This window comes from Pipistrellus hanaki, assembly GCF_964339955.1.
Source record: "Pipistrellus hanaki genome assembly, chromosome: 5".
NCBI classification, from domain to species: domain Eukaryota; kingdom Metazoa; phylum Chordata; class Mammalia; order Chiroptera; family Vespertilionidae; genus Pipistrellus; species Pipistrellus hanaki.
In genome coordinates this window covers 36283248-36355336 of record NC_140507.1, presented here as the reverse complement: position 1 = coordinate 36355336, position 72089 = coordinate 36283248, and the positions used below count along the sequence as shown (strand labels likewise).

The 72089-nt window shown below is 37.7% G+C and overlaps 1 long non-coding RNA gene across 2 annotated transcripts; it reads right to left on the bottom strand.

Annotated features, from left to right (window-relative positions):
* Positions 1 to 31560: 31560 nt before the first annotated feature.
* On the bottom strand, positions 31561 to 60192 carry LOC311623411. 2 transcript variants are annotated; one of them, XR_014795143.1, is made up of 5 exons: positions 60061 to 60192; positions 48491 to 48707; positions 37112 to 37206; positions 35645 to 35693; positions 31561 to 31589 (listed from the first exon to the last, which is right to left on the bottom strand). It is a non-coding gene; the product is annotated as an uncharacterized lncRNA (long non-coding RNA). The 2 variants fall into 2 exon arrangements; XR_014795144.1 differs by lacking the exons at positions 31561 to 31589; positions 35645 to 35693 and having other exon boundaries at positions 36892 to 37206.
* Positions 60193 to 72089: the final 11897 nt, after the last annotated feature.

The window sequence follows — 72089 nt, the reverse complement described above, 5'->3', positions numbered from 1 at the left end:
TACCACAGAGTCTGAATTCAATATGCAAGCTCTAACAGCTGGAAGTGGTTCTAATTTATTTGCCTGGCTGTTTTTGATAAAAGTGATCTGCACTTAAAAAAAAATGAAGATGTCAAAAATTCCTTGGAATAGCATGAGGAAAAAATCTAAACACTTAGAAAATTCTACCCATGCTAGTGTATTTATCAAAGATAATTCCCCCACCAAATTCCCAACCTTTTACTTCAAGAAGGTGCTGAAATCTGTCCTCAAGACATTGAGAAATAGGTTTTTGAGAGTCATACTGTTATTTTATTATTTTTAACACAAATCTGAATAGAATTACAATTGCCTGAAGAATGTCCTTGGTCCCAAAACTATATTCAGTTTATACCAGAAGCTACACATAACTATCATATGGCAGGATTTGTCCCAGTTTACCATCTATGTGAAAAATAAATAAATGTGAGAGATTAACTCTGTGGCTTTAAGGATCGGTAGTGTTTCTCCTAATAACATTTTATGTAGCTTAATGCTTTCACTATAAAATGAAAATTTCATTTACTTTTACTTTTCAGAATGTTATAAATTGAAGGATTCCCACTGCAATGAGCATGCCTATTTTTCCAAGACCTTAGAAGGAATGTAATAGCTAACTAAATGACTGGCTTCAATTCTAGAAAACAATGTGTTTCACAGGGCAAACATTTAAACACTAAAGTAAATTTTAAATGAACGTGTCAGAGCAGCAAGAGAGTCAAGTAAAAAAAAAAATCTCTTTTGTGATGGACGCTTCTCAGATCTGTCTTGAACCCTCTAAGACTTCTCCCTTTGCTCCGGTTACTTGGAGTTCACCTCTGGAACGCCCAGGTCACACATCAGCACTCCAGACCTCTCCATCCCAAGGCTGCGGCCAGACTCTCATGCCACCTGTGAGCCACCTGCATCTCCTTTAAAGTTCTTGCCATAATTCTGAATTATGGGCACATCAGCCTGCCACCGCTGCATTTCCCCCTTGACTGATAAGAGATTTCCACTTAATATGTCCTCTTCACCCTTCCCCTGTCTATTCGGAATTATCTTTTCCAAAAGCAGTTCCCATCCTCACGTGCTGGCTAGTGTGACCTTGCAATTAGTACTTGCACCTGGCAGCTGGACAGTGAAATTAATTCACCCTTCACGGGTCTTCCAGGATATTCCACAACGGGCTGCCTCTCTTGCTGATAGAGAAGATGTGCCTCACGGAGTAGGCCCCTGGCAAACCGGTCCTGAGCCCAAAGCCAGGGAGCCCCTAGGCTAGAGGGTGCTGAGGGTCCCCGTCTTAGGCAGAGGCCAAGGGCGCAACTTCCATCTCTGAGAAGCGGGGCTGGGGGCTGGAACGGTGGGAACCCCCCTCAAGGACACCCTGAAACCCCCACCCACACCAGGCAGGCCTCTGGGCCTGAGGCCAGAGGACTCACCTCCAAGCCAGCCGGTGGCCGTGCTCCAAGCGATGGCTCTCCTGGGGTGCAGGTCCTGGGGTGCAGGTCCTGGGGTGCAGGTCCCAGCGGGACCACGGGATGGCGGAGTGGGGCGCCTGGCCTTTTGCGTCTCCTCCTGCTCCAGGCCTTGCCCTCCGCTGCCTCCTCTTTAGGGGCCTCCTCCTCTCCCAACGCGGCCAGAGCAGCAGACCCACCTACCCACCGTGGGTGCTTCCCGCTGGCCCAGGGCGGTGAATGGAGCCGTGAGGCCTCCCAGAGGGAAGGGTCGCCCTGGGGAGGAGTCCTGACACCTCCACGCAGGGCTCTGCCCAGGCCAGGGAGCTGTGTGGAGCCCGCCGGCCTGGAGTGTGCAAGGGTGGGGCGGCGGGAGGGGAGGAACGCAGGTGCGCCCATGCAGCGGGACGTGCAGGCGAGCCGCCCTCCTCCCCGGCCTCAGGCCTGGCGGCCACCAAGCCCTGGACGCCGCCCTGGAAGCCGCACAGACAACCTGCTGCTGGAGGGCAGGTGCGCTGTGCTCCCGGGAGGATGCTGGAGAGCAACGTGCAGGCGGAGATCCCGAAGGTTCTGAAAGCAAAGGGCCAGCTTACTGCAGACCTGAATCCCATGCGGACACCTTGCTGGGAGCTGCGGAAGGGGCGTGAGAAACCGGAGCAGGTGGTGGGTCGAGGCTGCCGCCCAAGGAAGGCTCAGAGGAAGCGACGTGCGGACTGGGCCAGGCCGGGGCAGGGAGGCCCCTGCGGAGCCCGCGGAGCAGCCAAACCCCAAGGCGACCCCCAAGCCAGGCCCCAGGGACACAGGAGCAGATGCCACTGCACTGGCTGGAGAAGACCATGGAGCAAACAACTGAAGAAACCAATTGGGACCTCATTTCCCAGGTGGAGAAGAGTTGGCACGTAAGCCCCTGACCAGTCAGTGCCCAGCCTCTCCTCTGTCTGTCTGTCGTCTGTCTGTCTGTGCCTGTCTATCTCACTCTTAGGCACCGTGTTCTTTGTTCTCACTTAACCTCAACAAATTTTTAAACTAGATTGCCTTAAAAGGAAAACTAAATAGTTTCCCTTAAGTTAGTAAAAATGTGCCTGATGTTTCTGACACTACTGAGTTTCTGACTGCTTCTGGCCTGTTCTTTCTTGCCTCTACCCAGAACAGTGTTTCCTGGAGTTGAGTCTACTAGGCTGCTTTGAGTCGCTCCCACTTCATGGCTCTGATTTCTTTCCTCATATGCATAGTGTGCACTGAAGCCTCTAATAAGCCCACCAAATGCAATCATTCCTTTTTTTCCTGTGTGTGCACACTGTCTTTCACACGAGAGTATCACTTTCCTAGAAGAGTCCTAGTAATTCTCTTAATACTCTCAAGATGTTTGAAATATAGGAATCAAACTATAGTATGTGCAACCCTAAAAATCATTAATTTTAGTATTTAAGGTAAGGCCCATGGATTCCAGAGAGTGAATGGATGGGCTCCAGAAAAGTTATGATCTCCCCCTTCAGTATTATAAAACAACAACAAAAAATGTTAAGAATCATTGATCTAATACCAGCTTTACAGATGTAGAAACTCAAATCCAAGGTCAGAAAACTAACTTACCTGAAGGGAATATACTTTTTGAATCCTTATTCACTTCAACTCCTGAACTCAATTACATATACTCTTGGGGGCATACAATTCCATGAAAGGTCTTCAAAATCCATTACCCTGCCTGCAGGCAGAATTTGTCATTAAGATCCCAGCAGTTGCACCCGTGATACTATTAAATATCCCCTGGGAAAGGAATTTCATAATTTCCTTCAGTTTACTTTCACACAAACATAAAACCAGTCTCTTAGAACAACCACTACATTACATGACTTCTCTTTCTTATATCCTGAAAACAGACACACACACACACACACACACACACACACACACACACACCCTAGGGCCTTCCATTTAGTGGGGAATTAAGTAAAAGTGTAATTTACCTTACTTAGTATCTCTAAACAAATATTATTTCAACTTGAGTTTTAATTGAATATGAAAATTAAACAAAAACAATATCAAATTAGTTTTTATGTTTTTGTTACATAAAAACTCAGATTGATAAACTCAGCAATCCACAGACCCTTCAGCCAACGAAACAACTATTTGTGCTGTTAACACAACATGTTTATTCTGTTTTTGTGAAGTTGAAATTGAAAATTGAAATTCCTGCGTTGGTCTGTGCTCATGGAGTAATATCAACACTAGGAAAATCTGGGGGCCAACTACACTATCCTTAAACCATCTCGGGGTTCCAGAGGGCCTCTCATGGAGTGGGTGGGAATAGAACAGGATTTTTTTCCTTCTTACATCCAGGAATCCCTACCCTGCTTTCACATCCTTCAGGCAATTTGCTCTTACTCCATCAAAGAATAGGATTTTGAGTGATTGGCGCCTAAGTTCAAGTGAAGCTATTTCTAATCATTATTGTTTCCATCTCCAAATGTATGTCTATGGCACAGAGAAACAATAGAAAAGATTGAACATGATTGAAGAGGAGTCAAACTAAATATCCTGATGACATGATTCCTCAAAATAATGCTTTAGGTCAATTAATATATAGACTCTAAAAGTAAAAAAAAAAAAAAAAAAAAAAAAAGCCCCCCTCCCCCCGCCATAAATTATTATTTGGGGGAATGAGTGAATGAGTTTATCAAAACAAGTATGATCCTCAACCCACAGGACCATAATGAAATAATAGATAATCTAGCAATTGGAAAAATAAGAGCTGAGGGGGATGGATCAATCAAACCCTAGCTACTGCTGAGGAAGCATCCAGATGACTGTTTGAGAATGACAAAGTTCAAAAGGGGAATTCAAGCTTGACCTGATGTAGAAAAGATGTAGAGGAGGCTAACAGAAGCTTTGTCAGAGAGGGTTGCAACATTATGGATATGAGACCAAGAAGTCGAATAAGAGAGTTGGCATGGATAGGTGGCTGGAAATAAGATCATGTTCCCCTTTAGTAGGTTTCTCACGGGGGAGGGTGGAGGTGTGAGGGGAAAAATAAAGCATGTTGTTTCTTTCCCCAGAGAGACTTCTTTGAGAGTTCTGCTTCTCTGCCTTCCTGAGGTCCTGACTTCCTGAAGAGATTGTTCAAGATTCTCATTGTTGCATTTTGGAAGATGGTAAATACTCTGAAAACACCATGATTGACTGCTGTCCAGGCACTGAAGAGTGAGTAGTCAAGATGTTGCTGCTGTTTTCCCAGGACTCTTTTTCTGTAGAGGGAGCACACATAGCCTTTTTCCTCTTTTCAGTGACACTGTGGTAGAGGGAAGTGTTTGACTGGGCTTTCACGACATAAGAACTATACTTCTTGGCCAGTGCTATTCTCGTTATTTCAATATGTCTTTTGAATAGAGCCTGGTCTCAAAAGGGAAAGGGAGAAGTGACATATGAAGAGGGAGTCTCTGTTCAGATTACACTTCTACAATAGTTCTTGTTTTGCATGGAGTGAGAAGGGTCTTCCTAAAAGAAAGTCAAAAGGCATTATTGTTTCTTCCTAAACATCAATCTCTTTCTAATGCATAGAAAATTGGTAGCGCCGAAACCAGTTTGGCTCAGTGGATAGGGTGTTGGCCTGCGGACTGGAAGGTCCCTGGTTTGATTCCAGTCAAGGGCATGTACATTGGTTGTGGGCACATCCCCGGTGGGGGGCGTGCAGGAGGCAGCTGGTTGATGTTTCTCTCTCATCAATGTTTCTAGCTCATCCCTTCCTCTCTGGAAAAAAAGATCAATAAAATACATTATATTTTTTAAAAAATTGGTAGCAAAAGGGGGAGTGTTTCAGGCAGGGGGAAGAAGGAGGGAACATTTTCTGTATATTGTCACAGACATGTATGCACCCAAACAGGAGAGCAGTGTTTCCTTTTCAGCTTGAAAGACAAAGTTTGCTTTTTAGCATTAAAACATGACTTGTTCTTGACATTTCTCGGGAGAACTTTTGTAATCTCTTTTTTTTTTTTTTCTATTGAGATATCATTGACATACAACATTATATTAGTTTCAGGTGTACAACATGATGATTCAATATTTGTATACATTACAAAATGATTTCCACGATAAGTCTGATTAACATCTATCATCGTACATAATTACAGATTTTTTTTCTTGTGATGAAAACTTTTAAGATTTACTCTCTTAGCAACTTTCAAATATGCAATACTGTTTTACAAGAGGCCCAGTGCATGAAGTCATGCACTTGGCGAGGGGTGCTTCAGTCCGGCCTGCCCCCTCTCACAGTCCATAAGCCCTCAGGGGAGGAGGTGACCTGGCAATTAGTGGAAGACGACACCCCCATCATACCTCCGCTGCTGCCACTACTGGTAGTGCAATCCTCCGCCGGCCCTAGTTACCTGTGCCTTGGGCCAGCCCTGGGTGGATGGGCAGCTGCCTGCCATCTGAGGCTTACCTGCACCTCAGGCCTGCCCTGGGCAGCTAGGGGGCTGAGAGGACGGGGGATTCACTTGTGGGTGGGCCCAGCCATGCCACACGCCTACTGCCCTGGCAGGGCTGAGGGAACTGGGCACCACCATCTTATGGCTGTGGGCACTGCTCTCTTTGAAGGCATGACAGTCAATTAGCATATTCCCTCCTTATTGGCTGTGGATATCATCATCTTTTGTGAGGATGTGAGGGTCAATTAGCATATTCTCTATTAGGTAGGATAGTTACCATGCTGTCCATTATATCCCCATGATTTAAATGGACATGGATTAGTAGCCTTTTCAACATGATCTTCAATGGAGCCAATTAAACAAGAAACAATGACTTAACCATCTTCAACACTTTTTAAAGTAATCTTTAAATTTAAACAAAAAAAAATGACAATATTCCTTTTATGAGTAACTAAAGGTTAAAGTTATGGTTATACTTTTTTTCTCTAAATATGTACTTTTCTTTCCTTCTAACCCATAAAATGTGAGATTCTCTGTTCTAGAGAAAAATAAATAGTCATTTATTTTTGTCAAAATCACCAATTTTAATGAATATCTTTTGAGTGATAACCATGTGCTCAGAACAGAATAGTGCTCAGTGAAGTGAGAGGCAGCCCACCATACGGTCCCAACTCAAGGATCTTAAATTTTATTTGAGTCTATTAGCCTACTTATATATGAAAATGTTTTATGGTAAAAAGTAAAAATTCCATAAATGTTTGTAAAAATATTTTTTGAAATGTAAAACAATACAAAAGACAAAAGGAGGAGTTCACTTCATGACACTGGATAAAAAGTTTCTCAGGAAAGCTGGCAAGAAATGAAATTGCATCTAAAAACACAGATATGAGAGTGTTGTGATATCATTTCAGGATTAGAGGGAATTATAAAAGTGATCTAATTGAACCACCCACTCACTATCATCCTTGAAAGCTAAAGGACAAACACTGTGTATGGTGGTGGTGGAGGGGTGGGGATGGTGGTAAATGAGTAGGGGATGGGGAAGAGAGATAGCTAATGCTCAATGAATGCTAATTTAATGTCAAGGACTCTTCTAAACAGTGTCTAACTCACTAGCAGATGAGTGGATATAAAAGCTGTGGCACGTCTACACAATGGAATACTATGTGGCTGTAAAAAAAAAAAAGGAGGAACTGTTACCATTGGCCTGGAGAGTACTATGCTAAGAGAAATAAGCCAGTCAGAAAAGGCAAGTATCACATGATCTCACTCATTTGTGGAATCCAATAAACAAAATAAACTGATGAACAAAATAGATTCAGAGACATAGAAGCATGGAACAGATGGATGAATTTCAGAGGGAAGGTAGGGTAGATGGGTGGATGGAGAGTGCGTAACTGGGGAACTTACATGGATATTACTCATTGCCCATGGACACAGACTATTGTGTGGTGAAGGCCTGAGAGGGTGGGTACAGGGTGGAAGGGTCAATGGGGAAAAAAACAGGAATATCTGTAATACTTTCAACAATAAACATATTTTTTCATTTAAAAATAAAAGACTGATAAATAATAATGCATTTTATGCTTATAGTGAAAATTGAAATTTTAAGGCATATATTTCTTCTTTAATGATTGCTACAGTTGGCTGAATTTCTCTATGAATCATCTATGGAACCTAATTCCATCAGATAAAGAAGTTTCTAGGATTTATTACAGCTAATATTAAAAATAATGTGCAAGAATACATTGCTAGCATGTTATTTTATTGAGCAAATATTATGTGACTTCAAAATGCACTTTTTAAATCACACTAATGCTTTTTTTGCTTATTTTCTGTGTGTTATAATCTAAAGTCAGTTTCCGACAAACTGCATTCTGTCCCTTCTGCTGCTGCTGCTGGCTAGTTCTTTTTACCACCTTTTCCTCTTCCCTTCGCATATGAAAAAGCATCATCAAATAAACACCCTTCGCCCTCTGTCTCTTCATACTGGCTCCGTAAGCTCTTGTTGAAAAGTTACAAGTTCCTTGTTATCATCACTCCTCAACCCCTTTTATTACCCTGCTGACACTCCAAACTACATACAATCAATGCAGATATATGCTGCAAAATTGCATTTTTATAACAGCATAAACTGAATTCCACCCAGGCTTTAAAAAGTATCACTGTGTTTAGGGCCTTCTGTCTTCTGTGTGCAAAAAGTTGTTTATGCCTCACAAACACTGAGGAGTTTGCACAGTGGAGAGAAAGATGAGGAATTAGGTGACATCTGGGCAACTATTTGGACGGGGAGTAGAAAAGGCAGTTGGCTTCAAGACCTATCAATGGTTTCAGTAGTTCTTGAAGCCTCTGAGCACTCCCGACAGGACACGAGGGCACAGCAGCATGGCTGCGATAGTCATTATTATAGTCAAGCTTTAGATTTTAGGCTAAAACTTGTATTCCTTAATGATAGAAGCTTCTTCAAGGATAGAAACCACTCGAAGAAAAGAGCAAGAAATGAGAATGACCTCCTGGGAGATAATGGTACGTAACATTAGCCTTCCCAACTTCTCTTACAGCATTATTTATTGTCGAGTAAGTTTCAGATATGCACTTACATTAGACCCAAATCTGAAGGAAATACAATTTCTGTCGTCACTGTGTTATTTATGTCCATGTGGATGGATGATGGCTGAAACATCGGCCTTTAGGATAAACTTGACTCAACCGCGGGGAGCAATATTGAAACTGATCCACTGAGAAACATATTCCTATATAAATTGTTTTTGTTGCATTCATTTCCACGCTAACTGTCACGCCTTAATAGCTTTAACAGACTCAGGATATCATATTGTTTCCAAGGATTGCTTCACTTGAGGAACTATAGCACACAACTAAAATATTAACTGTGTGAGAGTTCTGCATGAGCTATAAAAAGCAGAGGGGAATTAGCATCCACACAAATATCTTGGCTGAGTGTCTGAATGTTATCCTTTGACAGTGGCAGGCTATTAAACAATTTCTAAATAAGACATTTTCCCACCACAAGGAAAACATTCATTTAGAGGGACTTTACAACCCAGGATTTAAGGCTTTCAAAGAAAATATGCTGTCTGTACCAAGGATTATCTAAAGGCATTGGAAAGACCTGCAAATACAATTGGCTTAAAGTGGGAAGGGTTGAAACTGCTTTAAGATAAAAAATGATGTCTAAGAACAAATGAGTCACAGGCAAAAGGCCAAACCATCTCATTCTAAAGAAGTAGAAAATGTCAAAGAGCAAAGATTACCTAGGAAAATATGAATAAAAAGTAGAAAAAGATGACTTCATTTCCATTAACCTTTGCTATTATAGAGTAAAATCTTAGACACTTGAGATAAGCTTTAATTGATAGTAAGGTTCAAGTCTTTTGCAAGCCATGCTAGTTTTCTATGACTTCCCATTCATCTGTTGAGTATATTTTACAAAAGTAATATGTTAACAAATGTCCCACTGTATCTAGGTAACTCACAAGGTGCTTTCATTGCCTAAATCACAACTACTCAACAGAAGCACTGTTGACCTTTTGGATAGATAATTTTTGTAGTAGGGCACTGTTCCTGTTCACTGTAGGATATTTAGCAGCACCCCTGGCCTCTCTATACTAAATGCCAATAGCATCTCTCAGTCAGATAACCCAAAATATTTCTAGAAATATCGTGTTGGGCTATGTTCACACCCAGTTAGGAATCAATGACATATATCAAGAAATTACATTATAGTCCTAACCGGTTTGGTTCAGTAGATAGAACATCAGTCTTCGGACTCAAGGACCCCAGGTTCGATTCTGGTCAAAGGGCATATACCCTGGTTGCAGGCACATACCCAGTAGGGAGTACTCAGGAGGCAGCTGATCAATGTTTCTCTCTCATCTATGTTTCTAACTCTCTATCCCTCTCCCTTCCTCTCTGTAAAAAAAAAAAAAAATCAATAAAATATGTATTAAAAAAAGAAATTACATTATAAAATTTCTGCCATGTATTTCTATATAATGTATATACTTGTCCAATTTACCTCTTATACAGTTTTTATAAAACTTAATAGCTTAACAAAGTTAATTTATATTACACTAAGAACAATTTAGTATCACAAGCAAAATGTTGTATGTGAATCATGCACTTAAAAAAAAAAAAAAAGAGAGCTTATCTGCTCAGAAAGAACAGAACTATACAAGCAGACTCAGATCATGTGGAAAAACAATCTCCAAATGGTTGTCACGTCTAGTGGCCAGGGAAAGGAGTTCTAGGAAGGCAGGTCTAAGGTCTTAAGATAATTAAAAAAGAGGAAGTGAAAACAGCAATTACAAATAAAACAAAATGTTATGCCTAAAACTAGTATTATATTGAATGTCAACTGTAATTGAAAAAAAATTTAAAAACTGAGTAAGAAAAGAATGATAGTACTGTTAGAATCAACAGAGTTAGCCCTGGCCAAGTGGCTTAGTTGGTTCGAACATTGTCCTAGAACATTGTCCTGATATGCCAAGGTTGTGGGTTTGATCCCCAATACCACCACCCCGCCCCCCAGTTAGGATACATACAAGAATCAACCAATAACTGCATAAATAAGTGGAACAACAAATGTCAACAAATAATTTTTAAAGAAAAGCAAATATTAAAAAAAACAAACAAACAGATTTGTCCGTAATCAGAGGGCAATGATGGAAGCCTATTCTTGAATATAAAACTTAATATCAAATGTAATACCACTTTGAAATGTTGTCCAAGTCACTGATACAGATTGTCCGTTTCTCAAGATATTGTGATGAACAAAATAATTGAAAGAGTTCCTGCAAAAGAATATGATACTTACACACATGCATTGCCTTAAGACACAAACTTCCAGGAAGTCTTTGCAGTTAAAGGATCTTTGATCTTTCTAGAGAACTCTCCATAGTAGAAGAATCATGGTATCATTTCAGTATCAGGATAATGTGGATAATATTTTGAGAAAGTTAGATAGAGGACAAATAAATTGCATGTAAGATTTGTTTCCCAGTATATCTGTTAGTCTTACTCCCTCAAAATCCAGGATGTGAGAAACACACCCACATAAAGGGAGACAGCACCAGTAAGAAGTTATCTCAAAGTCAGAAGCAAACTGGGTGTTGAACTCCACGAGTGATAGGGAACTGTGGTACGTTGTTTGTGATAGACCCCGCTAATTCAGACCAAATACTTCCTTTAAGCAGTACTGGTGGAGATCTAATTATTAGATATGCTCTACCCCACCTCCCAACCCAAACCATTAATCTATGCTTTAGCTAAACGAAACCAAATGACATTCAAAAGGGATTCAATTTCTTAGATGCATAGGAGGCTTTTACAAATTAATTTTGTGGCCGGGTGCCAGATGGGTGAATTTAGGAATAAATAAAAGGCTTCTGTCTACAGAGGAGATAGCATGTATATTAAGTTTAGAAGTAAAACAACAGGCAAAAAACATTGAAATGTGATTTTCTAACCACTGTGAAAAGATAAGGAAAAATCAGGGACATGAGAATTGGTGGTTTACTCTAAAAAGACATTGCCTAAATCGGCCCACCTACTCAAATCGGAGCTGCCGGTTATGTTTCTGTAGGACAGTGGGAGGTTTACTTCGATGTGATGCGGGAAGGGGAAGCTTAAGGGGAAATTTCATGCAGGTTCAAATTAGGACTCCAGTTGCTTTCAGGGTCATCTTGCTGGACCTCAGTTTCCTCACCTGAAAAAATGAGGATGGCAGACTTAGGTAATTATTTCCCAAAGTATGTTCCATGGAATACTTGCAGGAGAATCACTGTGAAAAAAGTATTCTTGGGCAAATAGATACACGATGTATTTTCTATACTATGGATATATAATGCAGATAATATTGTGTACCCAATATTGCAAGTTTTCTCACCTATCCAATGTAGTAGTATCAGTATGCTAATGCACAGGGGGGAAAATGTGATCACATCGCCCTCTGTGTGAGTGAGGAGAGAGCCCAGCACACTTCCATTCTTGCAGATTTAGAAGGCATAAAGAATTGTGTTTAATTTATATAAACCAATATTTTCAAAATTATTTGACCACAGACCCATTTTTTTCTTATAACATATATTTAGGTTCTGCAGGGTGCTCTGAAAAACATAGGTGGTCTCTGTTATGTCTAATGTCCTTTCAAAGGTCTATCATATAATAAATAAAAGATTAAAAAGTAGTTTATCAAGAGGCATGCTTATATACTTTGTTCAGAGACAGTAAGTATTCCTTCCATTCTGGCCATGAGATTGTGGTTCTTCAATCTTGAAACTAGATACTGGGAGTGAAATGAGCAAACTTCCTGTCCAGTAGAATAACAGTGAGTAGGGATCAGTGAACTAGTAATGCAGCTTGTGCCCAAGGAAACCCACACAAAAGACTGTGCCTGCAGATGCCAGTAATTATGTGGCCAGAAGGAAACCCCGATTCTGTGGTCTGCAGCTCTTGCACCTCTCTGCTTACTGTCCTGAGGTGGCCAGGCTTTCTTTCCAACTGCATGACTGGAAGCACAGAAGTTTTACAGAAAACTAAACAAATGTTGCTTTTGCTAGCCCTCCTTACAGTTGTTACTTAGCTTAAAAAGTATATTAGTATATGGAGGCTTGCAATACGCATAATGTATGTATAAGACTTAGAACTACATCAATGATATTGTGCAGATAAAGTACTTCAAGTAATGTTGATTAAAAAGCTAATAATGTGTAATAGTGCGACAGCATTGTGCACCAGCATTACAAGTTTGTTATCCCCCCCAATGTAGTAATACTTTTACGCTCATTAGCATGTAGTAACTTGACCAGGGTGACCCTGTTGTGAGTGATAAGGGAGCTGAGTGCTGTCCAAACACAAGTTTCTTATTCTGAACCACTGCCTCCTGCAGAAAGCCTGCCTGATCCAATCTCACTCCCAGCTCAGAGGCTAGTGGCTGCTCCTCACGTTTATAGTCAGATGGTGTGAGGGTCAACAAGGGAGTCAGCTCCTCTCCTATTCAGGGTCTACATGATTGGTCATCATTGTCCCTGTCTCCAGTTCCTCTACAAGGAAAAAAACAAGACTGGAGTTGGGTATTTTTTTTATTAAAGCTTCCGAAGTTATCTCCTCTGAAGAGTCAATTTTATGCACAGATGAGTTTTAAAATAAGTAGGGCAGAAAAAACCCCACCTCACCACCAATACTATTTCATATTTCTGAGCATTTTGTATCTTATAAAACAGTTATATGTCCATTCTGTCTTTTTTATTCTAGAAATAATGCCATATAGATAAGAATTCATCATTCTAAATATAGAAATCAAAACTTTAGAGATAGACTTCTAATAGTATGCAAATTACATTTAAGAAGCAAGGATATAAATCCAGAGTATTATGTGTCATAAAAATCAGAGTAGATCTTTGTCAATCTTCCATACAAATAAGCTTACATTTAGAGCTCCTAATTGAGAAAAATTACTTTGAGGGACCACTCTCCAGCTTTCTTTCCCATTGTTTAAAAAACTAGATTTCCAAGGAAATCCCAAGGCAGTTGGTCAGAACTGTCTTTCAGGTCAGCCATTTCCACAATAGTTGCTTTCTAGGTGATGAATCTTTTGTTCTAGTGATTTGGTTTTTGGTCCCTGAAATTATTTTCCTTAATTTTACAAGAAAGCCCTTCTGGGTAGATTTGGAGGACCTAAATTTATATTTTGATCTATAAACTAATATTAACAAAGCCATTTTTACACATCTAATTCTTTCTCCCCAGTCTTTCTCCTGGCACTTGATGCTGAAGAGTATATCCTATTTCTTAGAATTATAGAGTCTGTCAATTTACCACTCTAATGTCAAGGAAAGAAAGACAATAAATAAATAAATAACCTCTTACAAAGAAAATGGTCTTTAATCTCTTAGCTTTCTGTAACTAAAATTCCATTCCAATATGGTGGCCCTTTTTTCTCTTGATCTGCAACATAATAGCTCTAAGACTGTACATGGAACAGATAACTTCCCACTCTTCCACACTAATTCTAATTGTATCCAAAATAAAAGATAACCCTAAAGATAATGAGGTTTTTTGGGGGGTATTACACTCTAGGAGATTAACTAGCACTGTATTTAACCTTGTAATCTTATTCAAACTGTGCTGTATTAAGTTGTTTTAGATAATCAACTTTACAAAAGCATTTTGAATTAGTCTTATCATCAGACAGGCACCCTTGTTCATTAATAAGTTGAATATAATTATTGGCAAGTGTTTACTTTATACTTGTATGAGATTCATGTTTTGAAATTTGTGAAATGTACTTTATCATCTTGTAAAAAATGGTGCTGTTACAAAGATGGAGTACTTCATAGAGTAAGATTTCTTCACTAAATATTTTGCCTTTGAGATGGTAGAAATATCTTTCTTGGAACCAAAAGTTTTTATCATGACAATTCCCTTTTGTTGAAATCATGCATAACTATAAAACAATGAACTTTAAATTTTTAGTTAAATCTATTAGGGAAATCTAACAATTTATAGAGAGAATTGCAATGGTGTATTTTGCGACTCTGACTCTCCCATATCTTCCACATACCTTGAAGCGTGTAAATCTATACCAGTCCAGAAACTTCAATACTCAATGAAGCAAAGCCTCACAGACCATGAGGTAAAGATTTCTAGGATTTGCCTGCTATCTAAATAATGTATTACAAAGCTCATTACCCTCTCAACTTCTCATGATAGGGGCTGATTGGAAACAAAATATGTTCCTCATCTTCCCACACTGGGATGAATAAGAATATAAAAGTAATAATGACCAGAAGTCACCTTAGTGTTTTTCTGCAAATTAATTTTAGTGACAGATGCCAGCCCAGGGATTTGATTTTGATTTTTAAGTATCGGGGGGGCGGGAGGGGGGTGTATCTTGAGCAGGCAAAAAAAAAAAAAAAAAAAAAAAAAGATGGTTTTCTGAAAGCAAGTTGTTTTAAGAATTTGTTGGCTTAATAAATGAAACAACCTAAGGCTGAACAGATGCCATAGTGATTACATTTTGCTGAAGAAGTCGGAGCCTCTGGCTTTTTTGATTTAGAGCCACTTTCTGGGCTGTAGTTGCAGCTCTGAGCCATTCCTCCTACTGAAGATAAGAAAATAACAGGCATATAAAAATAACTAACTGAAACAACATGAAACTGACCCCCTCAAGTAATAGAAACAGGCTATGATTGACAAAACACTATGTTTTATAATCCAGTGAAGATTGGTAAATAGTTTCTTATGCCTAAAGCTGTTTAATTTAATAAAGCTAGCCATAATAATTTGGCAATGGTCCTTGGCTGGATTGAGACTCAGTTATGAAAGTGGCTATGGATCTCTTCCAGCTGCCCTTGGTAATGGTGGTGATATTGTCCTCAAAGGCTATGTACACACACACACACACACACACACACACACACACACACACAAACACACACACACACTAAACTGATGAAATTTTTAGATATTAATATATCAATACAAAAATTAAGAGATAAGCAGAGCATATGCTCTTTGATTCTGTTTCCTTTAGTTAAAAGTCTTAAGCATAAACCAAAAGTAGGGATCAAATCAATATTCTGATTCTACTCTAAAACACTAAGAACAAAGCTAAGCAGTGGCATTCAGGTCTAGTTTACAAATCATTTGATTTCAATGATCAAGGGTGACAAAGTCCTATTTTATAAGTAAGGCACTTGAATATATTATTTTAACTGGTACTTCTAGAAACTAGTAAATTAAATATACACCTTAGACTATGATAAAAATTATTATTAACATTTTAATGCTTATAATGTATGTAACTTGATTAAATACTTCATAATGTTATTTGATCTTCACACTGTATAGTAGATACTGTTATTTTATTCTGGTTTATAAATAAAGATATTGAAGCTTATAGAGATTAAATTATTGGCCTAAAATGACCATCTACTAAAGTAAAATCTGGATAGGAACTCAGGAAATCAGACTTCAAAAGTAGGTCTCTAAATACTAGGCTACATGGCCTCTTTTAGTATCATTTGGCATCTGTAAATTAATGTTGGTTGAGAAATGCAATTAACAGTTGTATTATTCCTATATTATCTCTCTCTCACTGCAAAGCTGGTGATGATTATAATTAACCAAGATGCTATTCAAGCCATCAGAAAATTACAATAAGAGAGAAATGTAAACGTTACCATAATTAGTTAATTTACAACTAGTCTTTCCTTATGGGCATGCTTTTAAATTCAGTTTTACAAGTAAATAATGTGAAGAAACTTACAATGCATTATTTTATCCACACCCTACTCATAACCCCATCCTCACAGGAAATCAGTGATTTTTTTTAATCGAAACTAGTGTGCTTTAAATACCAAGAATTCTGCTGTTTCCAATCCTGTTGTATTTTCATTCACCCAGTACTCCTCTGTACTACTTTTTAATGGTAGGTCATTAAATTCCGAAGTTCCCTTTACTATGTTGTTCTCTTAAAAATACAGCTCTTCCTTTAGATATCCGGAAAGTATATGAAAGGTGATTAACTTGTGGTTACATTTCTACCTCAAGTGGCACAGAAACTCCCTCTGATCTGAGCCGTCTCGAAGCCTTTGTCGTAGTTTCTTTTTGAAGTTTTAAAAAAATTATGACTTCCTACACTACGGTGCATTGGCGTAATACCCCCTGCCTGCGGGTCCCCGTTCCATTGTGACCACTGGGCTTGGATGGGCCCCACACTTGCATCTCTCCAAGGATCGGTGACTGAGTTGAATGAAACCTTTGCTACTTGGCAGGAGTGGTAAGAACACATAAAACCTACCAGCTGTCAAGGATATAAAGGCTGATTTTGTTACACTTTTTAATAAATTAAAGCAAGATTGAAATCTATCCAAAGACAGCATGTTTGGTCTTTTAAAGGAAGAAAAATGAAAGAGGGATGTTTTTATCTCCAAGCAATGGTGTGCAGCAAGGTATTGACAATTAGTATGGGTAGCCAATACTCTAGGAAAGCTATCTAAAGGCTGTTTTTTTTTGTTTTGGATTTCTTTGCCCTCTAATCAAATGCACTCAATTAGCCTGAAGCAAACAGATCAGCATCATTCTTAAAAAAAAAAAAAAAAAAAAAAGTTTACACTTCTGACCTTTCAAAGGCAAAAGCTAGATTTCCCTTAAATGTTACCATCTCTCAAATCATTCAGCAGGGTTGGGTGAGGGGGAGAATGTCCTAAAAACAACACATTTTTAATCTAGGGGGCTTTCTTTCTCTAAACCCAGTAATTAGTGAAATTTATTTACGCAACTTTGACTCAGTGAATTACAGCAAGTGCTTATAGTAACTGACAGAACATAATTCCACAACTTTCAAGTGCACTCTGAATTACATTATTTTGTAATCGGTAAATAGTTTCTTATGCCTAAAGCTGGTATTTTGTGCACAACCATTTAAGTTTTACCCAATCAGGTATTCACCTATAAAAGAAAATGTACAGATTTGCTCTTATAGCTTGTGCCAAAAGAGCAGGATCTTTAACTCTCTATACTTTAGCTTTTCTTTTTTAATGTGAAAACAATCTGGTGGCAACTTGGAAACCGGTGATTTCCTTGTCATCCAATCTTCATTTGCCTGTTGTTCTTAAGGTTGTAATGATATGGGCTTGGCATACTCTCATCTCTTTCCTCCAACTAGCATAACTGCTTTTAAGATCTATAGGGCTTGCTTTCCCTGGTTCTCCCTGGAATTAACAACTCTCACTATATTGAAGATGATGATGTCTTTGTCTCTACATTTATGATTTACCTTGTAAATGGCTAAAGTCAACCCAACTCTTGCCACCAGTAGGTCATCATCCGTGGTCCAGAATCAGCATCTTATGCTTTATTTGACAGAAAATGAATAAAACAGAATCAGAAGGAGAGGTGGGGGGTTGCTCTCATTGATAAATAATGTTTCCACTGAGCCTTGAGCATATGTAGCTTTTTGACATTAACCTGGAGGGTGTAGAGCTCAAGTTACGGGGATTTCTATGAAGGAAACAGAGCTCCTGCTTCCTGGAAAACTGATCAGAATCAACAAAAACACATCTGATGGCTAAACTGAGACTGTAGTCTCTCAGGGCAACAATCGAGTCAAGGCTCAGCAATGCACCAAACCAAGCTCCCTTGTAACCAACCACTTTCTGAACCAAAGCCAGGACTTGCCGAAAGGGTCCATCACCTTTGCTTGAAAACTTGGCAGCTTTTTCCTATTGAGCCTTACTATTGCCTTTCATTAGAGAGACAGTCTTTACAAGGCCTGCTCTCTCAGATGTACCTTGTAGGAGTAACTCCTCATGCTTAACATTGATCATCTCTGAGTTATTCATCACAGCTTAAAACTCTCTATTTTCCTTTCCTTATTATATACTAGAGGCCTGGTGCATGAAAATAATGCATGGCAGGGGGAGGGTCCCCTCAGCCTTGCCTGCACCCTCTCCAATCTGGGACGCCTTGGAGGGTGTCCAACCACCGGGGATGGGGCCTAAACCAGCAGTCGAACATCCCTCTCACAATCTGGGACCACTGGCTTCTAACCACTCACCTGCCTGCCTGCCTGATCGTCCCTAACTGCCCCCCCCATCAGCTTGATTGCCCCTAATTGCCCCCCCCAATTGCCCTCCTGCCTCTGCCTGATGGCTTGGTTGCCCCTTACTAGCCCCCTGCTGGCCTGGCCGACCCTAACTGCCCCCTGCTGCCAGCCTGGTCCCCCTTTACTGCTCACGCTGCTGGCCTGGGCACTCTCAACTGCCCCCTCTCCAGCCTGGTCACCCCTAACTGCCCCCCCCCCCACCGGCCTGGTCACCGTTCACTGCCCCCCACCAGCCTGGTTGTCCCACACAGTCTGCTGTTCAGTCATTTGTTCATCCTTCACTAACCCCCCTGCCGACCTGCTTGCCCCACACAGCCTTTTTGGTCATTCATCTGGTTATTTCAGTTGTGAGGGCCCCTGGCTTTTTATATATATGGAATACATACCGGACACTGAGCTAGACATTGCTTATATTATTTTCAAATTAAAAGACAATCTCCCCTCCAACTTTATGGTTGATGATTTTCTAGGACTTCTGAAAGACTTATATTCTCAAAGTCAAGCAGCACATGACTCCAAACATAATAAATAGAGTGCACCCAAACATAACAGAATCAAATGTCAGAAGAAACACAGAGTAGAGCTAAAGGCAGCTGGGGCGGAACGGGAAGCTCTGCTGCTGAGGTCCATGCGTTAGACTCCCGGCTGACTCCTGAGCAAACAACAGTGAACCCCCGCGCCCCATGGGACCTTGGAAACGTACAAGATAGAATAACTGAAGCTGGAATTATGCTTATCATGGAACTATTTGCTATGGTGAAAGAAATATAAAGACATACTCAAAGAAATAAAAACTGCGCACATTTATTACCACAGCCCTTTTCCAAAGGAAGTTCTAGACTCTAGCAGGCAGTTAATGTACTTGAGGAAGCAGGAGAACAATGCTAGAAGCAACAATGAGAAGATGAAATATTCAGTATGTGGGTAAATCTAAACAAATATTGATAATTTAAAATATTATTTCTCTTTTGAGGATCAAAAGAGATTAACTAAAGGAAAAGTCCAAAGTGGCATATAAATTATTCTAAGGTTCTTGTATTGTTTGGGAGAATGGCACATATGTTGATCAGCTTTAGATTTTGTTAAGAATATTTGTTGAATTTTATAAACTGGGTTAGTCACTTTACACTAAAATACACAGCAGCAACCAATGAGGACAGCAGAGAATTAGTTCTCCCTCGTTTATCTCTGAGTATAGCTTTGTTCCACATCTTCCTCCCAAACCAAGCTGAAGGAGCAACTCCTCACTATAGGCCACAAGGAAAACAGATTTGTCAAATACACTCCTTGGCTATTAAAGTTGCTATTTAGCAAGTCATGTATCGAAGACTGGTGTCCATAGAGGGAATATATAACCCAAAAGCAGGCATTCTGCAAGAATTGGTAAAAAGGGGTGACAAGAATAATTTGAAAATAATACAATCTGCCACAAAGGACAGTAACTAAAAAGAAAGTGAATAACTTGTAAACATATGAGGAAGTAGAATTAAAATAAGAAAAACTAAATACATTAATCTACTCAAGAGGCTGCAAGGGGCAGAAAGCAGTCATGGACATGGTGAGACACATGGAAACTATAGAATGGGATAATACATTCAGCTATGTAAATAATTAGGGTAAATGGAAACAAACTAAGCTTTTCAGTTAAAAGACAAAAATGTCTTTCAGAATAACCCCTTTTAAAAAAAATTTAGCTATATATCCTTATCAATGCAATTTAGAGAAGTTTGAAAGATTTAAAGTATATGTACCTAAAACGTGAAAAGTAAAAGAAGGAAAAAACATAATCATATGTTAATATCAATAAGGAGTCTATGTAGCTATTTTAATGAAATAAAATTTAAGACAAAAACTTTAAGGGAAAAATAATATTATGACCAGCAGTAAAGTTCATTACATTAAAAAGGGTTCAATTCATTGGGAAGCTAAACTAAATTTTATTCCCTCAATCAAGTAGCTTCAAGATGTGTATAAATTTATATATATTCTCTACATAAACATATTGTATATATAAGTATACAACATATTTATAAATCTTTAAGGCAGACCTTTAAGAAGAAATTAACTGATCTCCTACCTTACTGAGAGGTTTTTAACACAACTCTGTCATTATTTACAAACAGCTCCCCTCCACTAGGGAAAATAAAACTTTTTTTAAAAAAATGAAGCTAATGCTTCAATTAGGAAAGTAATTCGGCCTGAGTAAAAGTGATCCCTAATACACATGCTTAAACAAGTGATTCCAAAAATTAATTCTTGCCTATCTTTTAAAAATGTTTACCTCTCAATTTAAAGATGACTGAAATAGTATACATAGCATACAGTTTGCTTCGCAAATGAAGAAGGTAGTCTCTCAAGCACGCAAACAGCATTTGTAAAAATTAACCCTGACTAGCCTATAAAGCAAATTTCAATTAGTTTGTTGTTGTTGTTTATTTTTATTGGTTTCAGAAAGGAAGAAAGTGGGAGAGAGAGATTGTAGCATCAATATGAGAGAGAATCATTGGTTGGCTGCCTCCTGCATGCCCCACACTGGGGATCAAGCCCAAAGCCCACACATGTGCCCTGACTGGGAATCGAACCATGGCCTCCTGGTTCATAGGTTGACCCTCAACCACTGAGCCACACCAGCTGGGCTCAACTGTCTTTGCTTCTACTGGGCAACCTTTCCCTACAGCTTCAGTTCTTGGGGCTTGTAGTAACCACTCCCTTCCCTGACCCTCCAGGTGTGAAGACAGTAATGGCTTTCTGCCGGTGCCAACCTGGGCTTTTCACTCCCTCGCAGGTTTCCCACCCACAAGTTCCTTCACTAAATTCTCTTCGGCAATCCTGCTGAATGTGCCACCTTCTTCCTTCCAGGTCTCTAAGGTGAATATGTATTATTTTACAAGCCCTATTTTTTAAAAAAATACTTTTATTGATTTCAGAGAGAAAGGGAGAGAGAGAGAGGTAGAAACATCAATGATGAGAGAGAATCATTGATTGCAAGCCCTATTTTTTTAAAGGAAGTGATGCTCACAAAGGGCGGTCACTTTTCTAAGCCTTCACAGCGGGCAAAGTGGTGAAGGTCCAGATTTAAACCCATGTTTTCAAATGCCAATATTCATAGATCTCACCATGTGGTGTGCTAACGACTGACCTATAGATTCTAGTTGGCCTAGTAAAAAGTTGTAACAAAATATATTTTTGCAATATTTTAGAACAAGCAGTGACTGTTCAGAAAGTGTCAGGTCATTATTAACTAGGGTTCTTGGCTGTCTGGCAACAGCAGTCTTTTTCTGAGAGCAAGTCATATCACAGGATCTGGGCCATTGCAAGGGTGAGATTTAGCACAAGAGGCAGATATCAGGAAGAGCATATTTCACAATGCGAACTTCCCTGGGAATGAATGTCCATACAGAAAGCCCAAGGGTTTACTGCCTATTAGCCTTCTTTCCAGTCCCCATAAATCCATGGCCCAAATCTCAATGTCACAACAGATGCAAAGGGAAACATTGCTGGTAGAAGGGGAGAAGATGGGTATTCTCCCACTCTGTACTTGGCTAGTTTTCTGGAAACTAAAAATAAATTTGCCAAACTTCATCTGAGCTTGCTTGGCTCTGCTGAGCCTTTCATCCATAATGAATGTGATGCTTTCACCATCACTGTATGGCCCACGTGTATTAATCCCGCTTTTTTTGTGGTTTGATGATAAAAACCACAGACCTTCACAAGTGCATATAAAATTCAATAAAGCCTTTAAAAGTCTCTGGTTTTGTTTGGCACGTAGATTTTGCAGTTGGGGCAACACTGGAATTTCAAAGGAAGCTTAATACGTTAAATCTACAAGAACCCCTGAACACTGAATCAATTCAACCAAGTTCACCTAACTGGAAACTACCAAACATGTGACCCTGATTGTGATCCTACCCTTTTCCCGTACTGATATTTCAGATCATCTTTTTTTCACAGCTTTATTGAGATATAACTAATATGTAACATTGGTAAGTTTAAGGTGTACAACATGATCGTGATTTGATACACATATATATTATAAAATGATTACCATTATAAGGTTAGTTAATGCATCTATTACCTCACACCTTTTGTGTTCTTGTTGTGACATTTAAAATGTACTCTCTTAGCAACTTTCACATATGCATTATAGTATTAAGTTTAGTCGTTAAGCCCATTTCTCCCAACCCCTGGAAACCACCATTCTACTCTCTGTTTCTATGAATTTAGCTTTTTTAGATTCAACATATAAGTGAAATCGTAATGATATTTGTCTTTGTCTGTCTTATTTTACTTAGGATAATGCCCTCAAAGTTCATCCAAGTTGTCATGAATGACAGGATTTCCTTATTTTTCATGCCTGAATAATATTTCCATGGTGTGTGTGTGTGTGTGTGTGTGTGTGTGTGTGTGTGTGTGTGTAAGCCATATTTTCTTTATCTGACAGACACTTTGATAGTTTCTATGTCTTAGCTATTATATATACTGTTGCAATGAACATGTGGGTATAGCTATCTCTTCAAAATAGTGATTTCATTCCCTTTGGATATACCAGAATACCCAGAAGTGGGATTGCTAGGTTGTATGATAGTTCAATTTATAATTTTTTGAGGGACCTCCATACTTTTTTACATATTGGCTGTATCAATTTACAATTCCATCTATATTACACAAGGGTTATTTTTAAACATAAGCCTTAACATATAAATGACTGATATTTCCTCATAAACAAGCACATTTTTACTTTGGGTATAGTTTATTAACCTTTTCTTACCAAAAAGTATGGAAAGAAAATATGTCTTCTTTCTACCCTCTTCCCTAGCCATAAGCTCTTCTCATTCGAAGACAGCCCTGGTTACCTGTACAGTCAAGAAATATGCATTTATGAATGTGGTTCTGAAGTACATACATATATTTTTGTATTATTTTCACTTTATACAAATGAGAGCATGCTCCATATGCTTTACGCTTTGCTTTTTATCCCCCTTAAAACATATCTTGGACATCACTTCATAGCATTTATTATGGATAAAGAGAATTCAGTTGCATGTATATAACCCAATTATACTACTAGATAATATATTTAAAACATTTAGTTTAATTCTGCCACTGTTCTAATGCTTTCACCAATTAATTTTTTAATGGTACTATTATTCTAAGTATGAGGACACGAAAGGGCTGGGAGGTTTGTTCGCTTACACAGATCGCAGAGATGAAAGGTAGCAGAGGTAGCAGAGGTGTGATCGTTTAGTTCTGAAGCCTGAGTTTATTGGTTCTCGTGGAACCAGTTCTTTGTGGTTCTATGTGTTGCTGCACATCTTGTGAACAGAGACTCTGGCTGCTTTTGTTCCCACTATATTTTCAAGAATATTTGCATAGTAAACAGCTTTGGAAATAGAGAGTGTAAATCTCTTCCAGGTGGATAGAAGCTTTCTTTACTGCCCAGGAAAAATAAAAATAGCATCTTTCTTCATCAAAAAGGACATTGTGTGTGTGTGTGTGTGTGTGTGTGTGTGTGTGTGTGTATTTTTGTAGCCAATTAGAAAAGATTTGAGTTCTCTAAGCTTGAGGTTCATAGCTGTGATCAGATCCACTGTGTGGTCAGCACCCATACCAACCCCTCCGCATTGCTTCCCTTCCACTAGGTACACATGTTGTTCACTTTTCTCAAAATACCTAGGGGCTTTCCATTGTACTGCAAATAGAAGAGTTATGTTGCTGGCATGTATGGCCGGGCCCTATTTGACCTTTCACTTGGTCTATTCCTCCCCGCTTCTGTTCTTCACCTCCCCCTTTTCTCCACAGCACCAGCCACACCACACCTTGTTTCTCAAATGTGATATCTTGTCCCCAAGTTAGTGCTTTTGCAGTCTTCTGTCCTGTACTTAATTACTCTTCCATTAAATATTCCAATGATTTTTCCTTTCTCCATGTGCATCTCCTGAAATATTCCTTCCTTAGAGAGGCCTTGCCTGACCTTCCCATCTAAAATATCCTCATCCAGCATCACTCTCTATTTCTCAGCCCCTTTTACTATTCTTTTTTAAAATTAAATTTATTGGGGTGACATTGGTTAATAAAATTTTATAGGTTTCAAGTATACAACTCTATGATACATCATCTGTATATTGTATTGTGTGTTTGCCACCCAGAGTCAAATCTTCTTTCATCACCATATATTTGACCCCCTTTCTTAATAGTATTGATCATTACATAATATTTTAAGTTCATGTTTGCTTATAAACTGACTCTTCGACTAGTATATACACTCTAGAATGATCAATTCCTCTTTTACTCCACAGTCTAAACCATTAGTTAAAGCATAGTAGGTGTCCAAATAACATTTGTTGAAGAAATGAATGAATAAGAGACTGAAATAAACTTATCAAATAAGACCATTTCTCCCAATCCAATTTGGTTGACCCTCATTTATATATAAATAAGAAATTCATTTTATTTGTATATTTGTAACTCTTCACTTTTCCAAAATACATGCCTAAAATATAAAAAGAAATCAAGTTTGCCTATTCTGAATTTTTCCTCTCTCAAAGTGGACACTATATTTCATATTCCCATTGCATTTGGATCTCTCTTTTTTATGATTCAATGTGTTGATTAGGATGAAACCTTCTGAAGCAGGGCAGAAAAGAATCATCAGATGATAAGAATGCAAATTATAAATATAATCTCTTCCATTAGCAAGTCAATGAAGAAGAGAAAATATTGGTATGGATTATTTGGAGAATGCAAATTGTTACACAGAATGTAAGTCAAAGTAGATCATTTTAGGACTCTGTGTTTTGAGTATATCCAAGTGGATTTGATAAACATAAGAGCAGAACTGTATTGAAAAGTGCCTTTCCCTCCTTGAAAGTCCTGGTTACTTCTGGCATAAAGGATCTAGCTATGACTTTGCTTGAAATTTGTAAATCTTTGTATCTCTTCTTCTGTCCTTACACCCACGTCCAATTTGTCTATATCGTCAGTAAATTAAAAACATTTTATCAACCGAACCAAAGGTGTTCTATCTCCAGTCCTGACAAACTTTTAACCTTCATAAATCTATTCTGAATACTCACATCCCATACCACTCTCACATGACTCTCACATTCATTCTTCCTTCCTGTACTCTTGTAATAGTCTAAATTAGGGGTGTCGAACTCAATCAGAGAAGGGGCCAAAATCTAAAATCCAGCCTAAATTGTGGGCCGAATGGTTTACTGAACAGTCATAAACTGACAATGTCATAAACTGACAGCGGAGTGCAGTGATGACAGCGCTGTGCAGGCCACATTGCAAGGCCTGGCGGGCTGGATTTGGCCCTCGGGCCTTGTGTTTGACACATGTGGTCTAAGTCATAAAAAAAAGAGAGATGCAAATACAATGGGATATATGCCATATACTTCAATTCTATTTGGCATCTGCCAACTTTTTTTTTTACGAAGTATAGTTCAAAAGTAGAACTCTGAAAAGTAGCAGTGTATACATTTAGTGTGTGTGTGTGTGTGTGTGTGGTGTTGCCTTCAAGTGATCTCATGGGTAATAATGGTGATACACTCCTCTGTCTTATGTCTTTAAAGCTTGGCTGAAATCAAGTTTTTATGAAAATAAAATTTCACTCTTTTTACCATCACATTTTAAATCTTTAGTGTTCCTTTCCTTTTTATTAAAGATGAATCCTAAAGATAGAAAAAAAAATTATACCTTCATGTTTAGATAAATTTAAGTTTTTTCATTAAAAAAGAGTGGAAGTTTACAAATGTAAAGTAAAGGTTACTATATCTGTGTGAATGTATATATTATCGAGTATTTTTGTCAAAGATAGCCCAGGAAGAAAAGACAAAGAGGCATTGTTTTGTTGAACCACACAACAATACTTTGAAGTGGCCTCTTTGAACCATTTTCCAAATATTGTGAGTGATTGTTAAGAGCTAGAAGAGCGTGGGAAGACAAATGAAGCAATAAAGCAATATTAAGGTAGTTGTGGTTCGTGTGCGCAAGTATATATTTTTAAATCATTTTAAAAGAAAAGAATGATCTGGCAGTAACACAGAATAGGAGTCAGAGCCCTCAGGCTAGATTCCCATCTGACTTGCCAATGAACTTGGAAGAAGAATGTAGCAAGTTTTGCCTCTTCCACTCTAGTATTGTAGTATTGATAGAACCCATAGGACTAAGTCAGGAAAAAACAAAACAAAAAAAACATCTTACAACTGTAACAGAAACAATCAAAAAGGTATTTGCTAAAGAGAATAAGAAAATATCCCATTAAGTTACCAGTAATAAAAAGCGCATACTATATTTCATATTCCCATTGCATTTGCATCTCTCTCTTTTTTTATGATTTAATGTGTTGATTGGGCTGAAGCCTTCTAAGGCAGAAAAGAATCATCAAATGATAAGAATGAGAAGTTTTTAATAAGACATGAAAAATTCATATTTTCATGTCTTATTAAAAATATTTTAAAGAGAAAACTTCAATATTTGAACCTTGAGTTGATTAAATGTCTTATAAAATGCAGTCTCTTATATTATTGTTCTCACTTTTTGTGTTATTTTCATTTCATCACAATGTTCTTTTGTCATTGGCAGACTCTGAACTCTATATATCTCCTATAATCTCAAAGAGCTATGTCTTTAGAATTTGCCAAGTTTGTATATTTTCTAAGACTTTGACTTAGAATATTTAAGACTGTGGCTTAGACTTTGGGATGCCTTTTAAAAAAATAATAAAGTACATATTTTATGAAAATACTGAATATAAATAAATATTTTAACAGCTACAAGTCAGCTCAGGGGCCATCAGAACATCCACCATGCTTAGTCATTTAAGAGGCATTTCTATAAAGCCTGAGTGGATCCTTTGTAGAAGTTCATGTCCCATGCTCTGAAATGTCCATCAGAGGATCTCAGTAGAAATAAACTTGTGTGACTGTCATCTTCCAGATTAACTGTCTCTGGAGGAGGATCAAAATGAGGGTCTATTTCGCAGCTATTTTTGACTTTGAGGGGCATCTTCTGAACGAGCTGAGAAGACACATTCTTGCATTCTGATTCCTAGCACTAAAGTGACAGTAGCTACTCCTGTGGAGCATTGACTGTCTCTGAAACAGGATCCATATTTACCTTGGTCATCTAGTCCCCAGACCAGGTAAAGATTCATGAAAACAAAAATATTAATTTAGCCCTAGCCAGTTTGGCTCAGTGGATAGAGTGATGGCCTGCAGACTGAAGGGTCCCAGGTTCAATTCTGATCAAGGGCACATGCTGGGTTGTGGGCTCAATCCCCAGTGGGGGGCGTGCAAGAGGAAGCCGATCAATGATTATCTCTCATCACTGATGTTTCTATCTCTCCCTCTCCAAAATCAATAAAAATATATTTTAAAACATAAACAAAAATATATATTAACTTAAATTAATCACTGCAACAACAAAAAGGTATTGACCATGTCTCAGGCACCTTGCTAGATCATTTATTTGCAGTAAATAAAATTTTAGTTATTAAAACATTTGTTCAAAAAACAAAAAATACTTATTAAGGATCTTCTCTGATCTATCAAAACTTAATGGGACAGTTAATATTATTATTTCATTTTATAGATGAAGAATATAAGTTTTAAAGAGTGTATTTGCACAAGGCCACACGCTAAATACATGAGCTTGGATTTGACCTCAGGTGTCCCTGATGCCTAAGACCAAAGGTAAAACTTGTCACTGCCTCCCTGATGCCATCTTTAGCTGCTAAGCATGTTTTCTTAACCTTACCTAGCTCTCAGATACACTTTTTGTATTTTTTTTTTTTTTTTGGAAGCAAGCCCATCCAAACATTCACTGTGACAAAGTAGAAAGGTCAAGGTTTGGGTTGTATTTTTATTTTATTTCTTTGCATACAAATTCTCTCCAGCCACTGTTTGCAAATTATTGCACAAGGTGCCAGGATACCCTGTGACTGTACCGGAGTCAATTTCTTAATAGATCCAGTTCCTGCAATAACAGCCACAGGTCAGAAAATGAGGGAGTTATGGAATAAGTGGTTTGGGGCCTGTGTTTTTTGGCCTGGCACTGGTGAAAGTGTATAATCTGGATAGATGTTAGCTTTACAAACAAACATGACCTCTGGTTTCATTAAAGGAGGAAATAACATTCAAACTTGTTCTCATTAAAGAACTTTACAAAACTAGCATTTGTTGAACTCAAAATGGGCATTAGTTCTGGTGAGCAAAAATGATCACAGGAATGATGGAGCTACCAGAATAATTTTAAGTCTACATTTCTCAAATAATCAAATGGGTGTTACATTAAACATGGGTCTTACCCTGGCCGGTGTGGTGACTAAGTTGGTTGGGCATCATCTGTACACCAAAAGGTTGCAGGTTCAATTCCCTGTCAGGGTACACATCTAGGTTTATCCCTGGTCCAGCGTGTGGGGAAGCAACTGATCAATGTTTCTCTCTCACATCGATGCTTCTCTCTATCTCTTCCTAAGAAAATAAAAATAAAAATGTGTCTCAGACAACTCTCCCTCTCCCTCTCCCTCTCCCTCTCCCTCTCCCTCTCCCTCTCCCTCTCCCTCTCCTCTCCCTCTCCCTCTCCCTCTCCCTCTCCCTCTCCCTCTCCCTCTCCCTCTCTCTCTCCCTCTCTCTCTCTCTCTCTCTCTCTCTCTCTCTCCCCGAGTGGCCAGATTATTATGCATTCAGAGATCATAATAATCTGGCCATTCAATGTATGTACCCCTATGTTCATAGCAGCACAATTCACCATAGTTAAGATTTGGAAACAGCCTAAGTGCCCAGCAGCAGATGAGTGGATTAAAAATCTGTGGTACATCTACACAATGGAATATTACACTGCAGTTAAAAAAAGGAGGAATTCTTACCATTTGCAACAGCCTGGATGGAACTGGAGAGTATTATGCTAAGTGAAATAAGCCAGTCAGAGAAAGATAAATATCACATGATCTGACTCATTTATGGAATATAATGAACAACATAAACTAATGAACAAAAACAGATCCAGAAACAGAGAAGCACCATAAACCTCAGAGGGAAGGTAAGGGAGGGTGTGGGTAAGGGAGAGAGATGAACCAAAAGACTTATATACATGCATATAAACCTAACCTAACCAATGGACACAGACAACAGGGGCGTGAGGGCATGAATAGGGGATGGGGGGGCAATAGGTTGATAAGGACACATATGTAATATCTTAATAAAGTCATTAAAAAATACTGTAAAGCAGAGTAGGTCCAATTTGTGACCTGTGTTTAAAAAATGTTTAAGGGGACATATGTAATTTTTTTAAAAAAAATTAAGTTTATACTGTGGGAAAAAAAACAATAGACTTGTTTCTATTTTTAATCCAGGTTAATCCGTCATATTGTGAAGGAATATGAGAAAGAAAAATTATGTAGTAACATAAAACTACCTTTTATTCACAAGAGATTAATGCAATCTATAGCTAGAAAAAATAGGTCTATGGAATAAAATAATTCATATATGAAAAGATTTTAGTCAAAACCTAATTGTGGCTCATTAAATTTAGCTTTATTTGCTGGAAGACACTATTATTAAGGTAAGGATGTAACTATGCCTTGTTATTTGTATTAAAAGATGTTTATAGTTTTCTGCACTTCAAAAATGTCAGGTTCTAAAATCATGCTATTACTGTGAAAGCAGTAGCCTAACAAAAGACAAAGAGCAGAAAAACACCTGAATAATTTCAATGCATTAGGAAATAGCTATATTCTGTGCTAACATTGAGCAAAGAAACCAAAAGCTTCCTGTGATCAGTTCAGGATTTTTTTTCTTTCACTATTAGGATTGAAGGACATCTGATATCCAGATACTGATAAAGACAGATTTTATCAGCTCATTTGTTCAACTGAAATATTTATTAGGGCTTATAAAGATATGTGATTTTATAAGTAACCTACTTATGAATAACTCACTAACATAAAATTAAAACAAAGCACTAGTAAAGAACTACTTAATTATTGTTGAAAAAGAAAGGTATTGAAAGATCTTAGAACAGATCTTTCTGCTATACATCCTATATACATTCCTTAAAAAGAATTGCACTAAAATGAACAGGGTTTATGTGTGTAATAGAATTCAAAGCAATCCTCTCAAATCTTTGTTGTAATGCCATCTTTAAAAAAACAATCTCGGTAGTAATACTAGCATAGACAAATCTCCACAAACATTTGCAACCAGAATCAAAGTCCTCATCTGATTCTCGGACCTTTAAACCCTGGGTTTGTGCTTTTTCTTTTAGATATAGGTACCAGAAGGCATTTCATTGAGACAAGTCTTTCTAAAACTTTTATATCAAATGATATAGAAATTTATCTGACCAGAGAGGTAAATTTCTATATCATTTGATATTTTTAATTCTGGAATATGTCTTCACAGCTTCTCCATGTGCTGTCAGCTTCCCCAGATAACTTAATTCTACAAAGCACAGCAGTTTTTGAAGCACATTAAACATCTTGTCACAGAACAGAACAGTTCAATGTAGCGTGTTGGAAAGAGAGAAGAAAGATCTTCACACAAGCTGACCAAAGTGGATGAAGTTAGTTTTTGTTTTGTTTCATTTAAAATCAATCTTATTAGTTGATTTTGACATATAATAAAACACATACATTTTAAGTTAGTGACATTTGACAAATGTATTACGATTACGTCATTGACCGCCCTAATCAAGATCCTTTAAATCCTGTGACTTGTGTGGCTTTTAAGTTTTTGAAGGAGGTACCAGTCTCTGCCATTCTCTCCAGGAATGAGCTATGGGTTGTTATTTATTACCTTGGTGAGGGAAGAGAAACTCAAAGACTTCTCCTTGGCCTCCTTCATTATAATAACTCTTTCTATACAGGTCAAGAGACTAATAAAAGGTTTCCATGGGACATAGAATATGCATTTGCTGTACTTACCTAACTGTGGCCGGATTATTCTCCAGAAGAGGTTACTGGGAGATGCGAGTTTATATTCCTATCCACAGCGCATAGTGGGTACGTATAACCCCATAGAGCTACTGAGAGTTTGCATTTGTAGTTTTCAACGTTTTTCTGAATCCATGGTATAAAAAAATCTATAGATAGATTTTATATTAACAATTATTATTTTAATTTGCATTTTGTTATTTACTAATGAGTTTGAGAACATGCTTCAGCTTTCTAACCATTTTTTGGTCTTCATCTGTAAATTGCCTTTTAAGCCATTTGTTCATTATTAAATTTAATTTTTTTTTCCTTTTTATTGAATTTTTGGGAGTGACACTCGTTAACAAAATTATATAGGTTTTAGGGTACAATTCTACAACACATCATCTATACACAGTGTTGTGTGTTCACCACCCCAGGTCAAGTCTTCATTCCACACCATCTCTTCCCCTATGTCCTTCTCTATCTCCCTCTCCCCTCTGGCAATCATCATACTGTTGTATCCATGATGTTTTTCTTTTCCCTTTCTTTTTTTCTCAATCCCTCCACCACCACCCCCAAGAACCCAACCAGTCCCGACAGCTGTCAGCCTGCTTTCTATCTGAGTCTGCCTCTATTTTGCTTATATATTTCCCAGTTGCCTATCACTAGAATAGATAAATACTGTTGAGTTTCTTTGTAAGAGAGTCTTGTGTCCATCACTTTATTGACTTTCCTTGTTTAATTGTTTTCCTAATGATTCTTTTGGCTATATTTTACAAATAGATGTTTATATTTATTTCCTTTTCTTTTTCCTCTTAGTGTTGATCAAAAACTAGTACTAATTTAAACAGGCCAATAATAGAGGACATGTTTATGTAGCCTAAATGGTAAAATAAATACATTTGCTGTTTCCCCAGTAAGTGTAATATTTGCTGATGCTTTGGTATATGTAACCTTTTTAAAAAAATGAAAACCATTTCTTTTTATTTCTAGATTTTCCTTTCTAAAAATGTGTGTGTGTGTGTGTGTGTGTGTGTGTGTGTGTGTATGTGTTTGTTGTTGATTTGAGAATAAGAGAGGAAGGAAGAGAGAGGGAGAGAGAAACATCAATGTGAAAAATCTGACTCCTGCATGATCCCCACTGGAGATTGAGTCCACAACATGGGCATGTTTCCTGAACAATACTGGCCAGGGCTATTTCTAGATTTTCTAATTATTTATTGTAAATATATTTTAAACCTTTATCACGTTTGTTTTTCTATCTTTTAAGAAACTCATATGTTTTTCTCCATGTGTTCATTAAAAATATATTTACCTTGAAAGAGTTCCTGCTATTCATCATTTTATTTCTGGGATTAAAAATACCACTTTATTTTGGTATATTTTGTGAGATTTCCTTAGTTAATATTTTTATTTACTTAGTTAATATTTTGTTTAGGATAATTGCATTTATGTTTCTAAGGCAAATTATTCCTTATGTTCTTACCTTTTTGTGGTCCTTGTTTAGTTATGGAATTATATTAGACTAAACCTCTAGCATAAGCTGAGCAATTCTGGCAGTTTTTTAGTTTCTAGAAACACAAATGTAATATAGAAATAACTATTCCTTAAAAGTTTGAGGAATTAATTAACAGTCTGGATTTTTGAGAAATGTCTGTGTGGGTAAAATGATTACTACTTCTATTTTATCAATACTTTTCTATTTAAGATTTTTATTCCTTTTTGTACCTTACGGTATTTTATATTTTCCCCATAATTTATTCCATTTAATTAAGTATTCAATTTTACTAACAAGTTCTTGTTTATAATAATCTTTATTTAAGTTCTTGAAAAAATATTTATAAAGTTAATTTTTTTCTTCTAAGTACCATTTGGTTCACATATACATTTTATCTTTTAGATATAAATATCTCGCAATTTTTTATATGATTTCTCTTTTTATCTAAATGGCATGTGATTTTTGTTTTTATAAATGTGAAATTTTGTTAGATAGTTTTTTATAAAATTCTACTTTATTTATGTTATGGCCAAAAAAAATCATAGTCTGTTTGCTATTTAAGCTTTGGGATTTATTCAAGATTGGTTGAGCAGTAGTGGAGGTCAGTTTTTATAAATTATATATATATGATAAAAATGTATATTCTTTATTGGTTTAGATCTTTATAAATATCTAATAGTTTGGACTTATACATTTTATTGTTTATATCTGATTTGTTTGCCATTCTTTTGTTCTTGATTTTCTTAATGTTTTTGAAGTTATATTTTAAAAATCTCTAACTAGAATGATTAATATATCTATTTCTCCATGCATTTCTGTTAGTTGTACTTTTACATATTTTGAGGCTATATCATGGAATATATCATCATGATGAACCATTATATCCTCCCCCTTTATTGTTCCTTTTACCAGTATATAAGATCATCTGTGTCTCTTTTTATCTTTTTTTTTTTGTCATGAATTCTATTTTGTGAGAAATTAGTACCTAGAGATAATTATACAGTTCTCTTTTTAAATTCTCTGTGATCCAAATTTTCTGACTTCTGTAATGAACTTTTGTTGAGTACATGTTCTATTTTATCAGTGAATAAGACAGTAATTGCTTCTTAAAACAAATGTGCACTATGAAGAGAGAGCTTTGAAGATGGATACTTAGAAATTGTGTGTGTTGCTTTAGATTTTTGGTTGCCAACAATAACATGGAAGGAAACTGTTTCCCAGAAGAGCCCTCTGTGACTCCAGACATCACTGCTGTGCTTCACCTAAACTCCTCACCCACAAAATTAAGAACATGGTAATTTAGTTGTTGCTTTATGTTATTCTATTTTGGGAAGATTTTTTGTTTCAGTAGTAGATAATGAGACAAATAATCATTGAGTCAGAATTTGTATATACATACAGGGATGTGCAAGAGTAGGTTAATAATAATAATAAATTCAACAATTAATAACAAGAATAAACTCTCCCAAACTCACAACTGTAAACCTATTTTTGCATACCCCTATATATACACATGTATACATGTATGTATACTTCCATACATATGTGTGTATATACGCATGCATATGTGTATAGACACACATATTTGTATGTGTGTAACGCATACATGTGTATGTGTGTATACATGCATATATGTGTATATGTGTATACATACATATATTTGTGTATATGTAATGTTGTATGTGTCTTAAAATAAATATGTAAAGTAGATTTCAATTATCCACTCAATATTTAGATATAATTATATCATGCATCTATATAGTAGTATGATAATTTTAAAAGAAATCCAATTGTAACTTAAATGAATTAGTACTCTCACTTGTTCACTGCTTTGAAGCAAACTGGTATGTCAAATAAAACACACACACACAAATACAAATGGATTTTTTGATTCTCATCTAATGGTCTTTTCCTCATACCACATTGCTTTGTCTTTTGTGTTTTATAAAAGTCATGCGTTTTAGAATGGACCAGTCCAAAAGACATAGATTCAGAAACCTCGATTTTTGTCTTAAAGTTTTACCTAATTATGATCTTCCTGTCTTATAAAAATCTGTATCATACACAGCAATGTATTTTATTTTTGAAAGCAAGTACTTTTAATAACATGAGTAAAATTACAATTACTTTTAATAAAGCACAGTGTTATGGAAATACATTTATATGAATGTGCAGATTATTTATAATGCTGAAAGTCCTCATTTGATTTTTTAAAATCCCATAACATGATTTTATTAGAAACATCACTGGAACTTGTTTTTTTTTCTAACATATTTTTGACCAGATAGTACTTCTATTAGAGAGAAAATAAGTCAGTAAGAAAGCAGTACCTAGATATAAAATGAGTAAAATGTCTTAATTATGGAGATGTTCTATTTTAAGATGGAATTTCAGAAGTAGGCATTGATGTTCTTTAACCAAAAGGGAAAAAAATTACATTCTGAGCATTTAATTCTCATCAATAGTGACTTTAATCCTAAGTGGGAGAGGGTTCCCTTTTTAAAGATCAAACGTGGAGCTAACGAATAACTCTTCCTCCTGCTGCTTAGTTCTGAGGTTCAAAAGATTACCAGGTGGCTTTTACCAATCTATGGAAAGCAAAGGATTTTTGCCTCAATTAAATGCTACTTTTCCAATCTATTTGTGCAGGGGATTTAGGCATTGAAGTTCCTAACTCAGTTTAATAGGTGTGACTGGATTTCCATTTACCAATTAAAAATGCACCTTTAAGCTGTCCTAACAGCGACTCCCAGGGTTTTGATCTTCCGCTAGACTGAAATGACATAAAAAGTGTTATGGTTAGCCAGTTTTAACTTAACTGTGTTTCTGCTCTAAGTAGTCCTGCAAACATGGCATTGTCCATCTATCCCCCTTGAGATGTTCCATCCCTTTGTGATTACTCAGAGTGGCCACTAAAGGTCACTCTTACTCTATTTTCTCACCCCACTTTTGAAACCTGAGCCCAGGTATTACCATCTTTGCAGCAGCGAAGGATGCAATCTTGGGATGGGATATTTGGGGGCCAAGAAGGACTAGTTAGCGTACCCACCCAGTCGAGGAAGAAACAAAACCTTCCTGTGTAAGTCAGGAGTTTGAAACAGATCTGTGTTATATGCCCACAATAATGCATTTTTAGGAAAGTTACCATGATGCATAAAACATTTATTTTAAAGTGAGTACAGGACAAATGTGAAATTCGGTGATTATATTCTGACCCAGAATGAAAATGGTTTATTTAAAAGAGAAATAAGTCATTTTAAAGAAACAGAACATCTCAAATGCTTATTGAATTAATAAGTAAAACTGATCCTATTTAAAGAGGAAGGAGAGAAGTTTGAAAACAGCGGTTGCCAAGAATACAACAGCTTGAAACGTCTGTAAAAGCGAAGGCATTACACATAAGACCCATTTTACACATAAGTGTTTGGCGTATTTAGGAAGTGCTCATATTTAAAAGTCTTTGATTTCTTAGGTAAGGGAAAGACCATATTATTTTTCACAATTTACAGATGATACTTCAAATAACCAGTAAATGTGCTTAATCTCACTAATGAAAAGGGGGACATAAAGAAAAACAATTAAAGGAGTGCTTAATTTTAAAATGAAAAAATGTAAATGAGGAAATATTAAGTATTGATATTGTGAAAAATCAGTATAAATTACAATTAGAAATTCCTGTTTATTAGACTTTACTTTCATAAAGCTGTAAAAATGAAAAGAATTTTAGTGCTATGAAACTGTAAAACTCCTTCCTCTTTAAATAGGATCAGTTTTACTTATTAATTCAATAAGCATTTGAGGTGTTCTATGTGTTTCCTTAAAATGACTTTTTTCTCTTTTAAATAAAACATTTTTCTTCTGGGTCAGAATATAATCACTGAATAATAATGGACATCATTAATTTAATGTGGCCAATGAGGTATTTTACATAAATTAATTTGCTGTTAATTTGGTTTAAAATTAACAGCAAATTTAGGTCCAGCTCTATTTTCAATATTTCTTTATTTGAATTTCACTTCTACTGACACCAGTGGGCTCCTCCCCAAGATTATGCACCATCTTATTATGTAGCCCAGGCATTCATTTTATCTAGTTGCTGAGTTAAAAATCTAGTGGCCACTCATGGTTCTTTTCCTCACACGCCTTTAATCCATTTCTGATGTCCAAGAGGGCACCACCCACATCCATTACCAGGTTTATATATTCTTAGGACGTTTTCTGACATAACAATCCAGACTGAAGGGTTTGGTAGAATCTGTTTTTCCTCCAGCACTCTCTTGATAGTTCTATAATAAAAAACAAGCAAGGATGGTTTAGAAGCCAATATGTCAAACCTTTCAGATGCTTCAAAATTCAGTTTGTGCCATATTGTTCTTACCATGCTAAATTCTTTACCACTCACTTGGAAGGGAATTTATTATGTTCAAGGAGGTGATGCGGAGGTCTGCTCCGCTGGTTTTCAGCATTACAGAGGCTGAGGTGAATAAACTCAGGGGAGAGCACATCAGAGAAAGGACTCCACGAGGAGTCTGTAGAAGCTCTTCCCTCTGGGGCACGATGAGAGGGGAGAGAGTTGAGGTGAACAAGGATGATGCACCCCTCTCTGGTAGAACCCCAGAAAGATGGTGGGCTCATGAAATCCTGTAAGATTCATTGAATAAGCTCCTCTATGAGATCCCCAAGCAAAGGATTCTCTTGTTCCTCTTATGTTCCCGTTTCTGACTTACTCCGTGATCTGCTCCAGCCTGCCATGTGGCCTGGAAGCAGCATGACCCATAGCTATGCGTACCCTACATGCATTAGACTGCAGCTGGGGACATGAGCTGAGCTGGCCAGATGCTGGACTGGGCCAACTTTGACTTGGGACAGAAACTCTGGGCAGTGGCTCTCATCCCAGCTCTGCTGAAGACAAAATGGGACTTGTTCCATGGCAGGCTGAAGGGAGATGGAATTTTGAAGGGGAACTCCCTTAATATTACATCATCAATAAAGCTGTCCGGGATCACTCATCCTCCCGGGGGGGCCTCAGGACAATCCTATTCCCGTGGAACACCGGGAGCTCTGTTTCCACCAGCAACACGGGGACACGGAGGACACCCCACCAATAACAAACTGAATAAATCTAAAGATCTAATGGGCTTTATTGAGTGATCCGTGAATCGGGCAGCATCCCATCTAGTCAATAGGTAGATACCCTGAGAAGTTGTACAAATTAGGAGGTTTTTATAGGCAGAAACTGGGCAGGACGAGACATTTATTAGCAAAAGAGAAGAAAGCATTGCTTCTGGCGAGGGCACATTTCTTGGGGGAAGGGTGGCAGGGGTCTTAGTAGGAAGACTACCTCCCTAGTGTTGATCAGGAAATTCCAGTTTGATTGGTTCCTGGGAGGGACTGAGACTGCAGGGAAGTCTTGGTCCCTTATCCTGGGGACAAGAAACTCCATCCTCAATCTGGTGTTTGTTTATTTTAGAACAGGAATTTCCCCTTTTTAATTTGGTATTTTCAAATTTCACTACATTGTTGTCCAGACATGGTTTTCCCCCGCCCCCTTGTCTTTCTTCTTTGATGTGCTAAGGACTCTTCCAATCTGAGATATTGATTCCTTTATTCATTCTGAGAAGTGCTTCTTTATTGTTCCGTCAAGCACTCCCTCCTCTCAATTTTACTTGTATTTCTTTCTGAGACTATTCAGATGTTTTATTTATAGGGCAGGTAAGGCTTCCATGCAATCTCAGCTGAGGACCATGAGGAGACGAGGTTTGGGACTTCAGAGAGGAGGAAGGCTATTCCCATGGAGATGGAAAGGCGCGTGTTTGGGAAGTCAGTGTGTGCGGGGCCGTCTTTCACAATGGGAAACAGCGAGGACTTGGATCAAAAGGGCCTTTCTAGGTTCCTCCCTGTCTATCACACATCTATCTATATAAATAAAAGAATAACATGCAAATCAACTAAATGGCAGAAGGACCAGAACCAGTCGCTATGATTTAAACTGGCCACCTCCTGGTCCTTCCCCCCAGCTGGCAGGCTTTGATGGATAGCAAACAGGGAACTGGCAGTGGGTGGCGGTGGGGGGTGGGGCCAGCTGCCAGCAGCCAGGGAAGATGGCCCTGATCCTAGACCAGGCCTAGGGACTGAATGTACCCGAGCATGAATTTCACATGCCAGGCCTCCAGTTAGTTTATATTAAACTATAATTATCTATAACAATGTCTCACTTTCTGGAGCAGGTCCTCTATCCAAATTATTTTAGGTAGTTAGAGGAAAATTGAAAGGTTTTTTTCTGAGTCTTTCTTTTCTAAAAAATAACCAGCTTTAAAATAATCAGTATCCCAAAAGGAGTATTTCAGGGTGACAAACTCTTCTCCTTGTTCCGTAAACGAAACTTCCAATTCTGTACTTCACAGATTATTTTTTCATACCACCTATTATGTTCTTTATTTAATCTATTATACCCTCCACACAATATTTCTACTTGGTTTTTCTTATGTTTTTTTATCCTTGTTGCATATTTCAATTAAAGTTTTACCCCTTCTGGTTAAACTAAATTATATTATTTGGTCATTTATTCTACTTTGCTTCCACTAGAATAGGGATTCTAATTTATTTGTAGTTTTGAAATAGTCATTTATTTTTAAGTCTCTCTTTTATCTCTCCCTCTTTCTATGCCTGTTAGATCATAGTCCCCCAAGGTTATTGGATAATCTACGTGGAAATGCACAAAGGAAAAGGGAGGTGGATTTTGTAGTCCCTGCTGGTTCAGCATTTTGGTAGAAATTGTAACTGAAACCTCTCTTCTCTTCTTTCTATTCAATTTTACAGATATGATAAAGAACATATGCTCTGACCACAATGCAATAAATGTAAGGTCATAATAAAAAATATAAATAAAATTAACTTGGACTTTTTTATAATTGTCAAATAACGCAAGAGTTAGAATGAAATCAATATGAAAAATTTAAAAGCGATACAAGTATATTCCAGTAAAACACTGTATATATCAAAATGAATAGAGCTGTAAAAGTCATGTTTTAAGGGACTATTGCAGGGGTCGGCAACCTTTAAGACACAAAGAGCCACTTGGACCTGTTTTCGAAGGAAAAAAAAAACCTGGGAGCCGCAAAACCATTGCGACATTTAAAACAAATATAACACTGCATATATTGTTTCTTACCTTAATGCTATATACCGGATCGTGTAGAAAAAGGATTTTTTCACTTAACAAAAAGAGCCGCAGGTTGCCTACACCTGGACTATTGTTTTTAAGTGTATTTATTAGAAAATAAGATGGCTATAAATTAGTAACTAAATGTCTAATTTATGAATTTAGAAAATGAGTAACACAATATGCCTAAGTATATTATTATAAAGAAGAAGAAAAGAAGATCAATGACATAAGCCACTTAATAGCAAAGACACAATAGAGTATCAAACATACAATAGAGTAGGGGTGACATGAGAAAAGTGGCTGAATAAGGAGCCCCAGAGCCTCCTTCCTCCCACAGAGAAATCAATTCAACAATACATGAATCTCCATAAACAAATTTCTCAACAAATAAGAGGATATAAATTTTGAAAATATATTTAAAAGGGACAAATACTTTGAGATCTGTGACTTACCAATTCAGAATCAAGAAGAAATTAACAGCCTTAATAGTCTTGGAACTACTAAAGAATTAAAGTAGCATCCTCAAAATAAAACTTTAGGCACAAATAGTCTCATTGGCTAATGTACTAAACTTTCAGAAAATAGATGACGATTAACTTAAGAAAATTTAAATTCCACACTCCTAGGATACAAGTGATCATTCTATCACCCTGATAACAGTAAGTTCTAGAAGTGTCTTTAATGATATTTAGTTGATAGATGACAACTCACTTCAATCACCTGTGTCTTAAAACTGACCAATAAGTGACAGTCTTACACTTAGAACATGAGTCAATTGGCCACAGACTCACTGCACATCATGCTCCTAAAACTGATATTAAACTACTCCTTACTGTGTGACCAACAACAAAAAACACACTTAGGTAATTAATGGAAAACATTCTTCAAATATTGATGATAACCACTCCTGCTTCTATAACCAATATAAAGCATGCTCTACAAATGACAACAATCTATGTCTGCCCCTATACCCAACACAACACAAAACAAAATCTTTGCCAAAATCCTGTATAAAGAAACAATACTTTACTCAACCAAACCAAGTATGACTCTCGTTGCCCTTCATATTCTGGCCTTCAGACCAATAAGCATGTTAACCAGGTACCTTGTATTCAAATTTTGATTTGTAGTGCTGTTGTTACTACTTGTTATTGTGTTTTTTAAATATATATTTTATTGAGTTCAGAGAGGAAGTGAGAGGGAGAGAGAGAGATAGGAACATCTGTGATGAGAGAGAATCATTGGTTGGCTGTCTCCTGCATGCCCCCCACTGGGAATCGAGCCCACAACACAAACATGTGACCTTGACTGGAATCAAACTGGGAACCCTTCTGTCTGCAGGCTGATGCTTTATCCACGAGCCAAACCAGCTAGGGCTGTTATTATTTTTTTTAAACACTAGAATTTTTAAGCAGTAGGCTTTTACATAAGGCAATTAGGCCTAAATCATAGTATATGACAATTAGGCCTTTTGGTTTGGAAGGGAATTTTATGGTAAAGAAAATTAGATATATGCTTTTCTATATAGTTTTTTGTTGCTGGTTGTTGTTGTTGTTCCACTATTGGATAAATTTTAGTTAATCTGCTTATTCTTTCCTTTTTCTTTTGCTTGACTATTTGTATAGTCTAGTCTCATGTGCTTTTGTTTGCCCTGAATTGTCTTGTGTTGAACACATAAGAGAGAGCTTCATAAGGAAGCTAGAAAAAACATGCTAGCAGATCATGAATCTTAACAGACTAGAGGGACTAAAGTCTTTAAGCAATGACTTGTCATGGATCAGAAAGACAAATTTATGGAGATATTTCGTATTTGGCCCTAAATTTTGAAAAGAGACAGTGGGAATGACCACATTATAAAATACATGAGATTAAGATAACACTGGACAGCTTCAAATTGGCATTTGACAAATTCTTCCCTGAGGCTACACATCATACTCAGGACACATTCGCCTTCTTAGTAAACAAACATTAATAATAAATCTTTCCTAAGATGGCAAAGGATATGACCAATTAATGCCTCATCCATAACTTTATTTCCTTGACCAAGCCCAGAAAATCTTCCAGAGAGCCTTCCAGTCCTTTTTATAATACTTTATTTATTTCCTTGTAGTCATTTAATGTTATCTAATAACTGTTGACCAGAATATTAAATTATTCTACATGAGCTTTGTCCCAATAGATGATACAATGAATGACTCAAAGCCAAAAAAAAACAGGATAAAATCATGCTGACTGAAACTCAGTGGAAAAAAATCAGACTTCTGTAAATAAACTGCATTTTCAAGGGAAATCAACAAAAGACATGGAAATCTGGACAGTCGCTGATGGTCTCATGTGCAGTTTTAATTAAGAAAAAAACAAAAAGGAATGGGAACCTGAACATTTTAAAAGTTCCCACACTACTGAGAAATTGTTGATTCTTCTATAGGAGGGGTGGGGGATATATAAGATCTTTGAAATCATTTTTTCTGGCCTTGCCAAAGCCTTAGGGGTGAGTTAATTAAATGTCTGACACAATAGAGCAGGCTGACTTTAAGATGATAATTTTGTATGGCCCACATACGATGTGATACATACCCAAATGGTCCTTGGGAGAAAAATAGGTTTCCCACCCCTGCTCTATAATCATGTGTGGTGTAATGAAAAAGATATATCCGATCTTTTCCCTGTGTTTTTGAAATTTTCTGAATGATGGAAGCATCTTTTGTTTCTCCTAAACAAGCCATTTTGACAATGAGTTTATGCTAGTGAAGTGGGTCTTGGTGGGCCCACAGGAAGTTTCAACAGAAGCGGTGGCCAAGCATAAAATTAGAAGGTTGGAACTTTCGGTCCCACCTCTGGAAGAGAAGGGGGAAAAAAGAGGTGAAATTTCTTCCCCCAGTCATTTAAGCTTGCCCTATGCCTTTCTTCCATTTGGCTATTCCTGATTTGTCTCCTCTATAGTAAAACTGTAATCTTAACTATAGAACTGGCCTGAGTTCTGTTAGATTTTGTAGAAAATGTATCCAACCTGAAGGGAGACAGATCGTGGGAACTCCCAAATTTTAGCAAATCAGACACGAGTGCAGGTAGCCTGAGTACCCAGGACAGTAGACTGATGTCTGAAGTAGGGGCAGACCTGTGGGAACTCCAGAGAGTTAGTGTCAGAATTTAATTATAGGTGACTCAGTTGGTATTAGAATATTGGTATAAGAAGTGATTTTTAACCCTGTTTAATTAATGACAAGTTCTGTGACCATGCCTTTGATAGCCAAGCAATTTTCACTACAAGCTCTACTCCTAAGAATAATATAATATTATCCCACCTCCACCTCTGGAACCAACACAAGCCATGCTTCTGTAGCATGGATAGGAATTCACTCCTATCCCTCTATCATAAACCAAAATAAATCTTCCTCCCAAAACCATGTTATCAGCCATTTATTTTGCCCAAAGTGACTATACCTGGCCATGGTAGCTCTCTTTTACTCGAATAAGGCATAAATTAAGCTTTTGGTTAGAGATGTTAAGTGGTTATCTGATGTTTTGACAGTTGTGTAAGCTCTTTGATAGTGGAAGAAGGAACACAGTTTAGCATATTCTAAGAGGTCATTTTATTCTTTAAAACAGTCAAAAAATGAAAATTCAAGAAAGAAACTTTACCCACCTATTTACCTAATGACTACAGATGCAAAATTTCTAAACAAAATATTAGCAAAAAATATAGCAATACAATAAAAATACATAATGGCTAAATTTAATATGCTCCACATATGTAAAGACATTTCCATGTTACAGATATTAATAGATTATATCATATCAATAAATAGAATAAAAACATTTGAAATAATGTAAAAGAATGCTTAAAATTTAAAATAATTTTTTGTAAATTAGGAATAGTCTCCAATTTGATAAGGAATAATCTTCAATTTGATTTAAAAATACACTTAGGAAAACCTATATTTTAGAAGCATTAAGACAAGCAACTTATTCCTATCATTACTCCTATTTAATATTGCATTTGAACTCAAAATGCAAAAGACAAGAGAAGAACATTACTATCTAGCAGGGGTCTTCAAACTACGGCCCGCGGGCCACATGCGGACCGCAGAGGAGTCTGATCCTGCCCGCCAGGTTTTTTGGGCAGTGAGCGCAGCCGAGGTGTTACAGTAGGAATTAGTAGTTCATATAGTCCGGCCCTCCAGTTCTCTGAGGGACCGTGATCTGGCCCCCACTTTAAAAAGTTTGAGGACCCCTGATCTAAAGAATGAAAAAGAGAAAATAAAATTATCCTAACTGGCAGAGAAGTAATTCTTTATATTGAAAACCAAAACCAAACCAAAACAAAACAAAAAATAAACCTACAGATAATTTATTAGAAATAAGAATTTAGAAAGGTGAATGGATACAAGATTAATATGTAAAAATCAATTGTATTTGCACACATTACAAATACAGTTGAGAGGTCATTAATAAATAGTTTTGTGATCTATCACTATGTGACTTCTAGAATATAGGTTAAAATGAGTGGCATTGAAAATATTTTTTAAAGATTGCTGGTTTTATATTCTTATATGTTTAAATTAAGGTTTTTTAAATTGCTTATTGCTTATAAAATTTAAAACTAGGAAGAGGAATCATTGCATCAACAGATGAAATCCATCCATTGGTAAATAAATAATAAAAAGTGTTTTATCTCATTTATAAATGTACTTTAAATATTTTACTTATTTAATATACTAGAGGCCAGATGTACAAAATTCATTCAAGAACAGGCCTTGCCCTGGCTGCTGGCACCAGCTTCCCTCTGGCATCCAGGACCCGGGCTTACCTCGTAGCCCTGGATTCATCCGGAAGGCGGCCTGGTCAAATTATCATAATACACTTTTATTATTATAGATAGAGAATCTTGTAAGTTATTAATGTTATAATGATTTTTATGGTATTCTATCTAATAAAGAGGGAATATGCTAATAGACCCTCAAGCTGTTGCAAACATGGTGGTGCCCACAGCCAATAAGGAGGAAATATGCTAATTGAAAAGAGCAACATTTTATTCAGAGAAATTCACAATGAAAGACTAGAAAGGAGGACACTGGCTCAAAGGTGGCGGCACCCACAGCCGCAAGATGGCAGCACCCAGTTCCCTCAGCCCAGCCGGAGTCCAGGGCTGGCCCAAGGTGCAGGCAAGCCTCGGATGGTGGCTGCCCAGCTGCCCAGGGCCTCTCGAGGCTCAGGTAACCAGGGCCAGCCAAGACTTGTGCTTTGGGCAGTGGCAGTGGCAGCAGCAGAGATGTGGGGGAGTGTCGCCTTCCCCTGATCTCCAAGTCGCCTCCCGTCCCTGAAGGCTCCCAAACTGTCAGAGGGGGCAGGCCAGAAATGAATTTTTTCATGCACCAGGCTTCTAGTTAATACCTTTAATAGTAACTTCAACCACTTCAGTAAACATAAACACCATTCACCCTTTTCTTTCCCCAGAGGGACCACCAATCTCCGAGGTTTAGTTATCTCTGATGTAGCTTGGAAAGTGCCCTGAAGAAAGCCACAGTGAACATAGGGGTCATTTTCTGTATTTCCTTTCTCTCAAGGATCACAGCCCTAAATTATTTGGGATCCAATGCTTAAAAATAGTTACTTCTTATAATATATTGTCCATATTTATAGCTATTTCCTCTAGAGTAAGCCGATACCTATTACTCTCTTTTCACTGCAAATAGAAATTATCAGTAATGATTTTGTATGTCACTCTATATAGCATTCTAAAGACCACATCCTTTGCAAATACTCAATTTATGTTGAAATGTTTTAGATACAAACTTTAAAATGTGCAAGTGTTTCAGTGAGTTGCAGAGATTAAGATGAGGAATGATGAGATCAATTTGTACACTTTTGTTTGTGATGCCTAGAGATACAATCAGTAGGCTCCAGGACAGAAGTACTGACAATTGGAAGAGAAGTCCCACACTAGAAATTGAGATTTTGGAGTTGTTGGCCCAGAATCTCATTTTGGGATTCTCAAAGTGGACGAAATCACCTAATTAGAGAAGTATGTTTAGGAAAAAGAAAAGTATCTAGAAGTGAGACTTGAGGAATGCCAATATTTCATTGTTATTTGAGGAGGAGAAATTAGAGAAAACAGCAAAGACTAAGGAGAAAGAAAGGAAGGGGGGAAAATGTGAAAATGTAACTTATAAAAGCCAAGAAAGATGAGTGATCTTCTATGTCAAAAGTGCAATGAGATTAAAAAAAAAAAAAAAAAAAAAAAAGACTAGGAAGGAGAACACTCGATCTAATAGTAGCAAAGTTCTTGAGCACAGTCAGACCTTGGAAATACTGCAGGTTCAGTTCAATCCACCATAATACAAGAAGTATTATGCAATTTTTTTGGCTGGTGGAGGATCTTGCCTTCAATTTCTTAAAAAAAATAATAATAAAAAATGCAACACCTGTGAAGCACAATACAGTGAAGAACAAAAAAAAAAAAAAAAAAATGAGGTCTGCCTGGACATTTAAATTACGATGCTAAGTTTCCAGAGAGAGTGTGGGGATTCAGAAAGGATGGCGCCACCACATGCAAGGCTGCCCGGACTGCACAACAAGATGCGGGCCACTGCACATGTGACAAGATGGGCCTTAGATGGAAGCTTTTCGGCCAAAACGTTTCCAGAGGGATTCAAAACACCTTTTTTTAACCTTCTCTAATTCACCAATGTGTCCACATAGAATCAAGAGCACTCTTAACTTCAAGTACATTTTTTTTTTTTTAACGAGAGGAAGCCAACTTATTTTTTTAATTCAAAGCTATCTGGCACCACTACGCATGTCTCCTGTTTCCTCACCTTGCTTCCAGTGCAGGTGGTTTTCATGGTTCAGGGTTCCTTTCCCTGGTTGTTTTGCCTGAAGTAAGATGCTATGTGAGTCATTTCTCTTGAACCTTGACTTGACTGCACTGCTTTGGGGTTTTGCCAACATTTTATTCAGAGAAGTCCACAAGGGTAAGGTTGGATCAAAGGCATTGTTCAAATAAGGAAAAAGCGCCAACTGCAGCAGTCCCAACCCGTATAGTTCTTGTGTAAAGCTCCTGACTTCCCTGTCTCCTGACAGCTCATGGACTTCAGTGCAGGGTAAGCTTTTCGATAGCTCCATCTCTCCCAAGAGTATTGATTCAGAAACAGGGATGCATTTCCATCAACTCAATTCCCACTCAAGGAGGCAGAGAAAACAGTCATTATTGGATCAGCGGGTTTATCGTGCTTAAGGAGACAACATTTAATAAACATCAGAAATAAAAAGCCTTTGTGCTAAATATGTTTAGGATTCTCTTATTAATTTCAATGTATTTTAAGTGAGATATGTGACTTTTCTGTTTTATCAGGGAGAAATATTCATATATTGTGTTTTATATTTTTAAAAAAAGAGCATACAGTAGATTTATACAATGGAAAGGCAATGGAAAGTTCAAGTGGATCCCATTTTATGGCTACCCACTCCCTATGAAATAGGATACTTTGCTAAGAACTAAGAAAGTTGGAGCACAGTGCTGAAGTTGAAGATATTTGGATGAGTTTCAAAGGTATGTCCCTAAATTAATTGAGATATGGCTAGAATAACAGTGAGGAGTTAGTGGACATTGTTAATCATTAAGTTGTATTGATACCAATCTGCTGTCTATTTTATTTTCCCCCAGAGTTCTCAGCAGGCTGCATTTAGGAAGAGTGAAAAGAGATTGTTAGAATCATAAAAACTAGGATTTTTCCAGGTGAAGTTAATGAAATAATACACGGGCAACGTGGTTCAGGGTATTAATTAGAAATTGATAAAGATAAGAAAGGGCATCTGCACTTTAAGTTGAGTCACCAATGAAAGAATAAGATGGCAGACAGGCAAGATTAGCAGGCATTAGGTATGAAAGGATATCCAAGAGATTATATGTATAGAGTGGATTTCAAGAACTGTGAAGAGTTTGAAAGTTTTACCCTAGGTGCAAGGTATTCAGTTAGCTTGCCACCCTTTTATGGATGTGGGTGGAAAGTACACTCTCAGTTCAGAGATGAGTGGTGGTTGATTACTGGAATAAAATTAGCCAGAATATAATCATTTTTTACTGGTTCTTTAGGCCTCAAATTCCATAAGGTAACACCAAGGGCCAGATGACACCTACACAAGTAGCAGTTTGATGACAGGAGGAAACTTGAATTTAGGGAACCCGAATGTTTTATAATGGTTGGTGAGCATGCCTGCCCTTTGCTCTGATAGAATAAACTGCATTTATTTTACAACTGCCTTTACTCGAGGGAGACACAGTCTACCTCTCAAAGTTGCAAGATAACATGCCCCTTGTTCCAGAGGGAGAGTCTCAGTATTTGAATCAATTTTCTATCCACTCATTCTTTTAAAGATGGTTCAGAACAAAGGGCAAGGAGTACCTCACTTTCAAGATGGGTGAAATTTGAGCCAACCATGGAGACTTGTCTTCTGAGAATGATCATCTGATTTATGGGTTTTGTGAGAGATTATTTCAGGTGATGACAATTTCCTGGCTTTTTGTTTTGAGAGTTCATGGCTGAAGAGATAAATGATCCAAGAGTTGGATGTGTTGTTTCTTTGAATTGAAATTTCTTAGGATGATCGCCGAGTTTTGAGCTGAAAGGAAAGAAAGGAGTTAAAGTCTTCAATGGGAAGTATAGGACATATATATATAAAAGGCTAATATGCAAAGGGTCCCCTCAGGAGTTCAACTGGGAGACCAGGAGTTTGATCATTCACTATGACATGCACTGACCACCAGGGGGCAGTGCTAAAGGAAGGAAGGCCCAGCCATCAGCCAGAAGGAAGGCCACAATTGGCCCTAATTGCCCACCAGGCCTGGGGACCCTACCTGTGCACCAATTTCATGCACTGGGCCTCTAGTATGTGTAATAATGTAGTATACATAATGTATACATAGGTATAGGACATACAGGATGTACACAGCAGAAAGAGTGGAATGTTTTAGAGCCGGATGCTATAGTCTCAAACATGTAGGGTTTTAAGACAATGAATATCATTAACAAATGAAGAAAACAGTTTTTACATTAAGCAAGTTGAAAGATGCAGGCAAAGAATATATCTTTTTAAAATGTCATCATTGTCCTAATCCTCAAGTTTTAGTAGGTATTTCTAATAAAACCCATTGAAGATAGTCATTTGGGAACCTGACACCACCCAGCACATCATCTTGTGTCTAATAATGAAACAGACTCAGCTGAAATGCCCAGCAACAAGAAGACATTCCAAAATTACCCAACTCTAAAGTACTTCTAGAGGGTTTCCATGTTGTAATATTTCTCTGTATACTGTTTATTCATTTATTCCCTTATAGAAACAGTAGAACTAGATCTAAGTAAAGGACCAACCTGTTTTTTTCATTAAGAACTCAGGCTTTAGAGTAGATAGACCTAACTTTGCATCCTAAGTCCTTACCACCTAATCCATGTTTAACCTAGAGGGAGTCAATTAAAGTTTATATAATTGGTTTTTTAATCTATAAAATGAGATGATGAGAGGAGAAGTAGGAAAAGGATGATGATGATAATAATAATAATACTGGTTTTAGAATTAAATGAGATAAAACATAAAGGTCCTAGTAACTAGAAAATACTTCATAAAGGTCATCATTATCACTTTATTACTATGTGGACATAAAGTTTATCTTGTCAACAGACAGACAAATCCTCACCACTCAAATAGAAATATTAGGTATTTGTCTCAAAGTAATCTTAAATCAGACCTGAAATTAGAGTGATTTCTCCTCAACAACTAACTTTGGAATCCACATTAGCTTTTCCATCTCAATTTAAATCGGCTCAGATCAACTCACCAGATTAAATGGTTGTTAAGAGCCTATTCCTATTTTGGGCTCTTGGAATAAACATATGAAGAAGTTGCTGTACTGCCCCATGGAGAATGCAACAACGTTTATCACATGCTATTACACAGATGTTATGTCTCAGAACATCTTTAGTTGATTCACAGTAACTGCTTGAAAGAACTCTAAGACCACATGTAGATTCAACAGGAAAAACTACCATGTTTATTTTGAGAGTTTGCTAAAGATAGAGGAAGATTAAATGCATCCTAAGCCAAATAAGAGCAGAATGAGGTAACATTTAATTTTGCCTGAAGAGAACAGCTTTATTGCTTCATTGAGAATTTGACATTTGAGTTGAGCCTGGGGGGGAAAAAGATGAGTAGGACTAGAGAAGAGAAATTAGGAGAGCATTTCAAGCAAAGAGACAATAATAAACAAAGACATCATGAGATATAAAGGAGATCAAATGCTTGGGAACTAGTGTCTTGAAAACACAGAGAGTAGTAGCAATAAGAGATGGGAATGGACAGTAAATGGCTTGGGTGGCATGCTAAGAGTTTGGACTTTATCCTGAGGTAATGGGAGATCCCCATGGAATTTAAACAATAAATGAATTAATAGGTGGATATGTAAGTTTACCGACAACAGAGTATATGAAATATTTAGAGGAATAAATGCTGGAAATAAGGTTTTATACTAAAATATTCACATAAGAGATGGATAAGATCAACGTAAGAGATCAGCCTTTAGAGAGATTCGCAGACTAGAGTGACCAATAAAAGGGGGAACTATAAGGGAAAAGGTAGGTGAAGACACTTTTCAAGTATTTAATGAAACAAATACCGTGTTTTCCGGCGTATATATATAAGACCACCCCCTAATTTTACTGTTAGAACATAGGTTTAGGCCTATATTGGTTGTATAAGACTACTCTCCACTTCAAAGAAAAGACTTACTTTGCCATCAAGATCTGCAGGTAATTTTTGTGCAATTTTGGTCTTTTGCCCCCGATTTTCGATTGACTTTTTTTTCATTTCAAAAGTCGTCTTATACGCCGGAAAATACGGGTAAGTGGATAATGGGATTAAATTTATTTGATTTGACTACGTTGTGTTTTTAATCCCCTGCTGCAACTGTGTGGCGTCAACCACATTCTTGGTCAGGTGTTGGCAAACTTTTTGTTAAAGGACCATATCATAAATGTTTTAGACTTGGTTGGCCACACATTCTCTGTCACAAGTACGCAGTTCTGCCATTGCAGTGAGAAAATAGCCGTAACAATAAATGACAGTGGATATATCCTAATAAAACTTAATATGCAAAAGCAGGCCTGGGGACCAGTCCGGGAGATGATTCTTGAAGATGTGGAGGATGTGGCAAAGTTCACTTGAAAAAAAAAAATTAAGGAAGGAAACACGAGGTTTTGTTTTCTTGCTTGTTTGTTTGTTTGCTTGTAGAAAGCTGAGAAAGAGGAGATAGTCAAAGAGATGGAAAGGTATAGTCAGACCTTTGAGAAATTTACCAGCAAAAAACGTTGGGTCATTAGAAAGGAAAAATAGCATTTCTGGGATAAAGAAGTAGTCCACTGGTGCCCTGTATTTAAAGACTGCCAAAGTAACTCCATCAGGCAGTGAATGGTTTGGTCAATCAAGTTGAACTTAAGTCACATTTCCTAAGATAATGTAAAACATAAAAACTTTTAAAAGTATATTTTTTATTGATTTCAGAGAAGAAGGGCCAGGAAGAGAGAGAAACATCAATGAGAAGAGAAAACCATTGATCGGTGGCCTCCTGCAGCCCCCTTACCGAGGATCAAGCCCACAGTGAGGTCATGTGCCCTGTCCAGGAATCAAACCGTGACCTCCTGGTTCATAGGTCGATGCTCAACCACTGAGCTATGCTGGCTGGGCTAAAACAGAAAAAACTTGCAGTATTCTTATTAGTGCACAGAATGCATTAAAATAATAATTTCCTTCCAATGTCAGCCACGTAATACCAACATTAGGAGGATGAAGAAAGGAAGTAGTGTGCAAATGTTAGTATGATGAGCTGCTGCTATGCTGGTCATTTCAGAAGGACCAAGTACTGATATGGAGAAGTTCAATTAACTGGTGCCAATCATGTGGTTCAGTTCTGCTCAGAACGCAGGGCTGCAATAAGAAAACACCCAATACAAATAGCGCTCTTAATTATTATCTGATGTAAACTCTTGTAGAACTATTTAGGAACTATATTATATTTTTTGAAGCATTCCCTAAATGATAATGCTTTTATTTTAAAATGATGCTCTCTTCACTTCTTATTTTTCATGGTGGAGTAAGACTCAGAGAATTTGTTAGGAGATAGAAATGAATGAAGAAGAAAAAAAGATCCATTTACTAGAAATAATTAATGTACCCTAAAAATACTTTGTAACTATTAAACCACACTGGAAAAATAAAAGAGAATTCATAAATCAATAATTAAGAGCTGGTTAAAATTACATGTACTTCCTTCCTGAAGAATATATGATTTCCACTCAACATTTGTATTGTGTACCTAAAGGAAGACATAATCCTACATCCTATTTGTGGTAATGCTTTCATGGGAACCAAAGGAAACAAAAAATAAGGAAATAATTCTGATTGCTTCATATTCCAAACCTTGTAAAAAATGAATATTATTCACTAAGGTTTACTTTAAGCCACAACTCCCATTTGGCTTTAATGGGACTTCTGCCATGGCTAAAGACCACAAATAAGGTCCATGTTTCTGGTAACAGAAAGACTGCCCTGTTCCTGTGGAGAAACTGCTAAACCACAGAGTGAAAGAAAACAGTTTCATGTCACTGGAGAAGTCTCCAAGTTGACTTCCATTAAAATGTAACCTTATAGTAGGATGTGGATGATTAGAATGTACTTAGGGTAAAGGACAAATGTTACTTTCCCCAAAGAGAAATTGCGTTTGAGTGAATGAAGATTGTGGATGGGACGCCTGAGGATACGGGCTCCCTTCCCATTCTGACACTTACTTGACTTGTCTTCTTTGGCAGCGCACAAGCAGGTCCTCATCTCCCCCCGTTCCTGTGCCAAAGCCAAGGCTTGGTTCTCAGAGCTGGACTACCATTACCTCGCTTTCCTAGGGTCCCTGCCTCCCGCATTTCTCCTCTCCAATCAACCTAATCCTACTTTCCTGCTTGTGTTATCACCACTCCGTCTCACGCAGTCCACGTCACGAAAATCTCTCAGCCATCTCCCATCCTTATTTTTTCATAGTCAGCTTTCTCATTTTGGGCTTTAAGTTCCTCAATGACCAAAATCTGCTTTCTGTTCATCCTCACAAACTGTCTATTTACATGGGAATACTGACAAATCCACAGAGAATATGTGTTGAGAAAAATCAGCCCTTCTGCATTCCAAAAGCAGAAAAATAAGTGTCTCCACCAGTTTGGGATTCCGTCCAGTGGGAAAATGAGTATCCTAAAGCAATTTGTTAGATTTCTTCATTCTTTTTATTTTAATGTCAAAGAAAAAGAGTTTCATCTAGACTTGAATACCAAAAGCCTTTCTTTGTTTTTCCACATAATTCAAACCATAGAATTAAAAAAAAAAAAAATGGAATGGACTTCTGGTAATTATCTAGACTATAGTTTGAAAACTGTTACTACTTTCACAATAGATTATTTATTAAAGATGTGTCTTATATAAAAAAGAAAAAACTAAGGAAGCTATGTCAGGATTGTAGGTGGGAACCTCTGAGTCACACTGACCTCTTCTTGTGCAGGTCCTAAGAGGTTACTTGGGTCCATAAGAACTCCACCAGAATATCCCATCTTTCTCAGTTTACTGAGAACCAAGCTTAGTGTAAATTGTTCAGAGCTATAAAGTAACTAAAATTCAGTGTCCTGATTCTGACTCTGGGGCTTCTTATACTGTGGTCCTCATAACCACTCTTTTTTACTGCTTCTTGGGAAAAACATCCTTTCAGGTTGAATGAGTCTGTGATGTGTTTTAGCACAAATCATGGGAATAACTCCTTTGCCTTCAATGGAGTTGCATGATATCCATACAAAATGACCCAGACTCTTCCTGGTCACCAAGTCAGTAATACACATTCAGGAGCTTTCTCAGTTTTATTGTTTTAGTTAGACCAATGATTGAATTGGAAGTTACTAGCCTTCATTTAAAAATATTATGAATAAATATCCTACCTATAAAATATATGACTAATGTATTGAATTCATAACATAGGGCTAGATGAAAATGATTTTCACGGATGAGAAAAAATATTTGGGTAGGAGTAGTCCACCTCTAACTGTGGGGCATGAGCACATGGCAGACTACATATGGAAACTGATATATAATGTATCTAAATAAGTAAATATAAAATGCTAGAGGTTTTTATGGTTTAAGGCTGTAAGTCAAGCTAGATGCATAGTCAAGTCCAAATTTCTGACCTCCCACACATCTTCCCTGCTCCCTGAGGATTGCCCTTGCATCCCTGAAGCTTCAGGAAGCTTAGGCTCTGTCCTTGATCAACCTTCATTCTGTGGTCAGATCTTCTGGGGGCAGAGTAGGATGGAAGTGGATGGTATTTAGATCTATTAGAACCTAAAATGTGCCTGACCTGGTTAGGTCCCCAGTGATCTGAAATAGATAATTTTCTCTCCTCAACCCCTTACTTCTCTGACTCAGCACCTCCAGGTTAAGCATCTCCCTGAACTGTTCTTGTCCTGAAATTCTTGACTTTCATCCTTTTTTTCCAAAGCAGAGCTCTGTCAAAAGAATGATCAGTCTGGCCGGTGTGGCTCAGTGGTTGAGAGTTGACCCATGAACCAAGAGTTCACCAGTTTGCTTTCTGGTCAGGGCACATGCTGGATTGTGGGCTTAATTCCCAATACGGGGAGTACAGGAAGCAGCTGACCAATGCCTTTCTCTCCCTCATGTTTCTATTTTTCCCTTTCTCTTCCTCTCTCTAAAATCAATAAAAACATCCTATCTAATAAAGAGGGGATATGCTAATTGACCCTCCCACCATTGCAAAAGATGGTGGCGTCCACAGCCAATAAGGGGAGAATATGCTAATTGACTTCCTCACCTTCACATATGGCAATGCCCACAGCCACAGGATGGTGGCACCCAGTCCCCTCAGCCCTGCCCACAGATTCCCCCAGTCTCTTCAGCCCCCCAGGCACCTAGGGCCAGCCTGAGGCACAGGCAAGCCTTGGATGGTGGCTGCCCAGCCACCCAGGTTCTCCTGAGGCTCAGATAACTTGCACTGCCAGCAGTGGCAGTAGCAGAGGTGTGATGGGGTCATCGCCTTCACCTAATCACCAGGTTTCCTCCCACCCCTAAGGGCTCCCAGACTGTAAGAGGGGGCAGGTCGGGCTGAGAGACCCTTCCTCCAGTGCATGAATTTTCATATACTAGGACTCTAGTATTTTAAATAAAAAAGAATAATTAATTTGACACATTGAGTAGCCATTCCTGGACAAGAAAATGCTAGAGGTTTTTATTATTTTAATTAATGATGTTATCAATTAAATTTTACATTCAAATAGATTTAATGAGTTGTGTATGATGTAGAGGAGGAATTATTTCACTCCCTCTGGTTAAGAATGAACAACCAAATACATATATTGTTGAATGGAAACATTCTAATTATGTGATTTTTGGCCAGAATATTGGGGATTTTTCAGCTTTTAGTTACAAAGCATGATAGAAGCAATTTGTTAACTCTTTCTACATAATTGAGATAAAAATTCTTTTTACAAATTTGTGTCTATAAACAAGTGATATTTATTTTTTTTTTCTTTTGACTAACTTGTATTCATTTCATTCCTAAGGAGAATGACAAAAATGTATATTTCATATAAATATTTCACTCTTCAAATCACCTTATCGAATAAAAAAAAAATAATGCCCTGGCCTGGCTAGTGTTGTTTAGTGATAGAGTATTGACTTATGATCCATGAGGTCACTGTTCAATATTTGGCCAGGATACATGTCCAGCTTTAGGGCTCAATCCCCACTAGGGGAGTGCAGGAGGTAACCGATTAATGATTCTCTCTCATCATTGATGTTTCTATCTTCTCTTCCTCTCCCTTCCTCTTTCTGATATGAATAAAAATATATATATATATTTTTTTTTAAAAAGTATGCCTTCAACCATCAGCTAAATTCAGTAGCTACCATGAGCATTTAAAAGTTTAGACACACTGAAGCATTGGTACTTCAACATAAGAAATATTTCTGTTTCTGTAATGTTTCCGCTCATGCTGTTATTTTCCACTGACAGGTAAGAGTGAGGTTTTGACACTCTTAATATAACATAGGGTGTTAATCTTATAATCACCCTGTCAGCACTTTCTGTCAAAGTGTTAATGGCCACCTTTCAGCCACTCAGAAACTCGTGCCAATAAAAATAATACCGGCATCTAGCCAACCAGCAGTTATTCAACCACTTTTTTTTTTCTTCATGTTTTTAAAGCAATGAATAAATTAAAAATGAAAAAAGTACCAACTCTGAGGCAGAAGTCCATCTCTATGTTCTACTTTTATATTTTTGCATCCCATTCTCTGTCTGGTAACAAAATCAGAACTTTTTCCTTGGTCTGAATTTTTGCATTACATTTGAAATATTGTAAGTATTTACAATATTAAGTTATTGCAAAAATATTCCAAGAAAAAGCCTATCTTATTCAGCTGGTATGACCCATGGTCTGGGCACATACCAGGATGTGAGCTCCATCCTCAGTAGGAGGCATGGAAGAGGCAGCTTACCTATGTTTCTCTCTCATTGATGTTTCTCTCTCTCTAACCCTGCCCCCCTCTCAAAAATCAATTTTAAAAAACATTAAAAAAAGAATAAGGCCTATATCACCTGAGCTAATATAATATTGAATGAACCAGATTGAAAGGGGCAACTACTAAAATATGATTAAGAATCACTAAACTAATATTCATATAGGTATATTTATTATATAACTAGAAGCTTGGTGCATTCAATTTGTGCACTGGGTGGTCCCTCAACTCAGCCTGCAACCTTTCCAATATGATTCCCCTCAGGGGATGTCTGACTATCAGTTTAGGCCCGAAACTGGCAGTTGGACATCCCTCTCACAATCCGGGACTGCTAGCTCCTAACCACTCACCTGCCTGGCTGCCTGATTTTCCCTAACCACTCTGTATACCAGCCCGATAGCCCCCTAACTGCTCCCCTGGAGGCCCAATCACCCCCAACTGCCCTCCTCTGCAGATCCAGTCACCCCTAACTGCTCTCCCCTGCAGGCCTGGTACCCCTCAACTGCCCTCCCCTGCCAGCCATCTTATAACAATGTGGGGGTGGCCATCTTGTGATGACATGGGGGTGGCTATCTTGCGACATGAAGGTGTGTCATTTTGAATATTACCTCTTTCTTATATAGGATAGAAGCCTCTAGAATCCATTTCATAGAGATCTCTGAAATAGAACAAAGTAAAGGAAATTATAATAACCTAAATGTTTGTTTTGGGGTTGATCCATTATTGATGGACTATAACTTTTTGTCTCTGACTCATCAGCAACCAAATTAAAGATTAGGAGGAAAAAATGAGAGAATTGATGGTGTAGGGAAAATTATCTCACTAGCCGATAGTTCCTTTATTTGATGTTCATTTCACTCCTGATTTTTCATTCCTCCCTTACCTTCTGAAGACATTCATTTGTGATTGAGGACTTCCATTCTGTGTTTACTGATATCTTTCAGCTCATGTAAGTTATACTCAACCACTCTTTCTAGATGTTCAAAATTAGTGTTTGCACGTGTGTGTGTGTTGCTATATATTTTGTAACATCTTTGGCAAGGAAGTAGATGCATATATATAATTTCTTGTTGAAATATCAGCATATTAAACATTACAAATACACTTTTCCCAATGTAATGCCCATTCATACATCTATGGCAAACAATACCATAAAGATCAATATGAAAATACTAGAGGCCTGTTGCACAAAGAGATTCGTGCAATAGGCCTTTCTTCCCTTGGTTTCCAGCACTGGTTTTCCTTCGGCACCCGGGACCCACGTCTTCACTCCAGCCAGAGTCTGCAGCAAAGACTAAGATGGCAGACTCTGGCTGGAGTCTGCCATCTTCATCTTTGCTGCAGACTCTGGAGTCTGAAGTCTTGTCTTTGCTGTGGTACTCCACTCCTGTAGATCCCTTTGCCCCCTGCCCTCCCTCTCATAGCAGGTGTCTGCCCAGCCTGGCCACTCTGTGCCTGGAGTAGCTGGGCCAGCAGCCATCTTTGGCCTTCTATTTTGCATACTCACTCTGATTGGCTGTGGGCATAGCAGAGGTAGGGTCAATTTACATATTTGTCTATTATTAGGTAAGATAACACACTGTGAGCTAAACTTCTCACTATTTATTTCACCTTTGCTGATGTGCCTTTTATATCTATAGTGTGTCAAATTTTAAAAGAAGTGACCTTATGCAATAGTACTATGAGTAATATTGATTGAAAAGAAGAGATTCTGCAATAACTTGCCTGATTTATTTGATGTTAAGGACAAATCTGCCATCCTTTTCTTTGCAATCATAACACTTAGATGGAGTTTTATTTTTCCTAACGGCAGACTGCACATGGAAAATGTATTTCCAAGAAATAAAAATCCAAAGAAATTTACAATATCCTCTTTTCATTGAAAACTAAGAGACATGTATCAGCAAATATTTCCCTGGGTTTGGCTATCAAACAGAGAAAACAATGAAGCACCAAGTTTAGAAACAATTTTATGAGTACATGGCTCACATACTTTTCTGAGAGAAATTCCTTTTCCAAAATGCTGATTAAAACAAACTCAAACTAAAATTGAAAGAAAGCTAAGAACCCCAAATTCAGTTTAAAAAATGAATGGCAATTTAATCAAGCTTGTATTATGTTTTTTGCCCAGAGATAGAAGGTAGGAAAGGGAGGAGATCATTGAATAGAAAATTTAATTATGAAATAGTTCAAATGAACATCTTACTTTAAGCCATAATATTTGTCTCAAGGAAAGTGTATTGAAATTTACACCAGTTCTAAGTCTCAACCATTTCATGTGGTAGAATTTCAGTGAAATTGTGGTATGTACAAATCACCTGGTTTCTAAGGCATTTTTAATAGATTGTTTTTTAGTAAAAAACAAACAAAACAAAAAATCACTAATATAATTTCCTTTAAATTCTTACTTTCATCTGTGGAATGAGATTGAATTAGATGAGGAATCTCCTACTTCCCTCAGAGAAGAATCTGTTTTCAATTTCTTAAAAACTTTAGTGGTCTATGAAAGTTAGAGAGCAGTGAAAGTAGATATTAATCGGGCACAAAGTGATAACATGTCTTTGTGGTTCACTGAGGAGGTAGGGAGTGGTCAGTGTAGTAGAAAAGAGTAATGCAAACCACTGGGATTAGTATATGACACTGTTCTTGACTCAGCAATCAACTATACTAGACTTAAAGCTGTCAAACAAGGCCATTGACTTGGGGACATTATACAACCTGTTTCAGACTATCATTTATTTTACTCATCAAAGGCGTTTTATAACCCTATCAAGTACACACCAGTTTTTCTAAAGATATGTAGAAAATTGTAGCTTTTCCCCCCTCTTTCTGACTCATTTTTAAATTGCATTAATGAAATGGTATTTTTATTTACATTTCTATTCACTACTCCAAACAAATAATCAATAATCTTATTGAATTCTTATCAAAGAAGTGTGCATTTAATGAAAAGATAAAGGGCTTTCATAATTATCTCTCTTTCTCACTATTCTGTAGCTTTCTCATCCTCAAAATGTGGGAAACTTCGTTTTCATGGCCACACATCTTTTTCTTGCTCCTGATGCTACAGCATTCTGAGTATCTCACATTCACCTGAGTCACACTAGAAGACATGGTATATTATTGGAGGTATTTTTTTTTTTTTGCATGTGTTTTGAGAGTTGTTTTATTTTTTTTGTCATTAATACATGTTAAATAGCAAAAAAGAATTCTAATAAAGAACAAAAGACATCCTGTAACTTTGTTTTGTAGTTATATATTGGCTCATAAAGCTACAGTAACGATCATGGGAGGATATCACCACAGTTGTTTGCAAACACAACAACACACTGGCCATAGGATGGCTTTACAAAGAAGGACTCACGATTAGAGGGGAGGCTGAAAATGAACAGCTTCTGAACTGTCCAGAACTCATCTCGTCAGCAAGGTTTGCTCCGCCATCTTCCTGGGGAATGGATGGAACCCAACTCATTGTTTCAGTCTTGTTCCCACCGTCTAAGCGTGGAAGGCCTTGGCCTGGCCAGTGTGAGGAGATGCAGAATTTCCTGGAAGAGGAGGGCCAGCACCTGGACTTCATGTTCCACCGAGATGACTTTCAACAAAGAGAGGCACATCTGCAAATTGCATTGTGGTTTGGGGCAGCCAAAATGTTAAAATCTATTACAGTAACATTTATCTCTATGAGTGAAGCACTATGGTTTCTCACCAGGGGCAAGGAAACACATATAAAAATGTGATGGTTAGGTAATGAGAAGAGAAGAGGGGGAAAGAACTTACTTTTATAGACACTCTAAAACCAACCAAATGAAGTCTTGTGTTAACAGCAAGAGTCTAATAACAGCAAAACATTAATGACTTAGAAGTTATAGGTCTAAGTCACTGGGGACTGACGGAAAGAAACAGGTGTTAAGACATTTGCTTCATCTGATGACAGTTTGCTGCTAATTAAATCATTAACTGAGGATTCTGCAACACTTTGGCAGTCCTCAGCCTGCTTGAATCAGTCTCTCGCACCTAGTTTAAAGGAGTGCTCTTGCTTTCTTTCTATCATTAAATAAACTTTGCTTCATTAGCACTTACCGTCTCAAGTTTGCCAAGCATAGCTTGGCATTTAGTCTAAATAAACGTGGGATAAACTAAGAACAAACTTAAAGAAAATTAGTTTATGGTATTTCATTCAATGTACCAGATGGAAATACAAAATAACACAAAGCAAAACAAATTCTCTGCAAAGATGTGGGGGGGAAAAATGTCTTTAAAACCTAAGAACACACAGGAGAGAAACGATAAGAGAAATGGAGACATTTTATGTAAATGAAGATTTAAAAACAAGGCAGATGACATCAGTATCTAATTTATTCTCCTGTAAGCAAGCTTTAAAAATTTAAATATGCAATAGTAAATCCAAGTGGTTTTTAGTTATACTCCAAAATGCACCACCATAATGATTCACAGAGAACTTTCCTCCCTCGCCCAGTCAATCCAATTAAAAATCGTTTAAACTTCCCGTTTCTCCGAATCTACTTTACACAATATGCCATCAAGAAGTAAAACTGACCCATGACACTAACTGAAAAGTGACAGTCTAAAAAAAACACAACCTTTTGAGATGGACCGAACAATCAATACAGGCTTCGAAAGAAGGTATGTGTTCTGAGGCCTGGAGAGAAATAAAACATGGCTCCTGTTCTCAGCTTTAAAATCCATTCATGGAAATAAGAGTGATTTTGGAGGAAACAATGAACTAAACAAGATAAAACCCAGGGAGTGTTTTTTAGTCGTGTGAGAAAGTAGGGAATTGAGTAGAAGCTTGAGGATGAGATGGGACTTCAGAAGATGGGGAGCCTCCAAGCAAACATTCCGGGGGCTCAGTTAGTTGGGAGTGTGGAGCCGGGAGGGGCACCAGCCATCTTTGGGAACAGGGATTAGGAGAAGCTCCAGTCGTATGGTGTGGGACAGCAGTGCTTCGGTTGTGATGGACAAACAGAAGATACACCTGGCCAGATCAAGAGGTTTAGAATGGCGAGAAAGAAATGATGTGGATCAGCCGGGGGCATCACATGACAGAAAGCCTTGAAGAGCATGCAGAAGGAATGTAGAAATATTTGTATGTGAAGCAGTGGGATGTGACAGAATGATGAGTCTACGATATAAACCAGAGAAAAGTCTGGAAGGGATTTGCAGGAAGGATATGTCTACCTCTGTGTTTCTTTGACATGATAAATACCAATAGATTTAAAATAGAAGCAGAAATCAGCTAAATCATAGAGACCAGAAAATGTACTGCCAAATAAGTGGAAAACCCACTGTTACATCAATGATATGACTCAAACAAACCAAACAAAAAAGAGAGATTTTTTTTTAATAAAAGGTCAGTATTTAATTAAGCAATTGAGTGGAAATGTCAACCCCTACTGGACTCATGCTGCTCAACTACAGTTATTCAGGCCTTTCACCCCCATCTGAGGGCTGCCGAGTCTGAACCCAGTTGTTCTGCATAGAGCAGGGAGAGTACTGAGGTCCTCAGCCTGGTGTCTGGTTGAACATAAAGGAAGCCATGTGCGTTTATCACTTCTCCCTTCTGAGTCCTACTAAGTTAGCTGAGAAGGAAGGGGGGGAAGGGAAGAGGAATGGAAGGAGAGGAGAGGAGAGGAGAGGAGAGGAGAGGAGAGGAGAGGAGAGGAGAGGAGAGGAGAGGAGAGGAGAGGAGAGGAGAGGAGAGGAGAGGAGAGGAGAAAGAAGAAAGAATGAAGAAAAGTGAAAGAGAACAAAACAGGAGAGGAGGAAACAGACCAGCAATTTCAACTCTTTAACTATTTTTTGAAAGATGGAAACCACATGGATGGGTCATTATCTTATCAGAGGAGAAGTTACAAGCTAAGTGCCTGCAGAGAGGAAATCATAAAGAAAGGAGATAATTTTTTCCTAAAGAACTCTGGACTTGGAGGTAATAAATTGCCCCCCCCAAAACCCTCCACAAGATACGGTGCAGACTTGAAAATAGGGAGGCTGTTTGACAACTCTGTGTATGGGACAGTTATCACCCCCATCCCATCATGTTTTCCAGAATGTGGATCTGAGTGACCATCCTCTCTCAGACTCCCCACCCGAGGCACAAACAAACCCTGCACCTCTCTTCTGGCCAGAACCTCAGGAGATCATGAGTCAGTGATTCGGAGAAATTGAACCAGGGGTTTCCAAACTTAGGGACAGCAGGCACAGGGAAGAATGGTGGTGAAGTACCATAACGACAAATGGGAAATTATGAGAAAGTCAACATTCCCTCACCTCCCTCAACCCTTTTCTCAGAATCTGAATTAACTGAGGGAAATAATTCCAGGTAGAAGAAGAGATTATTCTTCTCTGGAGAAACAGAGTTTTAGAAAAATGTCTAGATACTGACATTTGGAAATCTCCCAAGAAAAAGCCAGTTTATTATCTAATCATTCTGTGAAAAAGGATGTCCATTCACAAGCCCACTCAGTCAGACTCACAGCATCTAATTAATCTCTTCCTAGAGCTTGCTGGTTAATATCAATGAAGAACAAAATATCATTTGGGAAAAGCTGGCAGCATAAAAGAATGACCAGAATAAACAAATTAGAGAAAAGAGAAAACTTAAGAAGTGGAACAAATAAATACTTCCCACAAAATCTACAGTTACTATCGTCAGGTATCTTTCATCTATGGCACACCAACAGAGAAGTGAATTGAACACACTCAGAGATCAACAAAGAGCTTCTGGAAATTAAGTGTATTGCTGGAAATGACATGCTTGCAGGAGATGGAAGTTGGATATCCTCCAGCAGTTGGAGGTCTATTCTGATGGAAGACACATTTTCCCCGGCCAGAGCTGGGTCTCATTAGACTTTGTTGCCTCCTGGCTGGTTCTGGACTCCCAGAAATAGAGCAAACTGTAACATCTCCGCTGCCCTCGCGGTTCCTCATTCCTCAGCCATTTCCTATCATTTGACTTCGAAACGTGGAAACTCAATTTGGGAATAACTGGATCACACATTCACAGAGCTGTATTTTGACCACCCTTAGTCATTTTTTCCCAATCTTGAAGCAGGCTGCTTCTCAGAAGAGGTTGTGTGCCTGTGTGAATGCCATTAGTAGATGTTCGCAGTAAGAAACTGGACTACAAGGACATACTCCAAAGGCACTTTGAAAATGGAAAGTCCTAAAAGTGACTCAATAGGTGGAATATATAATGTTTGCATTTACTTTGAGTGGAATATAAGTGTTCACACACTTGTATAAAATAGAATGCACTGAGTGTGACTGCACACAAGGACACACGGGGCTGATGCCCAGCCTCCCAGTCCGGTATCTCTCCCAGGCTATGTTTAGCAGAAAAATGCTGACCAGCCAGCACCCAGAACCTGCGAGGGTTGAGGGGGAGGGAGAGGAGTGGTGTCTGTGGGCCCTGAAAAGGAACCTCAGTGTTGTCTGAGAGTTTCCAGCTCAGAATGTTTTCATTCTTTACAGTAGGTCCTTTTCCTAAAGTTAGTGCTGGATCATATCCTTTATAGCTATTCTGCTCAGTTACATTTTCTCCTTGCAGATTCCTTAATGTGGTTATGAATTGGTTAGATAAACATTTAAATAACATTATAACCATGTGGTAGACTCTAAAATGTCTATGTTTTATATGAATATTAGTGTATCACTTAAATATACCTAAAGGCTGTCAGTTAACATATTTCAGGACTAAGGAATTTTATGAACAGACCCTATAATAGATCTTACATTTTAAGCAAAATACTACTTTAGAAATATACAAAGATCAGTTTTTAAAAGTATCCCCAAAGCAGTAATATCGTGAAGACAGAGCTTATTATTTCAGAAAATAAATAGGTTCTACTTCGATGGCCCTGAAGATGTACTTGTTAAAGTGTCCTCAAGAGACCCGCACCTGCTTTCTACCTGGGCAGAGTGGAAGCAGCAGGAAGAAGTGCAGCAGTTGACAGGATACAGATGGTAGTGAAGAGGCTGCTGAGCTCCACTCCTCTCATCTGTGCTCTGCATATACAGCACTTCTCTCCGAGAGATCTAGACCAGGAAGTGACTCCCCCAAATCAACAAAGGAGAAAATACCCAGATCTAAATGAGTAGGGGAGGCTAGACACATTCTCGCCAATATCCCCACCTCGGGCATAGTGCCATACGATGGGAAGGGAACCCCCAATTCCCAATTTCTCCCCAAGGATGGAAGAGTTTAGACCCCACATCTGGTGTCCTAACTTTAAGATTCCCACTTTATGGATGGGCTCCCCAAACACCTGGCTGTGAAAGCCCCCGGGGCCCTGAGACCCACAGACTATAGAAAACAAAGAAGTGACTCTTAAGGGGTGGGTGCTGCCATTCTCCACGCCAGGTCTCAGTGCCGAGGGAGCAGGCCGCATCGCCAGCCTCTCAGCTCTTCCTTAGATGAGGTTTATCACATGCTTTGAAGTCAGCTGCTTGAGGACCAGACTGCTAATTTAACTAATGCTAGGGTCTTGCAGGGATCGTCCCCAAAGACCAGAGAAGCTGGAGGATAGATGCCCACTTTCTCCTTCCAACCCACTCAATGTCACCTCCTGGAAGGAGCTTAAATACACACATCTGGTAGTCCAGTTTTTGCAGCAGCCACCCCAGGCCCTGGGATCACCCGGCTCTAATAGCCAGAGGCTTTAATTCCACAGGACTATAGTACACAAAGGAGCAAGTTTTAATGGGTACCAACCACCCCCATTCTCATTCTCATTCTCATTCTCATTCTCACTAGCAGCTATACCCCCAGGCCCAGCACAGAGCATGCAGGTAACAACGCCATCTCTGCATTTCCCCCTGGAAGCAGCCTAACCACATACTTTCCCAGCTGCTGCCTGAGGGTCCAGCTCCTGACCAGCCTACTTCTAAGTGCTGTGTGACCTGCTCCACTGGGACCCTGACACCCTCAAATCCTGGGAGTCACGAAGAACAAAGGAGGTGGCTGCACAGAAGTTTGAGACAACCAGGAGACAGGGCCACACTGCTCAACAAGGTTCATCTCCTACACCAGACCCATCTTGTCAAGACTCGGAGAGTTGGCTGTTCTGGTGTGCCGAAAACAACACAGAGAGTCCAAGGAAATGAAGAAACAGTGGAATATGTTCCAAACCAAAGAACAAGCTATGTCTCCAGGAGCAGATCTTCATGAAACAGAGAGACATGATTTACCTGATAGGGAGTTCAAACTGACAGTCATAAACATTCCAGCCAACGTCAGGAGAACCATGCGTGAACAAATTGAGAATTTCAACACGGAGATAGAAAATATAAAGTATTTATCATTACATTTCTTTATTGAATCAGAACAGCAATACTCACTGTTTTTTTTTTTAAAGGAGTCACATCCATCTTTAAACAAATTTGTGAAAATTTAAGGAAACTACATGTCATTTTATTTTCTTAACTATTTGTGGGTATATAGATACTCTTACATATGAAATGTAGCTACCATAGGCCACTCTTACATATCGGATATTGTTCAGCACATTTAAAAATTCTGGTAAGCTCACTGCAGTTTAAATAAAGACTTCTAAGAGCCTTATCCAAGCAGCTGCGGTCCCTATTTGAATTTTAGCCTAGATTATTAAAACCTCAGACCACAAAATCCCCCTAGGAAATCTTGCATAAGCATTGTTCTCATTGAAAAGCGCTGGGATCAGAAAGGAAGCAAGAGATTCATGCTTTAGTTGGCTTTAGAACATTAAAAACCAAATGGTCAATTCTCCTTCAGATGTGTGTTCATAACCCTTTTAAAGGCAATGGAAATTATCTATGTGGATTTGGAGAGAACATACCCCCAACCAAGCAAATTAAGAAATGCCAAAAACAACCAAATTTCTTTGCTTCAAAAAAAAATTGGCTCAAACAATAGTTATTTTAAAAAATAAGTTCATGCATTATGGCAAGGAAATCTATTCATCAGTGGTAGAATTTCTATGACCAATTTGAAGGAAAGACTTAAAAAATACTTTAACCATATTTTGTTCTGGTTTTAACCAGAAAAAAAATAGTTACTAAACTATTTTTGAAAAAGCAGGTTATTTGTGTTTCTCTAAAAAAGCAAGTATCTCATAATTCAAAAATTGGTTATTTTTCTACCAGGGCCTGATGGGAACATTTTCATAGTTGCTAATGACATTGCATGTAAAACAGACTTTTTGTGGAAAGAGCTTCTAGAATATCAGTGCTTTAGAGAGGCAAGGTAATTTTCTTAAATATCCTAAAGAATGTGTCTGGTAGACACTATAACTTAGCAAAGGAGAGGTAAGTAAGGGAGGAACGGATAAGGGAGTTATTATTTTTGAGGATGTGGGTAGGGAGTTCTGCCGAAAATACTCCTTACATATCCAAACCACAAAGGTTTACTAAACAGAAATTTAAATCAAAAGGCAAACAGGATGTTCATCTGGGACACATTTTTGGACACATACTTTTAATACCACATGAAAGCTGCACCATCCAGATGTAAAAGCAATAAACGTTAAACAAAAGAAAAACAAACAATGAAATAAAGAAGTGATATTGGATGATAGCCTTTAACACGGGGCACTTCCCCCTTCAGTTGCTGGATCAGGGACAGAGCGATTTTACTCTAAGGAAGAGGTGGGGCGGCCTGGTAGGCCTGGGCTTTTTCACAATGGAAGAAGCAAAATAGCAATCTGGTTTTAGGAAACAAAGCTTTGGCAGCCTTCGCTTTCTGGATTTCTTAAATTATCTACTTCAGGCTGAAGTGGAAACTTATTAAAGCCAGCATTTGAGTATCAGATCAACTTCAGGAAAGAAAACAGAGAAAAAAAATTGTTGGTACATATCGTACTCAGAATGTTATGAAGAAAGAAGTGAATAACAATTTCTATGAGCTACCTAAGGCCAGTCATCCTATCACAAATGCAAAATGATAAAGTCATTAAAACTCAGAACACTTAAGAATTGGTAAATAAGAGGGTCTTTGCTAAGACGTAAGAAGATATGACATGTTATGGTAACATAAAACTCTTGTATTTTTCACAAAGTTGGAAGGAAAATTTTTATGGTATCATTTAGGTAATTTCCAGATTCTTAATTTTAACATCTTATAAATTACAAATGAGAGGTAACTAGGCAGTCACAAAGGCCAGGACTCGAGTTTCATGTGTTTTAAAATAGAAAATTTTAAGCATTTACATTCTCTATGTTTCTTAAAATAAACAGGATTACTCCAAGTCCAAAGCCTATTAACAATGTCTGGCTCTTCTGTCCAAGCTGTGAGAAACACTTGCATGCAATCTTACCAAAGTTCCAGAGTAAGCTCCTGTCATTTGCTAAATTTTTAAGTTGTATATAAGTGTCTTAAATATGTATAGGACATTTGGATTCCCTCCCTCCAACCACACACACACACACACACACACACACACACACACACACACACACAAAACACACAATAGTTTTGGAGATCAGAAATGAAAACTTCCAAACTTTGGTTGTTTAAATATTTATTTTCTTTAAGCTTTACCTGCTATATCCTTAAATTTTAAGGTGAAAAATACTTAAAGTAAAAAGAGAAGTTATTTTTAATGGTGACAAAGTCACATGTTTTATATTCTGTGCAGGAAGGAAACGAGTGTGGGGTTAAAAACAGCTTATGAGACACAATTATTTCAGAAAAAAATATTATTTGTATTTAGTAATAAGTAATCTTAGCACTATTTGAAATTTACATTATTTTCACTAAAAATATTTCTAATTTTGCATAACTTGTATTTTTGACAGTTTTGCTTTCCTAAATTGAACTGCCATAGTTTTCAAAATACTAATCGACACAGAATACGTTCAAACAGAAGGTGGTGGATAAATATAGGGGTGGGCTAAAGTAGGTTCATAGTTATAATACAAATAAATAGTACAATCATTAATGAATAATACAAGAATAAACTCTGTGTTTCATGTACTCACACTGTAAACCTACTTTTGCCCACCCCTGTATTACTTTAAAGCCAAGAGAAGCATATGGTTGGGTTTTCCTTTCTCTTCTTTCTCTTTAAGATGGATGTTTAACATTACTACTCATTCCCAAATGGTTTATCATGCATTTGCCTCATAATAGCTTGTCATATTTTGAAACCTGAATTATTTAATTAAGATATCATTAGATTTTATTTTCCTTTAATGCTTGGAAACTTGACTTTTCATTAACACATTTATTTGTTCTTAATATTTTAAAGGTTATATAACACATTTTGTTATACTAAATAAGTTGTTGAGTAACCTGTAGTATATTATTAGTGTTAACCCAATACACAACAAATTACCACACAGCAGCTTAAAAAAGCACGTATGTATTACCTAGGTGAGGCGTTCAGGCACTCTCTTCCTGGACCTCTCACAAATATGAGGGTGAGCTGGGCTCAGGGCCTATCCCCAGCTCACTCTACTGTTGGCAGAAGTCAGTTCTTTGTGGCTACAGAGCCCAATTCACTGTTTCCTTGCCTGTGGGGGCAGCTCTCAGCTCCTAGAGGCCACCACGGTTCCCTGTCAGGTGACCCTCTCATAACTTGGCATCTTATTTCTTCAAATCTAGTGAAGGAGACTCTCCACTGTGTCTGTCAAAGGAAGTCTTACAAAACATAGTACAAGCATGGGAGTGACATCCCATCGCCTTTTCCATATTTTTTTTAATTACCTTTATTGTTGAAAGTATCACAAACGTACCCCTTTTATAAAGAAAGGGTGTTGGATTTTGTCAAATGCTTTCTCTGCATCAATTTGATATGTCTGTGATTTTTATCTCTCAGTTTGTTTATGTGATGTATATCACATTTATTGATTTGCGGATATTGAATAGAGGGATCATACCTCAACATAATAAAGACTTCATACGACAAACCTACAGCCAACATCATACTCAATGGGCAAAACTTAAACCATTTCCTCTAAGAACAAGAACAAGACAAGGATGCCCACTCTCACCACTCCTGTTCGACATAATACTAAATAGAAGTGCTAGCCATAGCAATTAGACAAAAAGAAGAAATAAAAGGTATCCAAATTGGAAAAAGAAAATGTAAAACTGTCATTATTCTCAAATGACATGATACTGTACATAGAAAACAGTGAAGACTCCATCTAAAAAATTATTAGACTTAATAAATGAATTTGGCAATGTAGCAGGATACTAAATTAACGCCAAGAAATATGTGGCATTGTTATACACCAATAGTGAACTTACAGAGAGACTAAAAAAAAAATCCCATTTACCATTGCATCAAAAATAAATTAAGATACCTAGGAATAAACTTAACTAAGGAGGTAAAAGATCTGTACTTGGAAAACTATATGACACTGAAAAAAGAGATAGAGAAAGACATAAACAGATGGAAGAACATACTGTGCTTATAGATTGGTAGAATCAACATCATTAAAATGTCCATACTACCCAAAGCAATCTATAGATCCAATGCACTCCCCATTAAAATACCAATGGCATATTTCACAGACCTAGAACAAATTCTCAAAAAATTAATCTGGAATTAAAAAAAAAAAAAAGACCATGAATAGTCATAGCAATCTTGAGAAAAAAGAACAAAGTAGGAGGGAATCTCAATACCAGATATCAAGCTGTATTACAAAGCCACTGTTCTCAAAACATCCTAGTACTGGCAAAAGAATAGACATGTAGATCAATGGAATAGAATAGAGAACCCAAAAATCAACCCAAAACATTATGCTCCATTAATATTTGACAAAGGAGGCAAGAATATACAATGGAGTCAAGACAGTCTCTTCAATAAATGGTGTTGGGAAAATTGGACAGATACATGCAAAAAAAAAATGAAACTAGACCACCAACTTACACCATATACAAAATTAAACTCAAAATGGATAAAGGACTTAAATGTAAGGTGGAAAACCATAAAAATTTTAGAGGAATCCATAGGCAGCAAAATCTCAGACATATGCTGAAGCAATATCTTCACCAATACAGCTCCTAGAGCAATGGAAACTAAAGAGAAAATAAACAAATGAGACTATATAAAAATAAAAATCTTCTGCACAGCAAAAGAAACCATTAACAAAACAACAAGAAACCCCACTGCATGGGCGGTCATATTTGCCAAAGTTATCTCCAATAAGGATTTAATCTCCAACATTTACAGGAAACTAATACAACTTAACAAAGGAAGATAAACAACCCAATCAAAAAATGGGCAACTGACCTAAATAGATACTTTTCTGAAAGAGGACATAAGGAAGGCCAAGAGACATATGAAAACATGCTTAAATTCACTAGTCATCTGAGAAATGCAAATCAAAGTGACAATGTGGTGCCATCTCACATCTATCAGAATGGCTATCATCAACAAATCAACAAATGACAAGTGCTGAGAAAAAGGAACCCTCGTGCACTGCAGACTGGTGCAGCCACTGTGGAGAACAGTATGAAGTTTCCTCAAAAAACTAAAAATGAACTCCCATTTGACCCAGTGATCCCACTTCTAGGAATATATCCCAAGAAACTAGAAACACCAGTCAGAAAGGATATATGTACCCCTATGTTCATAGCAGCACAGTTCACCATAGCTAAGATTTGGAAACAGCCTAAGTGTCCATCAGCAGATGAGTGGATTAAAAACTATGGTACATCTACACAATGGAATACTATGTTGCTGTAAAAAGGAAGGAACTCCTACCATTTGAAACAGCATGGATGGACCTGGATAGCATTATGCTAAGTGAAATGAGTCAGAGAAAGATAAATATCACATGATCTCACTCATTTATGGAATATAATGAACAACATAAACTGATGAACAAAAACAGATCCAGAGACAGAAGCATAAATCAGATGCTCAAACCTCAGAGGGAAGGTAGGGGAGGGTGAGGGTAAGCGGAGAGATCAACCAAAGGATTTGTATGCATGCATATAAGCCTAACCAATGGACACAGACAACAGGGGAATGAGGGCATGAGTGGGGGTGAGGGCAGTGGGGCAATAAGTACACATATGTAATACCTTAATCAATAAATACAGAAAAAAAATTAAAAATGTCCTTTTTTCCCCCCATTGACCCCTTCTAGCCTGCACTCACCCACTGCCCCACTTACTCCCACCTTCCCTCTGAGATTTGTCCATCAGTTCCATGTTTCTATGTCTCTGGATCTATTTTCTTAATCAGTTTATTTTGTTTTTTAGATTCTACATATGAGTGAGATCATGTGATACTTGTGTTTCTCTGACTGGCTTATTCCACTTATAATACTCTCCAGATCCCTCCATGCTGTCACAAAGAGTAAGAGATACTTCTTTTTTACTGCTTCATAGCATTCCATGGTGTAAATGTACCAAAGCTTTTTTATCCCCTCATCTACTAATGG